Below are 71,171 nucleotides of genomic sequence, written 5' to 3'. Positions count from 1 at the left end.
AGAGAGTCTCGGCGCCAATGAGTCGTTAGGAATTCCGCGTATCCATTATTCACATAGCTCTGCTGCTCCTCGATCGTAGCATCGTAGCTGTTACGGAACTACTTTCGTGGTGTTTGGGCATTCCAGCATAGTTCAGTTCCATTGGCAGTTTTCTTACCGGAGAGAACTTGATGTAGCCTCAATCAAATCAATGAACCCCACGGGCACCAATTCTCTCTCTCGCAAATTGAGCTCCAGTCGGAAAGTCCGAGCTATGGAGTGCACTATATGGACTCCAAGTCGGTACAGAAGAAAAAATATCATTGCCCGACCTTGTTCAACCAGGCGCTCAATTATGAACGAAGTTTTCGCTGGATTACGTCGACCATAAAATGGAAAATATACCGAAAAAGGAGGAACAAAACAAAGCTCTGGCACCAGCCACCTTCGCGTATGTTTCATTCATGAAACAGGCTTTCATCGTGTCGCCGCCAACGGTGCGGTCTGTTGTCGGTTTGTATTTGGGGTGTCTTTATTTTTTCACGACCACTCGCTACTTTCGTCACCACACACTTGCGCGCCGAACGAAGGGGTGGCCATATGCTGACGGAACCTGGGGCCATTTCTTATGTGTGCGTTACTGTAAATTACTGTGGCTGCTGTCGGCCGAAAACCACAAAGCATCTGCGTCTCTGCCCGGTCTCGGAGGAATTTCTTCCAACTCCATCACCCGCCGAACAACGTCGTGTCTCCCACGACGACGCCTTGAAGGGACTATAAATAAATCTTTCTCCCTCTTTTGGCAGCCTCCCGGCCAACGCCTTGGGATTCCGAAGTTTGACAGCTGCAGTCACTGTCGCTGGCCATCGTAGACGTACCCGGGGCCGTGTAGGCTCTCTGGGGTGCATTTGGGTGTTTTGGGTCCAGACACCACAGAATCCCATTTCCCCGGCGGCTCTGTGTATCTCGCACCGCATCACTACTCCTTTGCGAGCCTGGCTCTCCGTGTAGGAAGTTCACCTCCCGTGAGACACCAGTGTTCCCGTCCGCTGGCGTGTGGTCGGAAAAAGCGTCAAAAAACAACATAATCCCGAGAGTGGGCAGCAAGAGTTGGGCCGTCGCCGCCGCCGCCGTCGGTGTGCTTAATTCAATTTACGGATCGATTAAACATTCGCCTACAGTTTCGTTGATTCATCTGTCGCGCCGTTCGCTAACGGTTCGTTAGGCAGTGACAACCGTCGGTTTGTTGCCTAAATTCCGATCCAACGAAGCGATAGCGTCGGTGGAGCCCAGGGGGGTGGGACACATAAAGTGGCCGTGGGCGATAGCTCCCACTCCAGCCGGGTGACAGAGAGCATGTAAGCAGCATCTCGTCGTGCCGGAACTTGTTATCATTGGAACTCGTTAGCTGTACATGTGCTGGATAGAATTTGACAGAAATTAACCATGTTCTCTGACGGTTTCCTCCTTTGTATGTCGATTGTGTAGCGATACCTGTTTCTATTAATCAATGTCAATTCTTAATCTGATAAGAACCACACGTACCCGTTATTTGGCATGAACTTCAAAATACATTCGGATCGGTACATACTGTATAATATTTATCGAACTGAACTGATACTTATCGAATTTCTTTTTAAGCTCAGTTTTTTATTCAGAAAGCTCGTCCTTTCATTAACGCAATAATCAATATATAAAATTATAATCATCCCTTAATGGAACCTGCTCAAAGGTCTCAGTCTCCCGTGCATAAAAATATCATTTCATTAATGTTTCATCATTTATGACCTACCGAGAGAGAGAGAGAGAGAGAGAGAGAGAGAGAAGATTCTCGATGATGTGTTTGCTGTAATTCTCGTAATTACCGCACGGGAAGAGAAGGTGTCTACCGCAACCGCAGCGGTTTGCATAAATACACGCGCTCCCGCGAAGAGTCTCCATTTCGTATTGAAATCGGTAGATTGTTTCATGTCCAATATTTTCATTCGCCAAAAAGGCCCGTGAAACACCTTTTCATTTACTAAAACTGGAAACGAATCGTGAAACCAGCGTGCATAATAACGTAACATCTGACGTTTTTTCCATCATCGGTTGAAGCATAAAAATGATGCATTATTCATTTCGATTTCCGTTCCATCGTCGGCTACATTTCGAGTCGGCGTTCGTGTGTCCTGGTAAACGGTTTATATTTACCCAGTTTTTTTTTGCGTGTGCCATTTTCATCCTGTTTCATCCATTCAACCGACCACATAATGCACGCACCAAGCCCCCTTGTGGCGGCGGCGAGAATGTTGACGGTGCGGTGCGGTGCGAGAAATGCATTGGCGGCTCCGTGTCCGGAATTGATTTTCGCCGTTGCGTGCTGCACAAGAAATGACGACTGTGGCTGCAGCTCCCTCGACCCGGCCGACCAAATGCATCCGATTTGCGAACAGCCGTGGGGACGACGTGTGTTTTCGTCTGGCAGCGAGTCGTTTATGCTTGGTCTGCCTTGAATAATCAGGATGCTAGCCAAACGGTGCTATAAAGAGCCGCGTGCTGCGTGAATTATGCTTGAAAATAAGGGAAAAAATAAGTAAGAGCCCCTTGGTTGGTGGTCTGTATAGTAATCCTACACTGTTAGCCAATGTGCATCAAGTCTACAATATTAGTTCACTCGTTCGTAGAAAAAATCATGAAAAAAATCGCTCGCGTTCATTTGAAGCTCGTGGAAAAGTTATTGCTGAAATGACAGAAATTTTAAGCGAATTCAATTCCCACCAAGCTAATAATGGTGACGCCGGTTCGCGAGGAAAAGTTTTACCCCGTTTGCGCTGCGTTCTGCGTTGTTTTGCTTTCTCCGAATTGAGCAACTTCCGCCAAAGCTCCAACCAAAACATTGGGTAAACTGGGATTCCTCGCCACCACTTTCATGCATTCCGCGAGTTGAATGTCGTTACGCTTAGTAGAAAACCAGCATACGGAGAAGTTGATAAGCGTTTAATCCAGTGCAAGTAATGAGATTACTTCTACGTAAGTACTGGTAAATATTTTGCTTAAAAAGGTCTTTTGAACCAACAACGTTAGGTAAGGGATTATCGTCTTGTTGGGCTTTCCTAATCCTAAACTGCCGGTTGATTCTAATTCATCGATCACCGATTCCACAACAAATATAAAGGGCTATTTACCATGTACCCTGTAGTAGACGCACTCCTCGGGCACAGTTTTCCGGTTCCGATTTGCATGCCACGCATGTGGTATTTTCCCGGGCTAATGTCCGTCCACGGTTCCCGTTATCTGTCCGCCATTCGAGGCCTATTACTGATCTAATTGCCTGGCTCTCTGGTGCGCACCGTTAAGCTCTTCTGAGGATGGGCCCAGTTGCTGCCGCGCGCGGCTACAAATTGGGGCCCCATGCGAAGAAGATGTTCCGAGTCGATGTTGCTCAACCTTTGCGATGCGCTGCACTTGACATCGAAAGTAAAAACCGGTCTCCAGAAGTGAACGCGTCGATGCCGGAGAGAAGAGCGCTGCGTAAAAAACCGGACTTTGGGCGACGACGAAGACGGGTACGAGGGTTTGTTTAAAGGTCGTACGGCCCCGGGTGTGGAGACAACCTCGATCTCCAGATTCCAGTGGGGTGGTTCGCAGGTTCGGAATGGTTTGGCTCCCCGCTGCGCGGTTGGGTCGGGGTCGGAGCGCCAATCCGAAGACTGCGATAGAGGGGAATTAAATAATTTAAACGTAATTTCGCTAAACTCCAGTAGCGCGCGCTCGGGGGACCAGAGTGCGGGGCTAGTTCGTTGGGTCAGAAATCAGCAACACTGCAGTGCCTGGTGTGGAACTCCCCGTGGAAACCATTGAGCGAGCGAAACGATAGACGAGAGAAATCAACGACTGGTGGTTTTCACGACCTGGGCCGGGGGACTTACGTTACTCGGACAGTAGCGCATCTTCGGCGTTGTGGCGTTGTTGGACGTGCCGCAGTTTCATGTCTGCGGCGTCTGAGGCGCCTCCAACCCACATCTTGGGTGGTATCGGCGATACTGCGGACACGGATGGGGCCATCTGATCCACTGAATAGTAAATTTGGTCGCACGGATGTGGTTTCAAAATCGTCGTCCGTCCGTCCGATGGCCAACCGAGAGAAAACTCACCGGACCGTTCCTAATGAAGTTGGCCGCGACATGGGGCCGCGCGCTATCTTTATTTTCGTTACCGTTGCCTTCTGGGAAAGCTGGGTTGCTGTTTGTGTGTGTGTGTGATTGGGCTCTTCTTCCGGTTCGGTTGCCGGCAGAACATAAAAAGAAGGTCTCGAAAAGGTCATCGCTCGTAACCTCCCCGGGGGGTTAAAGAAGTCAGACACTGTGATCGGCGTTTGTCGTTTCTTTTCCGTCAGCTTGCAACATGAGTTTGCTGTGACTTTTGTACTTAAAATAATTCGATTAATCCCGATCGCATTCTTTCGTAATATAAAACATACCTTAACAAAAGATAATTTAAATATTGCATTTTAATTAAAATTGTGTTTAACAAAATTCCAGTGTTAGTATGTTTAGGACTAGTCAAATTTTTTATGCAGCTCTAAGAGTTTCTACGCTCATTCTTTCGTTTTGTTCGACTCGCTCCTGCTTTGGCCGCGAAAATCTCCAACACCGCCGCCCATACTTTAATGCCCTTTTTATGCTTTACCACCCGTCCAGCATGTTTCGGAGGGGAACATTTGTGACCCATTGCGACGGTGGCCGCCTGGTGGTGGTTTTCCAATATCGTTTTTCTTATTGCCAATCTGACGGAAGAGAGGCTGACGAGACGTGCAACACAAAATATTCTCAGACGGACTCCAAAGCTTTTACAGTGTGTGTCAGTTAAGCGGCGAGAATATCGATCTGCCCGCTTAACTGTCGCAACGACTGCGCTACTGGCCACGGGAGAGCGATCTCGCTTTGAACGCCGATACTAACACCACCAGGCCGACCGGGTGAATGTCCTTGCCCGATCGGCCTGCGCGCGAGAAATCGGCTGGGAGAAGCGCCTAAGTGCCAGCAACGAGCGGTCTTTCTGGATTCAACAGCGATCGCGAGAAGTCACGGAATTTTTTAACCGCTTCCGTTCGAGTAAAGTTACCGCTTAATAAAGTGAAAAAGTAACCGAATATAACGCGTTAAAAAACGTGGTGAATAATTCATTTCGCGAACCCGAAAGAATCCAATAGTGTGATTGCAAGAACGTCATAACAAACCGAAAAAAGTCATCCTTTGTTTGCTTTACAAAGAACGTGCCAGCGACGACGTGGCTTCGTCGTCGCGGGACTTCCATTAGGATTATGATGGCTTGCCTTGGGAATTTGCTTACCTTCCAAGTACGTCGGTGCACGTGTTCGTTTTTAATACACCCTTGAAATTAGAACAAAAAAAAAGTGTCTCAAAAGTTTGCATCGTCTGACCGATGTCTGCGATGTCGTCATTTCAATAGGAATTCGGGTTTACGAGTTCTGTTTGCTTGTTTCGCTCCACGTGTGGGTGTGTTGCCACAAATGTTATTAGCCGTTTCAGCCGTGGCCAATCTTTTCAGGGTTGTCCCAGAAAGTACAAATGTGTGCCACACGCCACGGCTCTTGAAGGAACAACTACTCGAGGAAACTCTCAATTGTAACAGAACGGAGGGAACGCAGCAGAACCTTTTCGAAAAAGGGAGACACCATATCCTCTTCGCAGTTCCGAGGGCGCACAGTATGGAGATGTTAAATGTGTAGCAACCCGGAACAGTATCATCATCATCATCATCATCATCATCGTCATCGTTTGCTGGGTAAAAACCGCATTCTCAACCGCCGCCCCGCGACGTCGTCAAGTGGCTCGTGCCTTGTTGGGGGTTAAGGATGTCAAGAGCCATCTTCTTAACCGGGAGAATGAATGTGTGTTTGACTTTGGGGAGCGAAAAGAAAAAGGAGCGTCATGAAGTGCGAAGGAAGGTCCTTTGTGAACGAAGGGAACGCACCACACTGGCGCTGGTGAAGGCTCCATTTCCCCCGAAATGGGTCAATAGGACGTGACCTTTTGCTGTACACGAATCGAGGGACCGGGACCAGCACCTCCCCCCGTAATTAACGCCAGAGCGAGAGAAGCCGTCGCGTATACCTCGCCAAGTCCTGTGGACCTCCGGGGACCGGTTCCTCTAACGCGTCCCCTAACGGCGGTGGAAAGTAGAAACTCTAGCGTTGGGAAAATGAGTTCACAACGATCCAGTCCAGTGCACGGTGCCAATAGGCTGTTGGACTCCTGCAATGTAGCCCATATATTTGTGAGAATCCACCATTTTTCTTCCCGTTAATGTCCAGTTTCGATAGGGGTGAAAAACAAAAGAGAACGTTTTGCGGTGGCTGGCCGATGTAATTGAATTTTCCGCCATATTTAGCAGCGAAACCAATTAACTGTGCTACAATTTATTTCCATCCATCCACTTCATTCGTTTCTGCGGCCGGGCCGACGCTTATCTTAATCTTCGTTTCCGTGCAGCAAGTGGCCCCCCTATGTGAGCTCCCCTCTTGGATCAATCCATCATAGCCGGGCAGATGCTACGACGGTGCGCGCCCATAATGAGCTTTTCGCGCGGTGATTGTGTTTTGTATCATTTTCTTGTTCTGGGGAAACTTAGTTGGGGAAAGTTGTGAGTAAGAAGAGTTTCCTTGTTGATGAGTAATCGAATCCGAGTATGGGAAAAAGCAACGAATCACTACTTCAGCGGTTCCTCCCGGAGGCTGTTTCGGTTGGCTGTGTGTCATTGTCCTTTCTCTTCTCTCTAAATATAGCATTATGCTTATAGAAATACTATTTATACCAAATCGAGAATGATTCATTCAGTGGGCCCTTTTGCTGCTGGAACCAGGGATTGAATCATGCTCCTAAGCCGTTCATTCACCGTTCTCGTCACGTCTGAGAAAATAGATCGTGCGCGCGGGCTAATGTAATAAAATGTGAAAATATTACTCAAATTTCAATGCGACGTAAAGCGGGGCACTCGTGCTGGTGCTGGAGGGCATTTTGAGCAAAGGGTTGTTTTAGGGGAGGATTTATCATCGCTCACAGTTAGGCACCGGGCCGCAGCAGCCGGTTTCAGTAATTGCTCGAGAAGAACACTTGAAGCTCTGCTCGAGAAGCAGGCCCTCTGGGGCGCTAAGCGAGATGCTACTTACCTCCAGGCGGACGTCACTTTGCGCGCGCGCGCTCACTGCCTGATTTGAGACGTGATTAATTGAGAGTGCATTTATAATAATCATTTGCTGTAAATTTAACGCGCCAAGAAACGCGGCCCCTTTGCAGCAGGAGACTGACGATCCATACCCGTTCTTTTTACGCGTTAGTAGCGCTATCGTGCGAGCAGCGGTTTAATTTTAAGTGGATAAGTGCTCGATGCTAAGGGACGCTTCTTGGCAGGGACTGGCAGATGAGATTAGTATAATGTCGAGTGATTTCTTAAAGTCAATGCCGATGGCCTGGGTCTTTCGTAATTGCGCCCAACCATCAATGGGTTCATTTCGGGTAAGTTTGATTAGAATTGGGGTCACGCGCCTGTTTATTTTGTGGTTTTATTTTCCCTTTGTATCAACAAATCCGGTCTCGGGTTTTTTTGAACTATCAGAAGAACTACTATCAGAGATTTCTGGAGATGACACGTACCAGAATTCATTAAAACTTCGTAAGTAAAATAGGATTGAAGTGCCGTGGCGAAGTTTACCATCAGGCGTCTGTGATTTCTATTTGGCTGGAATCTGATCGGTGCTCGAAAGTAAACATTTGCCGTGCTCACCACACCGTAATATATTTTCGCTAACGATCGTTGTTTGTTAGTGTCTCGTTCGTAACGATTTAATTTCTGCGACACGAAAAATAACTCGAATTTTATGTGTTTGCCTAGCATATCGAGTCTAGCACACGCGCCAGACAAGACGCTGGAGTTTCTCACTTGTCCATGCTGCTTCGCTGCTTAGAACGCGAAGGAAGCGGTTATTGAGTTTCGTGTTTTCTTGTTCGTTTTGGCCCCCGGCCATCTTCCGCCCATCCGGCAGTTCGTTTCGTATTCCGTGCGTGTACGCGATACTTATTCCCAGAATACGCATACATCAAGTCTCGCCTTCTACCTTCGACGGTCGGGATCGACATTTGCCCAGATTTCGGTTTTTGCGCGTACTGCCCGGCCCCGGGGGCCACGCTCCGGAAGATAAATACCGCTTCGAATGGCGATCGTCGGTGGCGGCGGCAAAGTCTCGAGCAGAGAATACGAACCGAAAGGGTTTTTAGTATTCCGAATAAATTCACGCAACTTCCTTTCCCGGTCGGCGGGCGGGCGGTCGGCACCCGTCTTCATCAATCGATTGCTTCTACGGGCCGGATGGCCTCGATTGCTGATGGTAAGGAAGGTGCGCATGGTGGACGGCGGACGGGACATCCGTCTCCGATTCCGGCAAGACGTTCCAAGTGTCGGTTAAGATTCCTTGCTCTTTTGGTCCGGGGCCTATTACACATTCTTTAGTTGTGTGCCGGGCGTCGGCTGACGGGCGACGTATCTGTTCATGGGTTTAAAACATCCTTGCTCTTGAGATTGTGACTGAGGAGATTGCTGTCACCGGCAGACAATAGAATGATATAGGCGCATCGGCAGACCATCGGTGGAGCAGGGAAGACGATTACAATTACGTCTCGGTGCTCGATTGTGCAATTTAAAACGTAATGGAACTCTCTTCACTCGACTGACGAGCGTTGCTTCTAATGAAAATGTACGTAGTGTCTGATACTGTGCTGTTAATGTGAAGCATCACTGATGAAAATAAGGACAATGCTTGGAAACATTATTCTCTTAAAGGATATTTTAAAAATAATGGTGCTATACATACTTTTTACCGTGTTTTGGTATGTCATTTAAGAAGAACTCTACAATTAAATAGGTTATTAGTCTCAACATGAACTTTGCACCTCTTGGCCAAATAATTTCGCAATGGAAGTTGGGTGCGATTTTTCCTGACAACGGCTCACAATGTATTGAAGTAAAACTAGCAAACAGTATTTCTTTTCTCGGATAACAATCAGCGGTGGTCCTTCTTTTGTTTGTCGTGAATATTTTCTCCATTTTTAGTGGACTCTCCCTTGCTAGGAGCAATGCCGGTTGCTTACCGTCAGCATAGTAATTGGAACAAATGGCACTTTGCTGCCCGCGTTCTCTACGTGGCACTTCATCCCTTACTGGCGCAACTTTAGCATTCTTCTCGGCAGATTGCTTTTATGTTGTAGCGAATGGCGTACCGCCGTCGGAGAAGGTGTTACTCATGGCCGACGGTGCACCGAACAGTGGTGCTTTTTGGGATTGAAATGTAGAGCAATTTTTTTATGTACTTTCCTGACGGGGAACCGATGGCGCATTATTTAACATTTGCTATTTTGTTCGGGTTGTCATTGTTTATTATCGCGCACGGTTTTATGCACACCTCTTGTGACAACGCTGTCGAGAGCAATGACACCTGTCAGAGGAACATACTCCCTGGATTTATTATTATTAGTGTGTTTGAATGTTACAAAAGATCCTAGATATTTACAATATTAAATATTGACTTCACATATTATATCTAAACATTTAAGGTTACATAATTGCCACAAACGAACTTGCTCGCTTAAGAAACCGCCACTCTGTGGATGTGGAATATTGGCTTATTATGGTTGTGACATGATTAGCATAATGTTGCTAAATGGGATGAAATGTGCTTCTGAAGAATCATATTTCCCAGATTCCTTTGTAATCCTCAAGTTTACGTTTCTGAGGTTTACTTCGCGCCTCAAGCCGTCGATCACTGCCGTGGAGGTGTGTACCTTCGCTGTCACTGTTTGAGTTTTGCGTAATTTACGCCCGCCCTTGGTATATCAGAAGTTTTCCGACGAAACGCTAGCTCTGTATCTTGCAGATGAACGCTGGTATTTCTGGGAAGTCTGACACGAGGCTATAAGTTAGGGAACCCCAGCTACACATTTAGCAGTATTGGCTCTGGTCTAGAGGTCTGTGTGGAGGGTTAGCTCGTTCGTACATTCCGGCGCCACTAATTAACAAAGGAAATTTAATTAAATTTCCATCACACATTTAGACAGCAGACGATGATGCATCTTTTGTCGAGCTTGATTACAATGTGGTGTACTGAAATATGGTGGAATAGTACAGGGTGTTCGAAAAATCGGGTCTTTTAAGTTGCTGGTGTAACATTTGTGAACTTGTATTGGCGCATTCATTATCATTTGGCCAGTCAATCAAGAAACCACACGGTAAAGCCGCGCAATATTATACACATAATAGAATACATAGCCATCAAACATAATTGCGCCACACACGACATGCATGTAAGCGAGTTTTCCATGCACATTGTCGCGGCCACGTTCACCACTCGCGAACGAGAAGTGCAGCGCGAGGGCCCTTCATTTATGCTAACATGCTGTGGGGGGCCAAAGGTAAAAGAACTTTGCCAGCTCTAATCTTCTTGGAACACGCGTGAAACACGCCAACTTTGAAGCCGCTACGGGTCAACTACGGGACGGTGGTGAGACCGTGTCGGGAATGTGACACCAAAAGCGCGCACCGCCGTCAATCTCCAAGAAGACGGCGGGGCCATTTGTATCAATCGCGGCAAAGGGTAACAACCACACGACGGGGTGTGTGTGTGTGTTGCGTAAAATTGAACCTCAGCAAAATCCGTCAACTGAGCCACCCGTCGAGAGAAGCCGTGTAAGGTGGTGGCCCTTTTCTTGCCTACGACGGATAGGTAAACTGACGACGCGAAGTTAGATGTGTCTTGTCAAACGCAGAAATAACATAACGCATCCGTTGCCACCCAACCCTCGGCGGAGTTCCTCGGGGTTTGGGATGTCAAATCATTATTGCCACGCTTTTCAGGCGGATAAATTAGTATTTCTCCGAAAGTAGAATAGCTTGTTTGTTTCTATTTCATGCGAAACTAGAACAGACAGTGCCATACACGACATTGCCAAGATTTGATTCACATAAATCCTAATCTTATTCGTTCTGAGATTATTATTCGATTGAAGCCAATATTAAAAATAGCTAAAGTTTTAGTTACACCCAACGAGTTTCAGTGAAAGCTACGCCTCGTTCGGTGGTCATGGTTGAATGTCCTTCACACGGGAATGATAATGTTGCGTGTGCCCTCCGATGTACTCCCGATACGCACTGTAATAAACAGATAGGTGAGAGCGTAGCAGACAACAGCCGTGGCGTTAAACATTAGCACCCAGTTTGGGGTCCGCCACCGAGGCGCACGACACATTATGCTGCATTTATGCGATTATGTACATGTCACACATACGCCCGGCCACTTTGGCCCCGTTTTCCGGGCGCATTCGCGACAGAAGATTTGGAATTCAAATTGCATAATGGTATTCAGCAAGCAACAGACCTCATTGTTGGCGCGTGTTGGACTCACCATCAAAACTCAAGTTGCCACAAAGCCGCACCTGACGAGAACATTACATTTTACATGCCCATAAATTGTATTTTGTTTGTGTGAAAAATTAAGCATCACCTCTTCAAACACCACATGACGCATCGTTGAGTTGGAACTGAGCTCATGGGCAAACTTTGTAACAATGTTCCAATTTGAGACTTAACCTAGTTCCGAAGCATGCCGTACTCAAACGTTCTCAAAGTTTGAAGAACTAATTTGCCAACTTTCGCTCATAGTCTCTAACACCCCTCTCTAACTTTCTTCCTGTTGACCATTGACTGATTCTTAACTGCCAAGCATATCATAACTTTGACAAGACTTCCAATTTTGACAAGATATTTTTTTCTCATTTCAGGTAAGGAGCGCACCATCTTAGGAACTCCAAAACTGATGAAACGAGTCGACGAGTTTTCACAAGTTTGTTGGCCGGAGTTTGGTGGCTGGATTCAACGCGCTTCCCAGCCACTGCGGGCTGTTTCCCCCGAGTGTCCGAAACATTCGAGAGCAGGATGAAAGGAGACATCATTTCTGTGGTCCATTTGGCCGGCGATCGAGATCATTGTCAACTGGGAAGGTCGTCGGACAGTCGGACTTTCTTCTTGCGCCTGTCTGGACTTTGTTTGGGGACCTGGTTGGACCAGACTGTGGACGAGACCAGGAAAGTTTTCCGAACCGGCTGCCGGATCGAGCTCAGAGTGGGGTTGGTTTTTAGCGCACCACCCCAACAACGGTTCTCGGCGCGGTCCCGGTTGTGGCAACACGAAATCGTTCCCCTGAAGCAGGTCGAGAAACGGAAGCAGCAGCAGAACCACCGCGTTCAAGGAGTGTGAGCGTTGTTGTTTGCGTACTGCGCAGAGTAGAGATATGGGTCGTGATGTGTGTCCGTCTCGGGTAATGGAGATTGCGAAGGTAGGACGGCGCATGTTGTGTTTGCTGCAGGAGAATGCACACTGCTCGCGATGGACGCAACTCACAGGATGAAGTAATATTTAAATTGAAGCCAAATGGAGGTTACTTGGCCTCCGCGCGGCGAACGTCGGCGAAGAAAGCAAGCGGAACCGGAGATGCGGTCAATCGGGCAAATTCGAACGTGCCGGGGGACCGTTTGCGGGCCACAAATCGAAGGGCGAAAAACTGCGCGACACTTCGTTTTGCAACAGAAATGCACGCTGAAATGCTTTGCTATTTGCGCTACTTTCGTACAAAGATCTGGATGATCTCAAGGAGGATCAGGTTGGGCAGCGCACTTCTCTTTCCGGTTCGGCCCTAGTCTGCAACCGGTTCTCAATACAGAAACGAAAGAGTGGCTGCCAAGATGCTGCTTTGCTATGTTTTTCCCTTTGAGCAGCCGTCCAGTCTGGCCGGAGCAACGGGAACACCCATAAGTAGGTCTCCTGCGGTGCCTCGATCTCGTCCGACGATCCGAAGCGGGGACTCCGCAACATTGCCCAACTTCGATCGGTCATTTGTTTATTGATTCTATGCCTTTCTGTTGTTTCAAATCGATCGATGTTGTTCGATCTTGTGTAGGAATCGATTTCCAGATGATGATCTACGGTACTGCATTGCGGCGGAGATATGGATTTTGATAAATTACAATCAAACTATTTTAAGTCCGCGTTCGGCGGAGCGAGTGTCACTTAAGGAAGGTTGCGGTTCTTGCTTTTGCTACTTTTAGAAAGATTTCGTTTATATTTCCCAATATTTCAAACACTGTAGTTTTTAGTTTCATCTATCGCCCACAATCCGTTGCCTTTCGCTGCGAGTTTTGAAGGTAAGGGCCGGAAACCGGTCTTGTTCGGAGATCCGGTTGCATCGCGATGTTGCGAGCTATTTCTGGTGTAATCGACGGCCGCAACATTGGGTTTTTTTCTGAGCAACACATACACACACACTCACGCGTAAGATAGGCCTGGGCGTTTGACCTGATGAAGCGTCTTCTGAAGGCTGTCGGGCGAGAGATAAATAACAAACAACAAATCGTCTCACTTGGGCCTTCGACATCGGTGGCCACCGAAGGGGAAACTAGACATCACACAACACACAGAACGCCGTGAAAACAAGCTTTCACAACGATCCATGTTGCACCGGAAGGGTTCGCAAGACGTTACACTTTGGGATATGAAAATATGGAACGCTGATCGGACACTGATCGATGGTTCCGTCGGTTTGTAGAAAGCAAAACAAACTGTTTCGTAACAAACCACGGTTCGCGCACAGTTTTGTACATTGCAAGATGTTTCGCTTTAGTTCTACCGATTTGAATAACACTAAATACAAAACAATACTAAAAACTCTACTCTTAAAAGGGACGCGTTCGTGTTAGGGTTCTCCTGTTGATTTACCATACATTTTCATTCGTCGAGATTAAGTAAGTTGGGCAAGAAAAGTACATTGTACCTATTGTAAAGAGCACAGAGTGGTACGTATTTGCTATGAACTGTTGGTGGTCGCTACTTTCTAATAGCCGGACGATGCGCAAAACAGAAACCGCATAAATCTTGCGCTCCCTAATGGCTGGCTGTTGTCTTATGAACACGCACCCTTCTTCGAGAGCGTGGCGCGAAGATCCGCGATGTTATTATTTTGTTCGCGCATTCCCGGGCGGCTCGCTGTGGGAGGTTCCGGGTTTTCGGAACAGAAACCATAGCGAACGGTATCGGTGAATGGAACGTTTTTGAGAGGATACCGACACTAAACTGTTACTTTAAACGCAACCAAAACCATTCACCGGAAAGCGTGTGCGTGGCCCGATTGAGTCCACCGATCTGGTTTATGCGAATTTTGCGTGCGTAGAGACCCCCTACATACGTGCGGAGATTGCCCATCATGGTCCAGTGGGTTCGGGTGTGCGTCCGCCCGATGTATCCAATTGATATTGATCCCGTGAAGTCGGAGCACCGTGATGAGGTTCGCTCACTAAACAAGGCGGTGAGCTGATGCACGCGATGATCGAATGAGAAGTAGCAGTCCGTTGGCGCCGTATCGCTAGAATAAGTCATCTGCGAGCTTCGTGAGCCTCGGCTGCAACCCATCCTGCGGGAGGGGATGATCGCCGATAATCTGTTTTGTGATGTAGGTCACTCCGTTGGTTGTGTTTAGACCAATGCGCCAACCCTTTGAATGCTACACGCTGAGGGTAGAGAGTTTTTTATCTTTCTGGATAGCCGGGCGCTCACGATGAGAGAAGAGGTGCATGTGCAGTGAAAGCCCGATCAATGATGGTCACGAAGTCTCTGATAATCTGCCGAATAGAGGCTTGGCTTTTATCGAGCCTCTCACCACCAGCGACTGTGCAGCATTCGAAAAACCCTGGCCACGAGTTCGCCACGGAAGAGCCGTATGATGAAGAGTGTGTTCTTATCGGATTTCCATCAGAAGTTTAAGCTGGGGGGGCAACCGAATCGTGAGGTGACTCCTAGGCGTTGAACGCACACTGGCTGGATAGTCGAGCCGAAGCATCGATAGGAGCGTGCTACTCTAAGAGCCCATTTCGAGAATTGTTCACTGCGATCGTTCAGCAGGAACTTTAATTATTGCCTTTAAAGTTTCTGCCTCCCAAAGCGTACTAGAAAATGGCCACTATCTTGCACACGCTGCCTGCACTCCAAAAGGCAAATAACTGTAATCGTGTGGTACGCGGGTGGTCGCCTGCTGGACCGGGGAGGTCTGTGCAGGGATCCTGAGTGCAGCTTGTTGAGCCGGCTGCCGGAGGGATTGCTGCGATGCAGATGCAAATCAAACACGTGCATTAAAAAGCTGGTTTTCGGCGTGTTCTTGCTGCACTCGAGTGCAGCTGTGCTCCAGCTGTGCGGTTCAACTCATGCATCATTGGTTAAACATGTACCAACCAGCAAATGCGAGACCAAATGGTTTTTCATCCGCCAAATATGTATTATAAGCTGACTTAAGTGGACGAACTATAGCCCTACACTAAAATGCAAGAAGGGTTCACAATTATCTATTTAAATAAAAAAAATATAGAGATTATGTTGTCTATTTGGTGATGTGTAATCTTTGTTTATTACCATTATGATCTTGTCCATAGTGTCGTATCATTTAAATCGTATATAAAAAAGTTCCCTGTTCAGAATCAAAATGTCCAGTGGTTTTTTAGAATGAAGTTGCATTCAATTCTTTTGCTTTTCTGAACACTTTTCAACATCTCTTGATCCCAAACGTTCTTTTATGCGCTGTGAAAAGGCTCATCACCCAACGATCAAAAGGATCTCAGCCGCGATTAACGATGGTTGGCAGAAATCCATCAATCAGTCAGTCGAACGCCACAGCATGAGAAGCGAAATGGGCACGCACGCTCTCGCGAACATGCTGACGCCCGGTGCCTGTCTTTCACAGACTGAAATTCATTTGAACGTGCGCGCCGTGCTGTCTGCCCGTGGACGCGTCAACGAATTGCGTAAAAGATGCTGGCGCATGTCTCCGCTGACGCCGACGACAACCATCCACAGGCGAACCGGGACGGCCACCCCGTGACCATCGCACAGACGGGCATCATCATCAGGTCACGACGAAGCGCGCTTTTAATGTTACTGCACTGCTCCTACGCGCGCGCGGTCAGATGCTTGGGTCTGGGCAACTATGCTTGGGTCGGTCTTTTGGTGGGCGCCAGATCGTCTTTTCTGGCGCCGCGCCCACTCCCCCCGGGGTGAACCTAGTTCGTGAGCGCATAAACCGCGCGACCGCAAAGGATTATGTAATTCATTTGCTTTTTGGTGGAATTTGTTACCTTCGCTTCGCTGCTTCTTCATCCCTTCGGTATGAGTGTCTCGGATGATCCGGCTCCGAAATTCCAAATGTCCCGGCCCGCATAATCCAGGCGCAGGGTTCATAGAACGCAACCTCGAAGCAGCGGGTGCTGTAAGTGATTTCGTTTCGTTTTCGGCTTGGTAGCCGAAGAAAGGGCCGCCAAAAGAAGGAGAAAATGGTGACGCGATGCGGATGTTGGATTAACGCGGAAATACATCGCCTTGAGACGGTCGGCGGTTGTTGAGATTTTGGCTGCGCTATCGCCATTCATTAAGGTGATTAGCCGGGAGACGGGAGTTTTCGGGGAATTGGCCGTTCGCCGGATCTACAAGAGGAATAAATTTGGGCCCCCCCGGGAATGTTGATTGGGAAGTGTAAACGGTGTCGTATCGTTGGTGTCAAGTTATTTTTTGTCGCATCGCTTCAGCCGAGGATTAATTTGGATAATTTTCCGTGTGCGGCTCGAGATTTAGGAAAATGCTTTTCCGATCCCGCTTCTGCTGGTGTGGTCGCCTTAATCCAGTTTGTAAACTCTAGCCCCCCAAAATAAATGTGAGCATCTTGCACGACGAAAACCATAGAATTATAATCAGCAACGGTAGAAGATTGGCTTCTTTTTTTCTGGGCCGCTGGGCACAGCGTGTTCTGTTTCGGAAACATGTTCTCTAAAATGCTTTGCATAATTATTCCATTTCGCGTATCGTTCTATTTTCGAACGGGGCTAATTTGAACTTCCGGTCCCGAGAGACTGCGAAGAGACAACGTAGGACGACAGGACGTAGAATTCGAGTTTAACGAAACGGCGGGCAATCTTTTTAACCGCGCCCAGGACCGAGAAACATTTGGATGGGGCAAACCGGAATTGCATAAAAATGCGAGCTCGAAACGTTGACAAGAAACCCAATTTTCTTGGACCACACGCAAGGAGGTAGCCGACTTTCTAGTTACCTCCCTCGGTGGTGCCACCTACTGGAGGGATGCGTTTCCTGCTGCTGTTTAAATTGGCCAAGGCGAGGGAGCGTGCAGCTGTTTATGCTATTGCGCCAGCTAGCCACGCAACCCGGCGCAACCATAAGAAGGTTGGTCTTGTTTTGTTTGATTTGGAAGCTCGCCACGAGTTCGTGGCGATGGGCGCAGCACTCGGGCCACTGATAGCCGGCTGGCAGGAGGGCGCCTTCTGACCATCTGCTGCGCGGGAAGCCCGAGCAGCCATCGGCATCGTCTCTGTTAGCTAACTGTAAGTCGTGTGTGGGGCCACACTGTGTAACTACATTAAATGATAATGATAACACACGCCGGCGGTCACCCGGTGCCGATGGTAGGTGTGCGTGCGTGTACTCAACGTGAAAGTGCAAAGTCTTGCTCATCTGGCGCCCGGAATCACTTCTGGTTTAATACGCCTTGTTTTATGTAATTGCTCCTCTTCAGATTGCCGACCGTCCGGGGTTCCCAGGTGCCGCCCAGAATACTTTCCATATGCTCGCCATCGCTCGCTCTTGTGGCTTCATCCGCAGTTTGCAACTATTTTTGGAATCGCTGTACCGGGCAGCCACCGCAGCCGTGGCTTCTCGGTCAATTGGAACTATGTTCTGACAATGAAACCACAAGCCAACATCGCGCGGTGGCTATAAATAAATAAGATTAATTAGAAAAACGCCTCGTGCACGCAACAGCAGTGCAAAAATATCCGCAGAAGGAGAGAGAGAACATAAATTGCCTTGAATCGGAGAGTAGTTCTATGAGTTCTGAGCAGAGAGCGCTGCGGTACTATCGCCTAAACACCAATCAGTGAATCCATGACCCATATGTACATTTCAAATTAACAAACAAATTAGTCATTAACAGTATTAAATTAATAAACGTTCTTCAGAAGGTGCCGTTCCCAAAACTTCTTCGACACTTCGAAGGACTTGTTGAGTGGATCCCCCTGGAAAGGGCAGAAAGTTCCTCCGAGGCTACGACACGTTGGCACACATTTCTCTCTCTCTCTCTCGTGCGTTTAATATAGCAATAGAGAGGTTTGTCACACGCCATAAAGTCATCAGCGCAGCAATTCACCTTGAACTCTATTATTACTCTCTAGCCACCGTCACCAACGCGTGCGTGTGACCGCTTATCACAAATAACATCAGCAGAGAGCCACCCACCAACCGGAAAGGGGAAACGAAGAAGGGTGGATGTGGGTGGCTGGTGTGGGCCGTCAGTATGTCACGCACGACAAAAAGGACTATTGCAACCGAATCCTCACCACCAACCTTCATGAGAAAGATAAAGGAATGCTCGTGTTCTCCGTGAACCGGGACGGCATTTTCCGATGTGATTTATTTGTTCATGCGCCACGTGAGTGTGCATTATTCCGCAAAACAATAACTGTTGGACCTGTATTACGATCACGGAAATCGTAATTTTGTTTTACGACTGCACAGCTCGCCGCAGCAAACGCTGTAATAGTCGCAATCGGTCACGTTACGGATCCTATCGGCGGGGTAAGTTTTTTTTTTACGCTGCCATTGTGTCGCCTGAAGGAGGAGCTCTATGCCACTGCCCCGATTTTACACACCAAACATATGGTGTTGGCGCATTTGCATGATGCTCGGCGATAATGATGACCCTCAACAGTCTGGGTAAGGTCTGGGATGACGCGACGCACTGGTGACATGCAGTAATGGAAACTTTTTGCCATCCGTAGTAGCGGAACATCCACCGACGAACGGCGCCGGTGGAAGCGAAAATGAAAAATGGTTACTTGTCACCGAAAATGAGATGATCCGATGAGAAAATATGAATTCGCTCTGTGATCCGTGCGATCGATAACATCCCTGCAGTGGCATGCTCTCAATGCTTTTTTGTGCTTTAATGCTTCCTCTGCCTTATACTTCCTTACGTCACACACCGGTAACGATCACGGTCTAGCCCACCCGTAAGGCATGTGGCAGGCATCCAAAGTTTTGGTAGACGGCGCGACGACCACGACGTCGACGTATGACAAATTATCGTCACGTCGTGCAAATGGACCATTAAAAAAGGGACATTAGAAATGGAGCGAAAGTGACGAAGGCCCAAAGTCCGATTGTACAGACAATTGTACGGTTGTCGTTCTAAACGGCCACTGGCCATTTTTCTTGGGGCTGTCACAATTTACGTCATTTCCACGCACATATTCTCGAGTAAATATTTCAAAAAGTCAATTGTAAACGTCAGTTCAGTCACTTGGGAGGCACTAAAAATGAAGTCAAAATTGTTTAAGATAAATTTTTACTCTGAACCCGAAGCGAACTTTACCGGTTGAGCTGACAGAACTAATCGATGTCGCCTGGGAACTGCAAGCTTCCTGTCCGTTGGGTTATGTGTGCTGCCTCTCCATTCAGCACTTAACATCAACAACAAAGAATGTATAAGTTTCGAAGCGAAGACAAAAGTAATCAATCTATTGGGCTTCTAACATGAAAACAGTTTTCAGGGTGCTCGTCAGTAGTGCGATTTTGGAGTGGAATGGAGTTGGAATTTGAGCTTAGATCTTCCGAAGAACCGCTTGACTTTGGGCACGAATCTCTCATCGTCATGGCCCAGAATTGTACTCAAATGTAATTATTCCAGAGGCTTGAGCCGGATTGTGACGAGATGGATCTGCTTTATCCCCTGGCTTGATTACTTATCGACCGCCCTAGTAAATGGTAGAGAGATCGATAAAATCGATTATGAATTTTGCAGATGCGGCAGTACTTGCAAGAGGATGGCAGCTTGGTTTTTCTGAGTCCATCGAGGAAAATGAAAGAAGTTGTAAGAAAACGCTTCTCTATCCCGGGCATCCCTGCTAATCCGCTTAAGATATTCAATCACCTATTCATCCGGGTTTCTAACGAACAGCGGATGTCCGTTGTGCCGCCCGGTGCCGTTATCAATCCTGTTCAATATCCTGTCGCAACCCCGTGACCTGGCGGTGGGCGGTAATTTCCGCCATCTGTTGCACATTTTGTCGTCATCGCGTGCATGGGCGCCCCCTTTGGCATCTTGGCGATTTGGCGGCCCGCACAAGCACCGGCACGCCCGGCGCAACGAACACGAAGCGCGATAATTGCTGGCAGTCGGCTACGAATGATGTCAGCGCTTGTGGACTGGCCCCAGCAGCGGAGCGGGGGCCGGGAAGTTGGTGTTTGCTTTGGGGCGGAAGAGGGCACCGCGAGACGGAACGTGGGATTGGTGTATCGGCGGGTCCTCCGGAGGTTTAGCGCTTCTTCCGGCAAACAAATGACATCGTCTCGCGCCGTCGGTGGCGCTTCGTCCTTGGTGCGGCGTCAGTCTTAATGAGGAACCATATTTATGGTTTAGCTGTTATGGCCTTCGACCGCATACACCGCCGCCGCTCTATGGCAGTCTCCAGGGGACCGACGAAACGCCGGATTCGTCGTCGGGTTGTGATGGTGTCATTTGGTCGTTGGCTTTCTCAATTTCTGTGTTTGCATTTCGTTACCTGTTGCCCCAAGCAATATGTGGACTCTCTCCCGCGTTGTCAAGAGTGTCCACAGCGGGCTGTTGGCTGGAGACAGGGTGGAGCGTTGTTCCATTTCGATACGGAATTTTAATTTCTTTCTGGCCAATAGACAGGCCGTCATCATCCAGTAGCTATAAACTCTGACAATCGCCATCACCCCTTAATCGAAAGTATCTCAATGAATTTGAAACTAATCAAGTTTATTTTCATATTCCATACTTTTATTAGTTCGTTGCCAAGATTTATTGCCAGTCTTTCGTTACTGTGTCATTATTTCCGTTCAATTAAGTAAATATGTTTTCTTCTTTTATTTAAAGCAATTCTTAATGCGAGTTATTGAAGTTTTTATGTCGAACTGGCCTTGTCGATTCTGTGGATAAGGTTCTTAAACATAAAAATTACCGGATTACCAAACAAGCTTTAGATTCACTAACTAACTAACTAACTCACTAACTAACTCACTCACTAACTAATTATTTTTTAGAGTTCTTCAAAGAATGCTTGCGATGTGGATTGATAGAAGGGATTTATACTGGACAGGACGCCAATCACAGAATGTAGACCACTGTATACTTTATACGGCGATCGTATCACCCGGTACAGATATTTATAATAGAATCTCGTGAAAATATTTGATTTAATTTTAGCTCTTAATCCAGGGAAAAAAAATGTTGGCCCACTGGCGTCATAGTTTGACGCCCGTCGTCCCAAAATCCTAATAATATTCCCCGAGAGACGTTTTCTTTAGCTCGGTTAGTTACATAAACATTATATAAATTAGCTCGTTGGTGCAGAAATCGGTGACGTACTCAGGAGTTGCGGAAGTGCCATTTCTAAATTTCATTTCAAACGCGCCTTTTTCGCGTGTAAGTGCAACGGAGCTAGAGGAAAAATTATGTCGTCTTGGGACGCCGACATGTCGATGGTGGTGTGTGTATCCACGAGCGATGTGCGTGGAGCGTAATTTAATAATTCAATTGCCTGCTGGAGTGTAAAATATATTCCTTCCCGTGCAATGCGCCTCTCTCTCTGGAGCCGTGTAAGAAAGATTGTCGCGGCCCTGTCGGAGGAGAGCCAACAGATGCCGGCTCGGGGGCGAAATATTGCACCAGCACTTGAGTTTGTCTCATTCAATTACCACGAGTAATGGAGCATGTCATTCGCGAGTTTTTCGCTGCCCGGTGCCTGGAGGCAAGCTGCCTCTAGGCAGAAGAAAGCAATGCTTCGGTGGACTTGCGCCGTACTTAACCGAAAAAGAACGAGCTCAACCGCTCAGGGGCCTACGGTCATTAAAATCAACGTTCGAGCTGTGCCGATCCGAGTCGAAATAGAGAAAATTAAATCTTTATATTCCTGGTAGTGTATTTGAAAAAGAAAATGGAATAACGGATCGTAATGAGAGCCGGGGAAATTAAATGAATCCATCTGCTCTAATTGCTTCTCAAACGTTTGAACATGAGCACAAGCTGTTAAAGACACTAACGCTGAATGCGTTCTATGCGTTTACGCGGGGGACTGATCACGTGCTTGCTTCGGGGTTTATCGATAATTAAAATGCATATGCCGTGTCTGTCTGGGGCCTCCCGCTGGGAAGCAAGCCTCGGAGAGCGTCGTCCTGCATACGGGTAGCAATATGATTGTTTGGGATCAAATGACAAATGCGTAGCGCACCACCAGGAAGGCTGTATCCCGTGCTGTAGGGGAAATTCTGTCGTTCAAAACCATGTGGCTCACACATTGTCAAGGTACGATCCGCAGACGATGCTAGCGTTGTCTACCTATCGGTCTCTCGATGACACTAAAACTCGGTTGCCTTTCGGATCATGAGCTTAGTTAGTTAGCTGATTCGGATAGCTTCATAAGCCACTAAATTAGTTTATCGAAACTTTTGTTCGCTATGAAGTAAGGTATGATATGAAACAAATCACGGATGAGATGTATCGATGTATTACGTCGTCAAAATCAGGGCTATGGAATACAAGGATCACCACAATAACCATTCGTTTTATGGACTTATAAATAATTGGCTCCTCAATGTTGACGTGGTTTCGTAAGGATAAATAAAGGAAAATGGTCGAAATAAATAATTTGCCGTTTGGAAAGACTAATGCCATAGTTGACCGACGGAAGGCTAATAAAATGCTAACGATGGTGAGAAAAATTCCAAACCCCGGCCATCGTCGGCCACAAAGAAACGCAAATTGTGAGACTCCAAAGCGGGCCCCGGCCAGCCGCTAACTTCTCGGGCAGACGAGTTTTCCTTTAGGCCATTTGGTGTTTTCTGTGATTTTAACGAACATTTTCACGAGCGCTAGCTTTATCGCAGTGTCGCTTTATTGCGCTGCGCGCTTTCTTTTCGCGGTCGGTGGCTTCCGATGATTCCCCGGAACGCAAAGCCGCCAAAACGTCGCCAAATTGTAGCATTACGCGCTTTCCTTGTGCCGCACGATTTCTCGTCGATGGCGCACGCTCTGGTTGATGGTTGGCTGTTTTACATCATTGTGGTTTAACTTTTTATTCCCGGCACCACCACCCACCGAGCAGAACGCTGCAAGCACGCCACAAGAATCCCCCGCACCGTGATGGCGTGTGTGCAAACCTCGGTTAGTCACACCAGTAACGATGGAGCATTACGACGCCGAAGGCGCTCGCGATATCTTCGCGGATCGCACGAACTGATCCCATTTCTATTGCGATTTGTTTTGTCGTTGGATTTCTGCCGCAAACGCGCTCCGCGCCGTTTGTGAACGTGACTTCATTTTTAAAGGGGGCGTTTTGACTGTCTCGACGGCGCCCTCCGGGTTGCTGTTGGTCAGAGGCCTGCCATGGAGTTGTGTGTTGGTGGTAATGGCAATGCGTCGTCAATGCAACAAACGCCGGGTGTTGGTAAAATAGCGAGGACGTGAAATTAATCGACAAATAGCGTGCTTACGAAGGTGTTATGACAATACAGTGTTTAGCCATTTAAATATAATAATTACTAATATTTTATCTTTCTATTTAATATTCACGTAAATCAATAAAAATAAACAAACAGCCTCGAGTTCTGGAATGTCCCGGGCAGCACTGTTTACCATCGCTAAGTTGGCGATTGGTTCAATCGCAGATGCTACTTCGGTCTGTTTAACAAGTGGGCTTTTTTCTGGTTTCTTTAGAGCATAAAAGTGTGTCAAAACTCAGTGTGTGTCAATGTTGGCTAACTGTAAAACATTAGATACAAAAATCGGCAGAAAATTACAAACTCGTGCGAAAACTTTCCATTTTCTGTTCCTAAATTTCACTCAAACGAACCGAAATGCTCGACACGATCGTGTACAAATATCTAATGCCTTTTCTTCTTCTTTTATTTTCCCATTACAGACCGCACATCCGCCGTCATCAGCCCTGTCTCTGGCATAGTTGGACGAGCAAAAAGTTTCCGTCGGCTCCCCGCGCGCCCACAACCAACTACTTCTCTCTCTCTCTCTCTACACTATGATTGCGCTGGTCGGACGACCGGAGCGAACCGCAACAACGTCCAAGAATCGTTGCAATTTGTCTTTGGCAGCAGATTTGCATACTTGTAGCCCAAACTTTCCCTAGAACGTCGGGGCGAACACGTTGCGACCGCGCTGGAGGAGAGATGCAAACACAATAGCGCAAAGTTTACCGTAGAACGAAGTTTTTTCGCTGGTCCTTCAGATCGTGGTACGAAACAGCAGAAAAAAGCCAAAAATCTGCTATGACAGGGTCTCAAAATGGTGCCGGTTGTTGAATAAAAAAAAAAGACATAGAAACACTGAACACATCAAGTCCAGGAGAGTTTAATGAAAAAAGTTGCCAACCGTCGCCATTACGCACATGCTGATAGAGGGAGGGTGGATCCTCGTGCGGGGTGGACATATCGGTCTTTTGATCGTAAATCACGGTCCAACCGAATCGCTGAACGATGTGATGCCTATTAATCACCGTCCCTAGGAGAGCGCTGTGATTCGGGTTGGACTAAGACGTGGAGCGGAACAGCTAGGTGGGGCGCCCGAAGGGAGGACAGATATCAATCAAGGGCACTTCGGAGCACCGTTTCGTGTATGCTTTCGTCTCATCTTATCATCGCAGCGGAAGGCTTTTAGCTTCCCAATGAAGAGTTTCACAACGTTCATCACTTCGCACTACTCACGGCTGTCATCATCGTTTTTAACCCGCGTGCCACAATCGCCTTCGACAGCACCGTCATCGTCCTCAGCGTCATTCTTCGGCTCATCTTCATCGATTCCGGGTAGTCGTAGAACGTGAGAGTCTGGATGCTGCTCCGTGAGAATGTGCTGGCGCGAGTAGCCTGTTCCAATCGTAACCTCATCCGTTTCGAAACACACAACCCTAAGCTGTAAAAGCCCGAAGGCTAAACTAACCCAGAATTTGCTAACCGCGAGCTCCTGCGGGGGTTGAACCTACTAGGCGCTTGGGCAACATAAAAGAGCCACGGCGAGCATCAACATCGTGCGGAAGCGAGCGCAGTGTGTGTTGTGGTGTTGTTGAGTGCCCACGCGCCTTAAGATGGGCAACAAATGTTGCAGCAAGCGACAGGATCAGGAACTAGCGCTCACCTATCCCGGCGGCTACAAGAAGGGCGAGAACAGCTTCAACTCGAACCTTTCCGGACCGAAGCACACTAATGGCGGTTCGATCGACTCACGTTACACACCAGACCCGAACCGGGGTCAGCTGATAAAGCACCCGAAGGGTGGCGTGGACATCATAAGACCCAGAACGACACCGCGTAAGTAATCCGCCGCCAATTGTTGACCAAACTTGCCAACCTTACAAAGTAAACTTTCTGGAAAATTGATTCCTAGAATCTGTCAGCGGTAATCTTATCAAAATCCCACATCGTTTACTGGACGACCGCAAAGCATATTCTTTGTTCGCTACCGGCTTGTAGTTTCCTTAAGCGATATTTTGTATCAGTACAGTCAGAGAGCGTCAGCACCGCTAGTTAGGGTCGAAGCTGTCTCAACAGCTTCTTATCTCCTATTTCAGCAATCAATGCAATGCTTCTTGTCGTGTAGAACGGTTCTCAGAAAACACTTAGGGCCAAGATTAACAGTAAGAGCCGACTTCGCGCTTATCGCGGTTCGGACGTGTTGAGCTAGATAATGGGGCAGCATCATCAATCGAATCAGCTCAACTAGAGGTCGTCCAGCGGCATATTGATTATTATAGAAGAAGCCCTAGCCCTAGGGCAACAAAAACTAGAAAACAACATTTTTCACGTCTTTATCACTATTTGATCATTATGATTCGATTTTTTAAATGATTTTCTTCTCGACACAGTCTTGCCTGGTCACAATACGCGACGGATAGTGGTGGCACTCTACAACTACAATGCTCGTGAGGAAACGGACGTCAGTTTCGTCAAGGGCGACCGGATGGAGGTGATGGACGACACCGAGTCCGACTGGTGGCGCGTAGTGCACCTGAAAACTCGCCAGGAAGGTCTTATCCCGTGGAACTTTGTCGCCGAAGATCGGAGCGTCAACAGCGAAGAGTAAGTTTTCGGGGTCATCTACGAACCCGCGACACGCGAATCCTTCAATGTTGTAACTTTCTGTCACTCGACCGTTCTAGTTGGTTCTTCGAAAATGTCTCCCGAAAGGAAGCAGACAAGTTACTGCTGGCGAACGAAAACCCTCGTGGCACATTCCTGGTGCGCCCGTCCGAGCACAATCCGAACGGGTTCTCGCTGTCGGTCAAGGATTGGGAGGAAATCCGAGGCTACCACGTGAAGCATTACAAGATCAAACCGCTGGACAACGGTGGCTACTATATCGCAACAAACCAAACTTTCCCCTCGTTACCTGCGCTCGTGATGGCATATTCAAGTGAGTCTGCAGTTCTGAAAGCTTCTCTGTTTAGCTTTGTAAAGCATGTATGATTTGTAACATTCTAACGAGATCATTTGTGTCCCTTTTTAGAGAATGCACTCGGCCTTTGCCACGTACTCTCGAGTCCCTGCCCAAAACCCCAGCCTCAGGTGTGGGATCTTGGGCCCGAGTTGCGTGACAAATGGGAAATTAATCGCAGCGAGATCCAGCTCATTCGCAAGCTTGGCCATGGTAACTTCGGCGAAGTGTACTACGGCAAGTGGCGCAACAACATTGAGGTGGCAGTGAAGACGCTACGCGAAGGTACAATGTCGACGCAGGCGTTCCTGCAGGAGGCGGCCATCATGAAGAAGTTCCGCCACAGCCGATTGGTAGCGCTGTACGCCGTGTGTTCGAAAGAGGAACCGATCTACATCGTACAGGAGTACATGTCGAAAGGAAGCCTGCTCGACTTCCTACGCACGGGTGACGGCCAGTTCCTGCAGTTTGAGGATCTGATCTACATAGCGGCACAGGTTGCGTCCGGTATGGAGTATCTCGAGCTAAAGCAGCTCATCCACCGCGATCTAGCCGCTCGCAATGTGCTGATAGGGGAGAACAACGTGGCGAAGATCTGTGATTTCGGTTTGGCGCGGGTGATAGCCGACGATGAGTACTGCCCCAAGCAGGGCTCTCGCTTCCCAGTGAAGTGGACGGCCCCGGAAGCGATCGTGTACGGCAAGTTCTCGATCAAGTCGGACGTCTGGTCGTACGGTATTCTGCTCATGGAGCTGTTCACCTACGGTCAGGTGCCGTACCCCGGCATGCACAGCCGAGAGGTGATCGAGCAGATCGAGCGGGGCTACCGTATGCCAAAGCCGACCAACCACCACCTGCCGGATGACATCTACAGTCTGATGCTGAAATGTTGGGACGCGATACCGGACAAACGGCCAACGTTCGAGTTTCTGAATCACTACTTCCAGAACTTTACCATCACCTCGGAGGTCCCGTACCGAGAGGTGCAGGACTAAGCGCCCTAGGCCGACCCCTGACCGGTCCTGGCGTCACGGTCTGCTCCTCCGGTAGAGGGGCAGATGCACAGGGTTAGATACGTAAGAGTCCTGTTCCCTCGCGTTGTAGATGTGAGACGTGGCGGAAAGGCACGCAAAGGTTACACCGGAAAACCTTGATCGTTTTCTCTCTACCTTCTTCCCTCCCTTGCTTTCTGTGTCGCCCGTTCAAGCACAACGGTTATTTGAGTTTCATTTTTTGCTCAATCCGTTCCACTTCAAAGTTCACTATTTGCTACTAACCGTGGAAACACCTGCGTATGAACCACTCGTTCATAACAACAGCAGCCGGTAGATGGCTATGTGCAAAGCAAGTGGATCTTCTCCTGTTGCCAATAAGTCGTGTGCGAGCTTCAGGTCAGGATAAGGTAAAATTCGACAGGCCACTCTTAGTGATCTTTTATGGTGTGTTTTAGAAACGCACACGCGTTAGCTCAAGAGGATTGCGGAGGTTATGGCTTATTGTCCCCAAAACACCGAACGAAGCACATAATTCGTACATGTACGTGCTTGGGGGATGGATTCTTTTTCCGTGGGCCATTAATTTTAATCACCCTTAAGCGTGCAGGATCTGGGAAGGAACATAGAAATTTGGTGTCGCGCCTGCGGAGAAATGGAAGAAGAATGAAATGAAAAGAGAAGACACGGACTGACATTTGTCAAATCCATCGTATTCATTAGGCATCAACCCGAGAGACTCCTCCCATATCCAACATAGTAACCGCGAGTAACGGCAAAAACAAAAATGTATAAGCGAAAAGGAAAGACAAGCTAAAAGAAAAATGTGCACGAGTGGTGTGTATGTCCGTCTGCAGGAACTTTCGGTGCGCCGATTAGTTTCTTCTGCTGGAGGATCGATTTTACATCCCCAGCAAATGCTAAGAAAATTATTGGCACAAAGGAAAGACGGAATGAAAAACCAAAGTTCAAATGTTATTCATCTAATTCTAATTCCCGTGTAATCGTGTAGGTTTTTGACATTTAGTTTTAACGAATACGAATACGGTTTTGGGCAGAGAGTTTTTGTGTACTATCGACAAAATGTAAGCCCCACTCTTTTGAAATCCTATTCTATGTAGCCACCGTCGCCAAGACAACGAGGATGGCGCGTAACGCGCTCGTATCATTAGCAACCCACGAAGCCAATATCAGCGTTAAATTACTAGCAAAAAGAGCGTTTACAGACAATGACTAAAGAACTCAAAACATGAAAATAACAACGGATAATCATCACACGGTGTTCGCGCCAAACTTTTGTTTGTCGTTCTATAGTTTTACTTTTCTAAGGGAAGCAAACAGTTTAAATGCAGCACAAAATCAAGTAAAATCAGATCGTAATAGACTTCACGCTGAAAGTGATATTATGATTTAAATAAAACGAAAGGGAAAAGAATAGAACTCAGCACTATCATCACGATCTTGCACAATCCCGCAAAATTCTGCTGCAAATGCAAAACCAACGTAGAAGGACGCGCTTCTGGACGCTGGAGCCAAATGTGTCTTCGAACTGCCATAGATATGCATTCAACTATCCATTTTCTTTGCAATTCTTGGTGCATTCCCTCTGGTTCTGGTGTTCATAATAGATATGCATTCTCTGATGGCGAGTGGTGTGATGTGCAATGCAAGAATATCATTTTTGACGCACTGCTCTTTTTCCTCTCCTCGTCATAAAAGCGCAAAACATAGACACAAAAATGTCGCAAAAAGAGAACAGTTTTTGGGGCATGAATTCAAAGAAAACAATAAAATAAACGGTGAAAATAGCAAAACCAAACAAACAAACGAACATAGCAACCCGATACTATAACAAACATGATGTGCATTTGGACCGGTTTCGGCTATCAGAGTGAAGATGCGTTGTGTGATGATTTTCGAAATGCGGTTCTTCTGATACAATTTTACCAAGAATGGCAGTGGCAACTAGGATGGACGAAAGGAGGTAAAACTCACAGTGACTCTCACTATTACACACCCATACATTCATTGACGAATAGACAAATTTGTGGAACGCGTAAAATAAACATAAGCATAAGCTCTAAATTAAATTAGCTATTTCAGCATAAGTTAATGGGATGAATGGAAAATAACTAGTGACAGGAAGACAGGAAGAAGAGTCTGGTGAAGCTAAACTATGTGAAGTGCAGTAGTAAAAAGAGAAGAAAATAAAGCAACGCATAAACGCAAATCATACCACGAAACAATACAAAAACAGTACACATTTTACGACTACATTATATTTATACCCCGATACCCCGACGCGGAAAGTGGATTGAATTGGAGCATTTACTGGCCGCCACTAGGATGTTTAGTCTCTTGTTTACACTACCCGCGTAGGTTGCCACTACTCCGGGAGTCATTTATAAAACAAAGAGAACAAACAGCCAACAACTTTCTTCTTTCACTCCGCCCAAATGAGAGAAGCTGATTTCATCTGCAGTTGGAAAGTTTTTGCGATATTTTAGAATGCCTCATGACAGGAAATGATGAAATTTTACAGCGGTACCTATTGTGTATATGCCCTGCGGGCACACTGCCCGTTCTGAGGGCGTGTGTTTTTTGACCCATGTTAGCTAAACGCATGCACCATGTCGCCTAACCCCGGACCGGACGTAACCAATCCTGAGACACCGAAGTAACTTTTAAAACGAAACCAGGCGCAGAGGTTAGGGTTGCAGTTTTATATTAGGAAAAGCATGGTGAACGGCGAACAGTATCGGTCCAACAGCAAAAGAACCTTGCAGGGTGCGTGATTTCTCTTCACGTAAAACAGGATAAAAAAATGAAACGAACAATTGTTGTTATATACTCTTTTAACTAATATAGTTATAGCCACTTCAGAAAACAAACAACACAACTTATCCGACCAACGGTGGCGGAGGACAACACACCAAAACGAAGGTATTTCATACTGAAAACGTTTCCAAACAATAAAACCAGCCAATTCCGCACGCGAAACCGGTGTATTGTGGAATTCTTCACGTGAATGTATAGGGGAAAGATGTAGAACCCAGAAACACAGAAAGTTATTCCATTGCCTACCCAACCCAACCTAATCAATACTTTGTACTTCATTCATCAAACCACAAGCATGCGAAACTAATGAACCGAGATAATACCAAAAGTAAAGTAACCAATAAAAGAAAATCTGAAAAAACTACTATTACTACCAATACTATAATTATAGGGAAACGATCGAGGTTCTAGGGGCGGATTGCGAGAGTTCCTTGTTTTTTAAGCCACAGCAGCATTTAGTTATCCGATTAGGCGTACCGTGGTTATAAAACCCAACTGAATAAAGTAAACTGATCGAAAGTTGAAAGCTGCGTTACGGAACATACTATGCTAAGCAATTTTATACAAAACACCTGATTGATACTAAATCCATCGTTCGGAACCATTTTGAACAGCTAAACGATACCTACAACCGCGTGACGGACAGTTGAAAGGCTGTAAAACATAACGCCGGTGACGAATTCTCCTACACAACTCGTGCAGTAGTTTGAGCCCAATGCGAAGGTTTTATTTTGAAGAAAACACACTCTCATGCTTCTGATGCAGGAAACACGTGGCCTGGTTTACGACCTTGAAGAAAGCAAAATGGCAACCAATTTAAGCATCTAGCATGTCACATGCTGGTAAGCATGAGCCCGTCTATTGTCGAAAAATTGTAATTTGCATGACCATTCTACGCCAGTAACGTGTAGTAGCTGTTAGCAGTAGTAACATTAGTAGCAAACCTTCGCGTGCGTGTGTGTGTATTTAAAGGTTTGCTCCACATCGCACAAGCCGAGACAAAGCTTAACTAAATTCTTTGTGCGCTGGTCATTGGGTTAAGGATATTGTGTACACATCGAAGCAAAAGCCATTTCTTCATCGTCGCGAATGGAGCACTTGTCCCTGAGAGGAGTTATCGTTGTAAGAATGTTTTCATCCTAATCCGAACGTCAGCGGTGGATGATCATTTAGAGATGAAGAAATTCAAAATCAATGTTTTAGTGGTGTGTTGTACGATATGCTAAGAACTTTCAAGAGAAACTCGACACTGGGCGAGACGGTGGAGGAAACATGGACGACGGAGGAGCCACTTTTAATCCGGAAGTCTTGGTAGGGACACGGGTACTAACTAACTGCTTAGCCGGTCAAAAGCAGGAGCTCTGATATGTGGGTGCGTGTGAGAAAAAGAGTGAGAGAAGGCAGACCAGCACCAGGGAGTGTCCACTGATCGATGCTAGAAAGGCAATAAAAGACGCATGGATCGACGGAACGATAAAAAAACTGACAGTAAAGTGAATCGGAAAAATCGATTAAAGCTTTGTCTATTTTATTATGTTGCCTTCACAACTGCAAGCTACTCCGAAACCTTTGGTCACCGATTTGAAATTGTGAAAGTATTGCTTATTTTATTCCTTCTTTTACCTCACGCATGCAGCATGCCATTAAACGTGTCTATGTCCACTATTTAAAGCACCTTTTTCGTTGAATTACGTTTTAGACGCAACTGCTTCGTAACGAAGCGAATAATCACACTTCTAACAGCGATTTTCTACTTTCGCTGCGGGGTGGGAATCTGAGCACCCGCCGGTAAAGTGTGCTGCCCATCCGTCCCAGATCGGTGAACGTAAGCTTACTGCGTTTGCTGTACACATTCAGATAGATACCAAAAACGACTATCAGTCCGGACCATAGGTATCTGCAAGAAAGGCGAATAGAATGCATGATTTGGCGTAATGGTTCAGTTCCTTGATCTTCACTTACTGCATCGTGAACGGTTTGCTGAAGAAGACAAACGATAACGCTATTGTGATTGCTTTCCGAGCAGTGGTGACTGTAGCAGCCAGTGGCGCTCCACACGTCCGTACTAACGTTAGTACGATCTGTATTCCCAAATACCCAGTAAGACTGAAAAGGAATCCGTATCCGTACGTCTCCACAGGGTGCTGGGCACAGAATACGACGCCCTTGTAGAGATGGCCCGATAGCAGCATGATGGCTGCTAGGTACACGAACCCTATTCCGTACGAGTAAATGACGACTTCGTTGTTAGGAGCGCGGTATTCTCGCATTGCCTTCTCTTGTACGTTGCCGATGGCCGCATCGCACAGCAGGGCCATCGATATGAGAAATACGCCGAAGGTGTCGAAATCGGGTTGCATCTGAGAGTCGGCCAGCGTGAAAAGGATCAGTCCGATGCACATGGCAAACGCGGCAAAGAAGTCCATCGGGCCGTGGCGCTTGCCCTGTATCAACACGCTGCCGATCAGTACCGGAATCAGCTTGCAGCACTTGAAGATGACTTGCGTAGGATAATTAAGATAGCCAACACTCGAGTTGGAAAGGCCCATCGTTCCGAGCGTCAGAAAGGCCAGCAGCGCATACGTTCGCATCGGAATGCACCGTTGAGCAGTCGTCCGTTCAATCGATCGTTCTATGTAACCGAAGGCGGTATAGTATGCGAACTGAATAAGCGTAAGAAACCACCCGTACGGGCGGAACCCATCCAGAGTGAATATCAGTTCCTGCATATAGCCGTACACAAGGTACAAAGCGAATACACCAGCGCAGCATAATAGAAACTGGGTTGTGCGATTATAGTGTGTAAGATCGAAGAATAAAATCTTGATCTGGCGCTCCGGAGATTCATCTCCACCCGTGGTGCGTGATTTCCGATTGGAATCTTTGTCGCCGACGTAGATCACTTCACTTTTGCCAGCTGCCATCGTGGCCCCCGGAATGTGCTTACGTACGCACTATTAAGCAAAGCCAACAACGAAGCCCATCGCTAGGGAACGTTATGAGGTCCGAACTGTGAGAATGGATTTGTTCGAAGAAATACTCATAATAAAATAGTGATTTCAAAAACAGCGCTCGTTTGCCGCAAACTTTGACTCGATCGATTGCGGCCGATGTAAACAAATGTCCTATCCAAAGGACAAATGTCAAAAACTGAACGAATCGCATGAGAGTTCGACAAACTGAACGAACCGACGGGAAGTTCGAAAATATGTTTTGTTTACAATCCTCGGTTTTGAGTAAAAAAGGGTTTTATTTAGTTTTACTGAAAAATCTTTCGAGATATTGATTGCGCTGAATCCATTAGTGAAATACGTTCTTGTGAAATGCATAGAATTGTTCATTTATTGTTACTCGCGAGAGCGCAACTGTCAGAGACTGCTTCGACGAATGTCAAATTGCATCAGTTTTGTTAGCTTTTCACTAGCCGGCGGAAGGGTGGAGGGGAGGAAGAAGGGCAAACGAAGCAAAAAGTCGTCGCAGCGAACGGTGAAACGGGAAAGGAAAGCGCGTTTGCGGAGCACGGGCAAGCAAATTCCTTCTGCTCTCCGTCATTCGAGCGCGCTGGCGCATGGTCTACGAAGTCGAAGTCTTAGTCACGGTGTTCTCCCTTTTCACGCCCAGGACGTCGAAACACACGCCGAAGCGTTAGTCGCTCGAAACGAATCGATCCGCGTGTGGTCATCGTCTGCACCGCGAAACCGAACGCGAGAAGTGAACTCCGACCCCGTGGTCCCTTCGTTCCACTGGCTAGCTGGCTGGCTGGTGGAAAAACAACGTGCCAATCCTGGTGGTTTTTGGTCGAGTCGACAACTCACGTGCGAAGAAAGTAGGCTGTGCAAAAAGCGTCTAATCGTTTCGGAGGCGCTTGCAGGTGAAAGCGGAAAGTCGACCGATTTCGATAGTGTGTGACGCGCACTGTTTCGCAAGTGGCCCGGATTGGGGTTTGGGGGGGTCCGCTTAGCAAGTTAGTGGGGAGCGTTCAGTGTGTGATTGTTGAAAATCAATCGACGATATCCAGGTGTGCGTGGCCTGGTGTGGTGTTGAGAAGTGTGTTCGGATTGCTGCAAGGGCAACTTCTGGTCCGGATCATCGTCGCGGCGGTGAGCGTACAATGGTCAACGTTAACAGGGGCTCGACGGCGCACGATAACGACCCGGTGAACGGTGGCACTACGGTGGGTGCGGGCATCACCAGCAACGGTCAGGACTTTCCACCCGTGCACTATCTGCACGAGCTGCCTCAGGCGGACGAGGAGCGGCTGGAGAAAATCTTCAACAAGCTCGATCGTGACGGCAATGGCCGGATCGATATTCACGATCTTTCCTCGGCCCTGAAAGAGTTCGGGCTTTCGCATCAGTACGCGGAGGTAAGCAAGGGAGGCCCAAGACGCCTTGGGAGGCCCAAGACCACACACCACCACAACCTACTCATGCTCTTTTGCTTGCTTCGGGAGAGGAAATTAATCGACCAGCCGTCCACCAAGGGCAAAAGGAGAATGGCAACAGCAGCAAACAGCAGTGAAAAGCCACTACGACGACGTATGCGCACTTTAGTCTGCGGGTTTTCCCTTTTCGTTCACCACGTGGCGTGGCCAGCCGCTGTATGTGCGCCACCGGAGAGAAAAGCTTTTCTCTGTCTCGGTCAACGATGACGAGCCCCCGGGCAGCGGCCTATGAGAGGAGGTTTGGAAAAGCCGTTGTCGGCAGACTGTCTGCGAACCGAAAAACGGTTTTCATACAGAGGCACAGGCATCGATTTTGGTGGTCCAATCTTTGGAAGTAATGCTGAGAGCGCGTGAGACATTTTTGGAGTGATAACTTATCATCCACAGTTTGTTAGTGTTATTTATCTTTTAATTAATACGGCTAGTTCGAGATTGTTTTGCGAATGGACCCACAAATATCATTTTCTGCTGCCTAAATTTTCCTTACTACTGTTTTAAGTAAGGGTTTGTGGAGCAACGCTCTGGTTTTGATGCTACAAACTCTTATCTCTTCGGAACACGTGAGCTGAAAGACACATTTCCAAAACACGCGTAAAATCGTCCCGCCTGTCCGGCAGATAACCGGTGTTAGTCTGCGTCTTAAGTAGGTTTTCTTTTTCGTTTAATTCGATTTGCAATGACGTCGGACGTTGTTTGCTCTCATTTGGTTTCACTGCCACCGGGCTTCCAAAAGACTTTAGGCTTATCGCTTCCGGCTTGCGCGAAACCTGAGTCACGCCACTGATAGGAAGGTTCGGCTCTGTTACTGGTTTCGCGGGGCTTTTCGTGAATCGTATGTAAACAGCGCCCAGCTGATCAGCACACACACCTGAGTCTGTGGCACGTGGCGACCGGATCTTGACGATTTGCGAACATTTGCCGATCTCTGGCGAAACGGGATTTGGCACGCGAACGACTCGCAAAGTAGCCGGCACGACATTGCGCCACTGTACCCGACGATCCGGTTTGCGCCGCTTAAAAGACTTCTACCCATCACCCATCCAAGCATCCGTTCCCGCGGTCCATAGGTTTGCGCGACACGGACCATAACGAACTGTCTGCTTCTTCGCTTTCCAATTGCACCGTCAACGATCAACGACCAGTGGATGATGTGGCGCGCGTGGGGCGCAAGATGATAAACTTTATTTTTAACCTACCCTGGTGAGCTGCTGCTGCTGTTGCGGAATCGACATTGACCGAAAGAAATCGCTGTGTGCTGCCCCTGTTGAGGGTCGACAAATCCAATCCGTCCGCAATCCGGCAACGGGTCTACGGAAATCCCGTTGCTTAATCGTAGACGAGGTCTTGCCTAGTAATTTCTCTTTCATTTCGTCCTCAATTAACAACATTCACATTTGTTGCGCAAGAAAAGTTTGGTATTTGGGAAAACAACATATTTTAATTATTTCTTTTAGCTACGAACGGTGATGCTGTTGCTAACCATTCTTTCCTCGTTTTTATTGTGTAAGGTCTATCTTTTACGAAACAATTAATTTTAATTATCAAGTGTAAAATGTAGTATGTTAAATAATTTTATAAATCATTTCTCATACATTACCTTAATATTTGTTATCATGTATGATTCACAAAGCTGCTTAATATCATACCCAAAAATTGATTTAGTTTTTCTCATCAGTACAGTTCCTCGATTAAAAGAAACAGATCTCAATATTTTGAATTATTTGGCCTAAAATACTGGTATTTTGTGTTAGCTCGTATTAGTCCGTGTAGAAGGCACCCTTGCATTGCACAAGGTATCGCATACAACCTCTTGGAGGATTATGTACGGAAACCGTTTGTAATGCAGGGTAAAGCTGAATCCCTGTTGCATTACTCTAAAAACCATGTTTGTTTAATCCATTATCGCATTTTTTAGGTTCAAAACCATCTCTCCAATACTTTTGCAATAAAAATCATCTTCTGAACGTTGGACAATATTGCGTGCAGGGCTTGCACGCAAGCTGCCGCTTGAATTCAAATTTCTTGTCTCCGTTACAATCCCTGTTTGCTTTGGTTGTTCTCATGTTGACACAGTCCTTGATGTTATCTTTCTTTTTCTTTTCTTTACCTTTTATCACCACGCACACACACATAACGCATCATCGCATCATCATCGGTATATGTTGCCATGCCACTATGCTTTGCTAAAACCCCATACTGGCCAATAACACACGCCCACGTGCATCATGAATCCAACAACGAACCCTATGACCCTAAATCGACAGGAGTACGGCCATTCGTTGTTTTTTCAGCGCTTCCTGAAGCAGTCCGATCAGACGCAGAGCGGCGATGTCGGGCTGGCCGAGTTCATACACTACGTGCGAGAGCACGAAAAAAATCTACGCTTACAGTTTACCCACCTGGACAAGAACCGGGACGGAAAGGTCGACCTGGAGGAGCTGATAACGGCCTTCAAGGAGCTCGGCATCGACATGGATCGGCACGAGGCGTCCAAGCTACTTAAACGGTAAGCTGCTCGTTAAGGGCTCGCGCTGGACAATCCCATATCTTAACGCATGTTTTGGCGCTCTTTGAATTTGCAGAATGGATAAGGATGGCAGTTTGAACATCAGCTTTGACGAATGGAGAGATTTTCTGCTGTTGGCTCCGTCGTCCGACATCCACGAACTGGTGAAATATTGGCGACATTCGACTGTAAGTATTGCTCCATCCCTACACCGGGGTTAATCCGTGTTTTCTCTCCACGCGCGTGCGGTCCCTAAGAGGATAATCTAAGCTCTGCACAGTAACTGGGAGTTGAAATCTAAACTTCCGGTTTTTGATATTCTACTTTTCCAATTCTCCTCTACACTTTCTTCTGGTGTTGCGGTTCGCACGTTTAAAATACGAAACGGAAACCTCAACCTTCAACAATCGAAATCACAAATTGAAAACCGAACAAACAATTTCACTCGAAATCGTCCTTTGTGAAAACGGAACGGCAATGTGTTAAAAAGAACCTCAGGCACAACGAAGCCTACCTGATGACTGTTGGTCGTCTTGCCAGGAGCAACGATCAGCATCCCGCGCTGATCGGTCTGATCGATGTTGAGCAGGCGATCGAGCATGTGACGGACTTGCTTTTAAGCCCACCAACGAGCATGCCCAGCGTCTCGTCCACCAACGGCAGCGCGTCCTCGCATCTGCTGGTGGATGGTAAGGTACAGTGTTCTCCAAAGCCTTCCTTTGTCCTCTCGGCTGACGGACCACCGTGTGGTCTGGTTCAGAGTAGTACGGCGCGCTATACATTCTATGCTACACAAATGCTTAGTTTTCGGTTCAGGTCCAGGACCTCCTGCTCTCCTGGTTCTCTGCTGAATGGCACACACAAGTATTTGCGTCGCTTATGCGAGACGTCGGCGAATAAGACGCAAAGCATCTGCTGTCTGCGGTGTTTTTTTCAAAATTAATTTTTGTAAAATTTTGGCCCCACTTTTCGCTGACGGTTCGCATATGATGTGCTTAGGTTGCGCTTGCCGTAAAATTTGCTTTCAATTGTGGTGCACCGAGCGTGTATTCTGTTCGCTAATGCTCGCTCTCCGAACGCAGCTTTCGTCCTCTTTGGTGCATCGTTTTTTTTACAATCATATTTCTTGTCGTGATCCTATGCGACCGCGAGCATGTTCTTCTTACGTCTTCTTTTTGCATACCCCATGGCTGCGCTCGATTATTGATGTTTGGTAGCGCTTGTTACGCGTATTTATGTATTCGCCCGATTGATCGGTATGCACACTGTACGGCTCCAATACTGCACTTCGTTCGGAATGTGTTTATCAGTCGTCGATTTTCTCATATTGCTCATAATTGTGCACAACTTCACACACACACAAACTCGCCATTGGATCACTCATTCAACCGATAATTACCATGGTCATGATGTCATAGCGTAGGGGAAAGATTCTGTAGTGTTGTCTAGAGTGGCTGCCATTGAAGGTGATACTATGTTGAATGCATGCCGATAGCATGTATCTCAGGTCAAGGAATAGTAATTTGTGGAACGTACTTGCATTGTGTGGTAGTATAAAAGCAGTAGACTTGTAATGACCGTTATTAGTGTTAGTATGACTATTATAACCTATTATAGAGCTCGAAAGCAAAGTAATCAAAATCACGATCACGAAAATGTTTAGATGACTTAAGTATGCTCCTGGCCCAAGCGCTTTAGCTCTTAACGCCCGTAGTAATGCTTGCATACAAAACAGCAGAACGGTAAGCTTACGCCACTGTAGAAGATCGATTGCGTCACCGTTTGACGCATCAGCGAAATTTGATCGACGGGTTCCGAAGTGCGCCATTTCTAATTAGTTCTTCGTTCAAAGTCCGTATCAAGTGTTGTAGTCACGATTTGGTGCGTGCTTGATAAATGGCAACCCCGCCAATCCAGTTCGGTACAGTTTCGCCGGCAGAACCGAACAATCTACTTCCTTCGTGACCTTTAACCTCGGCCCCTCGATTGGCGCAACAGTCGTCGTCGAGTGTCGTAGGAGAGCGTGTTGAGCACAGCACACAGTGCTCAAGACGCTTGTAGGCCGTGTTTAACCCACGAGCGCGCAAAATTGGCTCTTTGTTCTTATCTGGGGCAACCGGCGGCACAGTGTGACGACGACCAGAGATCGAAGGTGGTAGTTGTGTTCAAAAGACGCCCGTTACTGCACTCGTGACCTCGTGCAACGGCCCCATGTGACGCACGTTCCGTATGTTTCAAAAATTAAATTCACGCTGATTGGTTTAAATTGTAACATTTTCCAACTCTAGGTCGCATCGGATCGGATCCTCTGAATCGTTGCGGATCCTGTTTGTCCTAGAATTTAGTTGCAATTATTTTACGTGTCTCTGAATGTTTTTGTCAGCAAGTTTGTAGATGGGAATTGAACTAGTTTTTTCCTTGCATGTAAAGTACAGATAGGAGAAGAAATCAGTTTCAAGGTAATAACACGTAGTTTAGCAACATGCCGACATCCGCCACTTACGGTCTGACAACATTGTTGAACCTTTCGGTAATCTGTCGGCACGAGCCGCCCCTCCGTTGGTGCCCTTTGGTTACTCGACCCCCACCTTCGTGTACGTATCTGTAAAGTGCGGCCTGAAAACTAACTGACACATAAGTTGAAACCGACGAGACGAGCCTCCGTTGCAGTCGCTTGACGCTGAGCCCCAATGGCCAGGCTATGCTCGATGTTTGAGTAAGTAAACTTCTTCGCCGTGTTTAACGTATGTAACGGTGTGTTTGTGTATGTGTGGCCGCGCAGGAGGTAGGAATGTGCCCCCGGCCAACGATGACGTTTGTCCGTTCAACGATCTCCCCACCCGGTCTTGTTTGTCGCCCACGGATTGGGCGCAAGAAAGGGTTTCAAGTTCGCCTCTGTTTCCAAGGTCCGATTAGGAGAGACAACGATGATGTTTGTGTTTCTTCATTCAACACAGGTTAAGCCTCAAGACAACCGGGGGATTGTGCAGCAATCTTTCAAGATCTGATCAGACGGCGGCAGATAGGTGTGGTTCCGACTCCGATAAAAAAAACACCGGCTCAGGTGTCTTGTATAGGATTTACAAAAGTCAGCAAGCGCGTGACGCTGCACATGGGAGTTTTTTTTTCCCCTTTTGGTGCCTTTTTGCACATATTTTTATTCACGCTCCTCCGTCTCCGGAAGTAGTGGAGCTTCTCAAGGATGTTCCGGGGCGCGTTCAGTTACCTCAGTCCGTAAGAAAAGAGTGTGCGGAACCTACCAAAACAGCTGGTTTAGCGATTCGCGAGACAATCTCGAGCGTCGGGTGCTTGCAGTTCCTGGTGCGGTGGGGCTCTTTGTGGTAGTTTCGCGCGTCTCAAGATCGGGAAGCGACGCACATATTTCCTGTACCGGTTCCTCGAATATAATTTTTTGTTGAAGAAGTTGTTTTTGTCGTGGGGACTGTTCTGTTTACTCTTCGTCCAAGTCACGCGCTCGTTGATGACTTTGTTGATTATATATATAGTTTATTTTATAGTGTTCCCAGAATCCCGAGACCGTTCAGGACCCGTCGCTTGATTCTCCTTGAACCTGCCCTGAACGGCAATGGCAGTGAGAAGAAATCGAAATTTTCTGCGACTGGGGCGAGCCGCGAGTTTCTCATGCGTGGAAGTTATTTTTAAACATTTTGCCATTAATATATTTTCGATATTTTTCTGCAGAGCAAGACACTTTGAACGGTGAAACTGCCACGAAAGGCGATTTGGCTGCGCCATTTCGCGTTACAATGTCAGATGCGCTGCTCACTAGCATAATTTGTGCCAATGATTGAATACACGATTATGCACAAGGCCCTAGTTTTTCCTAATCTGCACAAAAATGGTTTTTAACTCGTCGTTGTGTCAGGCTTTGGTTGCGAATCTGTGCTACGGTGGTGGCCCCAGGCAATTGGCGTCGTGTGTCGAAGTCGTACACCGCCGCATGTCTTACAGAAAACCGAACTCTTGAAACAATGAGTTCCAATCGGTTATTTATAGACCTCGTTTGGGGACGTTTTGGTTGTCAAAGGATGATTAAGTCTGTGTTAGAATAGATGCAAAATGCGTTACGACAGTGGTTTTTATTTTCAACGTTGTTCAAGGTTCATTTTTTAAATTTTACTTCAATTTCAGAGTCTACACTAGAAATTTGAATTTGTAATAGAGGTTAAGTGCTAACGTTTTATTATTGTTAACTTTTCGATGAATAAGCACTAATTAATCAAACCAAGCTAATGCAAAATGGAGACGCATGGTGATGAAGTTATCTTTTAAGTGAAAGACACCGGCGTCCGATAATTACGTTCAATAGGGCATCTGTGGTTGAATTTCTTTTAATCATTCGTGCGAAAGGTAACATTTCATTCATCTTATTTCGTCCAACGCTTGAAAATAGCCTTCAAATGGACGCGAAACCCACGTTCGGTTTGTACCGATCGTTTGCCGGCAAATTTGTGTCGGGTAACGCGGTGCGATTCTGTGCTATATTTAAAAGGAGATGTTTCGGCTTTTTTGTCTCCCGGCGCTCGGCATGGACGAGAAGAGGGTTTCTCGACGTTGTATAATCAGCTGAAAGCAAAGCAAAGTACCCCAGCGAAACCGAAATATCGTGGAAATGCATTCTATTGCGGATTCCTCTGTCCTGGAATCGACTGTCGTATTTCCAAGACCACATATTGACGATTTGAGCAAAAAGCGTTCGTGTTCGGGATTGCTAACGACCTACGACTGATCAGCGGCAGACCTTCACTCCAGCTGTTTACTGGGACTGCAACTTAATGAGCTTCGAATAGCAGAAGCCCCATAGGAGCTGTTTTGTAAATAGTGCTTCCGATCAACGGTCGTCATCGTTCGTCGGTGTCCAGCGCAGCAGCGCCTTGTTCAAAGTTCGGATGGAAAAGTACTACCCAATCAAAGGAGATGAATCTTATTTGTGGCCACATGCAGCGACATATGTTTGTGTCAATTGCTTTCGCGTGCCCGTGCCTTTAACAGCCGCTCCAGCGAGCTGTGCAACATCGCCATGATCCGGTTCGGAGCAGTTTTCGCTGATCTCATGGTCTGTGCGCCACTAATTTCTCTGATGAATGTGAATTGCCAATTTGAGGTTCCATGTCGCCGGTTTTATCCTGATAAAAGGGGCACACAACCACTCAGGTGGATCAGCCCCCTTCCCAGAAGACCACACCTCCACCCAACGGTGGATTGTTGGCGAGAGGCGCGTGATCGAATTATCGATCGCTAAATGGGGCGCAATAGCATCTTTTTTGTTAGACTTCCCAGGGACGGGTCCGAATTTTTTAGGCTTTTAGCAAGCGCCCCATAAATTTCGTGCAAAACGTTCCGGGCTCGGACGAGCTGGTAATTAACGTGGCACTGCGAGAATGACACTTTTTCTTCACGGTATGTTCAATTTCGGTTGACACCTTTCCAGTTTTGAAGATCCGTGATCGCGGAAACATTTGGTGCGTTCTTCTTTTTTTGTATGTATAATTGTCATTCGGAGGCCATTTTACAAACATAATATAGCTCGTTTTTGTTTCCTCTGTTTGTTTAAATCGTCTTAATTTGAAGTTCAGTAAAATCAACCGGCTGTTCAGAATTCTCGGTGAACTCAAAGCACGCGAGATAGAGCAACCTTCTCGCCTAAATTAAATCTACATTCCGTGCCCCCCAAAATCCGTGCTAGAAGCAACAAAAATAATCTAATTAAAAACTATCATCCGGGCCAACCGAACCAGAAGGAAACTTTTCCTCGCACGGAAGGAATGCCGCTACTCCGCTGCTTATCTCGATGTGGGAGGGGTTTTTAACAGTCTCCCAATCAGATCGTATGCCTTCGTGATGACGCCAAAGAACCGCTTTACGTAAGTTCCGTACGCGAAGTTCGTTTAGCGTCATAAAATAGGATTATTAAGCAAAAATTCATTGTCATTTATAGGCTGTTGAGTGGCCCGCTAGATAAGATAACATTACGAAGAAGTGGCAAAACTTATCTGGTCTTTTTCCCCGACCGGGGTCCCTAATCTTCCGCGCTGGGTTTATACGCCATGCGCCGCCGGTTACGCCGATCACAAGCCCCCCCTCGCACGTTGCTGGGAGCATGATGCTCCGAGGGACAGACCCCGGATGTCGGGCCCAAAATCAGCCTTGAACACCGTTTCACGGGGCGTGATCCAATTAGAGGACACACACAAATGCCCTGCAATCGCGACGCGTCACCGTTTACGCGTCGCAAGCTTATCAGGCATCGGCCATGTGACCGCCAATGTGTGCCAATAATGTTCGAAGCGTTGTTTTTTCGTCTCCGCCGAGATGCGTCTTACAACCACCGTGTCTTTGTGGTGGCCGCGTCTGGTTTGTAGAACGCTGTGTTTGTGTTTTGATTGCATTCGCCTGTGACGTTTTACGGCGACCGGAACGTCCGCTTATCAATGATTTACACTATCGTCGCCGTACTGATTCCGGTTTGTGGCCGGTCACTTTCGAGTGGTACTGTGGTTAGACGGGAAATAGTTTCACGCCCCGGTGTCGGGTTTGAACTACGCTTCGGCCATGATCGGTGCGTCATGCAGACTTACTTACTTTGTTTTCCTTAGTATAAAACTCGGGCACGCAAACCCCTATCTCGCTGCTGCGCTGCGTGTGACGTCAGGCGAGGGTATGTGTGAGATAAACAAATCCTCTTTTTGGCATCCGCGCTTCCACTGGGCGTGACGTTATGTGACGCGAAGCAGATCTCCCGAACCGCCGCGAACTGCTTCGATTCGGTTCGATAGCTTGCAGCGAGTTCAGCGTTCAGGGTTCTGGTTTCTTGGACACAATTGGACGTTTTCGAAATGGCCAAAGTTCGCCCAGTTCTTACATGCTTTGTTGAAACGAAGGACATTCGGGGTGAGCGTTTGGCACAGGAGGTATGCTAATATGGGCACGAGTTAAACGCCACTTTGCACCTCTAGGTGAATGGTCGATTCCTTTCTTCACCTGTCTGCCATACTGTTCGTGACCCTTGGTCAGCCGAAAGACGTTGATTTTTCTGGAAATTTCTGCCCCAACTAATGCGGAATCCTGTACTTCATCCGAAGGCTGCTTAATTTTCGTAGTACGTCAAGAAATGATTGTTTCTTCAAGGACAATAATTCTAAAAGAAACATGATCACTACTCTCTTCAGTTGATCTGCCTCACTCGTAGCAATAATTCCCGTCTATTTGCTGCTTGTAATCCGATTTATGGGTCAGTTCGGCAAAAGATGCTTTTGTTTAGTTGGCTAAATAATTTCCTTTTCTTTTCTAATGCAATTGAAACCGTTCGCAACACTTATCAGCAACGGTCCCTCGGCGGCGTCGGGTGGTTTCACGTGTTTTTACGTAATGACCAACGATCATGCCCTCATACAACCTGAGACCGATGAGACCTACGCTGCTCACTCTGCTGTCGGGATCGGACTCTCTCGCTCCGGCGATTACCATACGTCACCGCGTGTTGTCTAACGTTGCTGTCGCTTACTGGTCAGCGACAAGCGCGGTCCGCGGTTAGTGAGAATCTTGCCACCGCCACGGTTAGACGTGCTTTTCGCTGCAACGGTGTAGCGGAGTAAGCGACAAGGCTTGCCAAACACCCTTTTATCCCACCCCGAGGTGAGGTACCGGGGGCGTACGATAAAAGAGGTCCTTTTCGCCTCGAAACAGAGCACCCAACAGTTCGATTGTGTAGCCCCGGCTATAGGGAAACAAAATTTGACGTGGTGCTGCTTTCGGAGAAAGGTGGAAAAAAGAGAGAGTGTTAAACAATTACAAGCCAACCAACGAGTGGGAAGTGATTTAAATTAAAGTGCTGCAAAGTCAACCGCCTTATACGGCTCCTAACGCACATCGCGGTCGCGCTGATTAGCTTGCGGTGTGTGCGTGTGTGTTCGTCTGTCGCTAGCCGTCGGCGGCGATCGCAGGAAGTGAACGCAGGTCACCGAGCAGGCAACGAAAAGATACCGCTGTTGCTAGGCGCGCATCGAAACAGCTGTTCGCCGAACCGCGCCGCCGTGTCGTGTGTGCGTGTCGTATTTTGGCGAGAGAGTCAGGTCGCAGCGGTGAGCAATCCGAGACCGCACTGAGCGGAACATTTCGTTCAACGCTTTTACCGCGAGTACACGTGCTTTGGTGCGAATCGATACTTCCCACACACAAAAAAAAGCCTTCAAACGCACCGACAGAGAGCGGGAGTGAAATTTGTGGACCGGTGATAGAGGATTCTAGAACCGTCTTGTGATATTTATGCTGGGCTTGGAACTAGTACTTTAAAGACTGCGGCGCGCCGTCTTCTGTGATCTTCTGTCGAGTGGAAGAATTATTGTGATAGAGTGTAACTTTGCTGGAAGAACCGAAACAAAATGGCCCTCGAACAGAGCGGGATACCAGTCAGCGGCGGCGATGTGCTGGAGGATTTCGTCCTCATCTTCAAGGCACTATTGTCACGGGTAATTATTCGTCCTGTGTGGAACTACCATGTGCTCTCAACATATTCACCCTTTCATTCGGATAGGCCTTCCGCTAAACAACTGAAGTGAAAGCTAAATTCCTCCCAAACAAACAAAAACAAAATTAAAGGGCCTGTTTTTGGCGGGAAGCCAGATTCCAACGCGTCGTCCCTGGAAGCCGCATGAATCACACGGCGTTTTGGGCGGCGCGAGAAGGGAAAACACGCGGCCGCTTGACTCATCGGCTGCTGCGTCCCGCTGCTTCGGGTGCATTTAAAGTCCGGTATTTAAACGTCTGTATGTGTGCGTCCGGTCCGCTAGGGGCTTTCCGTTGGCGCGGAACAAGTTTCTTGCCCCTTAGAGCGTGCGTCAAAAAAAACCGGACCCGAACAATGCCCGACGCACGAACCGCGCGGCGCGTTGCTGTTGCTAAGGGGATTCTATCTCGATCCCGCGTGCCGCGGCGTTGCGCTGGAAAGGTCGTTAGAGATCTGAGCCGTCAAAAATGGTGAATTTCGGTTGATGCTTGAAAATTGGGCGCGCTTCTCACTCAGCATGCCGTCCACGGGAGAAGGCATTTGGAAAGGCAAAATTTGCCACGTTGCAAAATGATTTAAATAATCGTAAATAATTATCGTTTTATTACGAAGGCCGATAGTCTGTTTTCAATCGTTACCAAGTACCGCGTAAGCGATGCAAATGAATGCCAACAAAATGGTGTCACATCGAATGGGTCGTCTGTACACTCTTGGGTTTAATTAGATGTCAATTATCCATATAACAACGATAAACCCTTGAAAGCGTATCGATTAGCGTCTGCCGGTTGGGCGGCAATTGTCCTTCACGCTGTGTACGGCGCAATGTATAACTTTCAGGCGCCGCTGATCTTCGAATCTCTGATTTCACCCTTGATTTGAAGAGAAGCCCTAAAGATGCGATACTTATTATGATAGTTATCACTATCATCCATTCGCCGGGTGAAGGTCATAATAGATTGGTGCACTCCGAAGTGTTCCATTTTTAGCCAGCTGTGGTGTGTGTAACAGTACGGTACGGTTAATGCCTGTGTTGTTTTGTCGCTTAACGGCAAACAGTTGAAGGAAAATTCCTCTACCAGGCAGTACAGCTGTGGAAAGCACTTCCAACCGGTCGCTGCACACTACTTCCGACATGCGCATTAGTGGAGCCAACCAATGGTACCCCGTAGGTTTATGCCGTTTGCAAAATGCAAAAAATCTGCTCCCGTTTGAAGTTTGTGCAACGTTTTCTTCCACCGTTTCATGGTGCTGCCAATTGACATGCCTAGAGACCGGTCTACGGGCGCCGTCACGTGCCGATCGACTGAACAGCTGGTCGATGAAATGCCGTGGAATGTGCATGCCGTGGAAATGGCACTGATGGGGCTGGGACCCATCGTTGGTACTCACCGAATTGTTTCGCGTGAGTTGAGCTGATCTCCGGCGACTATTTTCCGCTCTTCGTGTACGTAACTACTCGGGATCGAGAGCGGAAACACGGCGAAGAGATTATGTTGGCCGGAGCGTGAAAATCGCTCTTGGAGCTTTTCCTCCGTACCTCACGATGGCTCACCTTTTCGGTGAGCGAAGGTGGGTTTTTCTCCGAGCGAACAGAATGCTTTTTCTGTGGCACGGGCCTGGCCTGCGGGAAGCGGTGCCGAGAGATGCCGTTTGGCACCTAACCCAAGCCAGGAACCGACGGAACCTGATGTGGTTACGAGTGCCAGTTGTTGGTTGGCGGTTGTCGGAAAAGTTGGTGTTTGTCGCTTGGCGTGCTGCAGGCGATTTCGCCACCACCGTCGCGCTCGGTCTCTCTCTCTCCCTCTGGCAAAGTGCTGTGTGTGCCCGGAAGCGTACAACTCCTGCAAACACTGGCCTGGCTCCTGCTGCTGTTGCTGCTGCCATGAGCCCGTTGGCAATGTTTCGCGTTTTCGGCTGAACGCGGCGGAAGATTCGCCGTAGGACCACGACCAAGGACAACGACGACGGGGCCCAGTTCTTCCTGCCGCCCGGTGCGTGAACGCTTCCCGATTGCATGGGACTTTTTATCGATCCTCGCGCATGACCATGGACACGCTGGATAGTGATTTCTATGTCGAGCTAGTGACGAAGGTAAACGCCATTGCGGCTGAGTAAAACACACTGACAGCGCCTGCATGCTCTGCAACATTTCGGTTACTTTTAAACCCACAAACACGGCGCTCGATTGGCGTCGTGCGCACGGGGAAAGCAGAGTGCGATGCTCCTTCGAGGACGGGGGGCCGGTACCCCCCCGGTGAGTGAAACTATTAATAGGGGAGCAAAACCGAAAAGGGCACCGGGAAGGTGTTAGAGGATGTCGGCTGAGTGCAGCTGTCACGCTAAACCGCCGCTAAATTCGCTCAAATATTCGCTCCTCTCTCACTTACGTAAGTGGCGGCCGAGTGCTGAGTCCTTTCATTGTTTCAGCTTTTCCCGTGACGGCCACCGTGTGGTTAGCGTATCTGACATAAGAGATTGTGGGATGCGCCAAACCCGAGGACCTGTTGTCATCCTGTTTGATATTGGAATTTGGAAACCCAATCGAATGACCCGTGAAAATACGGATCGCGTCAGATGTGTTAGGGGGGCACGTCTTTCAACACACACCGTATTGATAACGAGTCCTGCATGGGATTTACTTTCGGCGTCGCTTGTTGCCAAGCTTCGAGCAGTGTGCGGGACTGATAACTGATTGGAATGTACCAACAGTTGGTGATAAGACGTTCGGTTTGCTCCAAAATGGTGCCACGCTAGATGGAGTGAACGAGCACGTGAATCACCACACATCCTGTTTGCGTTTTCCATACTTTTTCCAAGGACCCCCAACTGGAAAGGTGGGACGGTGGGGCGTGCTCTGGGGTCAGACCTTGTTCCGTTCGTCCGAATTGTCGATAAACCAGCAAAACGTTAAAGATTAAATGGCGTGTGAAGAGGAGGACGCTTGACAACGTTGTCAATAAAGTAATTAAGTTGTCGTGTTCGTGTTGATCGTGGGCGACGATGCGAGCGATGACAAGGCGATGAAGTAGCAAAACACGATTTTATCCTGTACAGTTACTTAAGGAACGCCTCGAAGGGAGACCAGTAAAACGAAAGGTCGTGTGAGGTAGAGGTTCCCCTTTGCAGCGTCTCGTTTCCCTGTTCCGGACTTGGAAGAGTGATACGAAGATACGGTAAAAAAAGTTCCCATTCGCATGCACTGTAAATTCTAAAAACAAGGAATGAACCAGGGAATAACCCAAAAACACTGTTAGCAAACCCGGACCCAGGGAGACGAGGGCTTATCAGTGACGTTCAGTTCACTCGGACATTGCTTTAACCTCACACTTCACGCAGGGCAAGGATGACCGTGGTGGACCGACCAAAACCAGATTATTCCAGTGGCTGGTCTCTTGACTGTCTACCCGACTGGCTTCGTACCCAGCGAGGGCTTTAACCTACAGTGCGGATGGACTTTCATGGGGACTTTTACCCCAAATCCTACGGTTATTCCATTGTTCTAATCCTGAGCCATGTTGGACTTGAAACTCTGGGTCCGGGTATCTGTGTCGTGTAGGTAAAATTGTCCGATTGCTGCCAGTTAACCTGTTTGTACGGTTTGCTGCGTTCGTTTTACACAAACAATGACGAAATAGAGCATCCTGAATACGTCAGTCAGTGGCTGCCAATCTAACAAACAATCGCGATAGTGGTGCATTCGCTGGCAGGATGCTCAGTCATGCCGAGAGGAACTGATACTCATGGTGGGGGAGATAACAAACGCGGGAAGTGAATTTATGGGGATCGTTTTATTTACTTGACCCAACGTGGAGCGAGGCGTGATCACTCCTACATGATCTACTGAATACGGGATTAATACTGGCAGCGTCACGCGGGAATCAGCTGATCCGATCCGGTGGTAAGCCGATCGGGATAAAGTTTTCTTCATGTTTAGCGTGAACCGATCACCTTCAGTGGTAGTTATTGAAAGATTAATCCCATTAGTCGGTACTGGTTGTGTAGTTTCGTAACGTTGGTTAAATCGATAGCTGTCGTATAGGGTGTTGATTTCTCATCAATTGTTCCACCGTCACTTTGTAGACTGCCAAGTCCAATCGTTCGCAGCACTCTTCCACTACACGTGGCTCACTTCCATAAGTCGCTCCATAAGTCGTATATACGTTTATCCTGTTGTTCACGTTCGTTTAGCTAGTGTAGCGCCATTCGATACACGCCGTACACACGGTACAAATCATTCGTAACCTTCAAATTAGTTACCATAAGCCAACCACCATTTCGGGCCACGGATTAACGTTTTGTTTTTGCGGTTCCATTACAGTACTTAGACATCGGTGAGGATCTAAACGTACCTGATGACTTCACGCAGAGCGAAATGCAAACCGGCATGTGGTGGCGGCACCTGGCGGCGGGTGGAATCGCCGGAGCAGTATCGCGGACCTGCACAGCGCCACTAGATCGGCTGAAGGTGTTCCTACAGGTACGTGTGCATGGTGTGTGCTCCAGCGAATGGCGATCCTTAATCCGTTCTTTTCTATCCCTCCCCTTGCAGGTGCAATCATCCAAACAGCGAATCTCAGACTGTCTTCAGTACATGCTGAAGGAGGGTGGCGTGCGGAGCCTGTGGCGTGGAAATCTGATCAACGTGCTAAAGATCGCTCCGGAAAGTGCGATCAAGTTCGCGGCGTACGAGCAAGTGAAGCGCTTGATCCGTGGCAAGGACAAACGCCAGATGACGATCTACGAGCGGTTCGTGGCGGGTGCCTGTGCCGGAGGCGTTAGCCAGACGGTCATCTACCCGATGGAAGTATTAAAAACGCGGCTAGCGCTGCGAAAGACCGGCGAGTACAGTAGCATCGTTGATGCGGCCACAAAGATCTACCGGCGGGAAGGGCTGCGTTCCTTCTACCGCGGCTACATTCCAAACATGCTCGGCATCATCCCGTACGCCGGCATCGATCTGGCGGTGTACGAGACGCTGAAGAAGAAGTACCTTAGCCACCACGAGACGGAGCAACCCAGCTTCTGGTTGCTGCTGGCTTGTGGCAGTGCGTCCAGCACGCTCGGTCAAGTTTGCTCTTACCCGCTGGCGTTGGTCCGAACGCGATTGCAAGCTCAAGGTAAGCAACGATACCAACACGCATCGCAAGCCCACACACGCGGGCACGCAACATTCGAACAGTCTTAAGATACAACTTTTGCTTTCCTTTCTCCTCGCAACAGCGGTCACAATTGGTCCGAATCCGGATGGCAGTGTCACGGTGGAACCGAACATGACCAATGTATTTAAGCGAATAATACAAACGGAAGGTCCTCTGGGTCTCTACCGTGGCATCACGCCGAACTTCATCAAAGTATTACCGGCCGTCTCGATCAGCTACGTCGTGTACGAGTATTCGAGCCGTGCCCTCGGCGTTAATATGACGTGATCTGTGTCACAGTTGGAAAGCATTGCACCGCGCACTACTCGCACCGTGCCGCTGCAACCTCTACGCTTTGTGTCCCGCCCGGCACCGCGTCGTTCTGCGATGTTTCGGCTTCTCGGTCCTCGACGCCACTCAGCCGACGTTCGGCTCCATCATTCTCATCAAACCCCCCGGTGCGTGCTGCCTGGGATTGGACCGTCCATGGAAAACTGAGTGACCAAGGCTTATCCCTGCTCATCGCCTCAACGTTCCAGTCAGATGTTTAGCTACGTTCCATCAAATCCTAACACCACTCGAAGACGACGAAACGATCGCACTATCTTGCGTGACACAGATAGTTGTTTAGCTGCAACGGCCTGGGATGGATCTTCAAGCGTCCGCCCGAGGCCCAGGAGCCTTCTCTGAGCCGTTGTGGCGCTCGCTCGCAGGGTGATTGTGATAAAGTAATGTCCGCCAGGCGCGCAAACGGCCGACCAGCAAGTAAACAACGTACGGAACTCGAATTTTGTTGCAAAAGCTCAAGGGAAGCAATGGGAAGGAGCTTAATGAGACGAAAAAGCTGACAAGAGATGCTAGTTGCAGATGCAGATCACATTAAATTATTTTACCTATTAGTAGCAATTTTTTTTTAAATTGTATTATCCGATTTTCAATTAGCAACTGTGCATTGCTGACACCACCTGCAAAGGTTAGTGCCCGATGTAGGCCATTTAGACATTTTCTTTTGTCTACCGCAGAACGGGAGAGGCTTTCGTTCCTTAGGCTTGGCGGATCGTGTTTCGATCTGCTCGGAGGTGATGGTGATAGCGATTCCGGGCGCTGAAAGGTTGCGGCCCTTTCCTGTATAGCTAGGTTAGGACATAAAGCAATCAGTGTCCCTCTCCTTGTTTCTATCTCTCTACCTGTGCGTCACACTGTGTCAAAATGTGAAATGATATTCTCTAACCGAGCCACCAGAGGAGGATGAAGAACGAAGCGTAGTAGTCAAGTCATTGTCCAAGCCCGTACTAAGGTATATGCAAGATGAGAAGAAAATGTTGGCAAACAAAGGCCCTAATACAAAATGGCGTAGCATGAACTATGAACCATTCGTAAACCCCGCGTACACAACAGCTAGCAAAGACTTCTACAATGTTAGGTTATTTATTAAAATAGAAAAAATGAAAGTGAACAGGGGACGATGCACTGAAATGAAAATGAATGATTACAATAACAATCACATTATCAATTGTGGAATACTTTAGTTTTTGTTTTCTTTTCACCATTTCATGACATCATTACTTACGCCACAAATCATTCGATTGTTTTTGGGTCCGTTCGGAGTGTTCCGTACTATGGTGGATGCGAAATTTATGCCCCTGAAAGGAAGTTTGATAAACTGTTTGCTAAACACGATTATTTTATCCTACACTGTTTATCCTTATCCGCTTGATTGGAACGCCTTTTTGTTGCACGTGTTTCGACACTATTTTCGTGTGCCCCGTTATTCTTTTTCCATTATGGCCAACGTGTGGCCAACGTGAGTACTGGGCAGATAATGGAAAGGAATGTGCAGAATCTAATGTAATCGAATCTACGAGATACGAGGCTAGAAAATACTGAAGGCAAGTGGCGGTATGGTATCTCTTTTGACCGGTAACAAGTTATATATCTCCTGTGATCATGGATGTTAATCTTAAACATATTGAAAGTAAAATAAAGCCTTCACACAACTAACAAATGACAGTTCCGAAACGTAGAAGGTGCAGCTAACGCAGTTAAGCTGCAGCTATTGCGTCTTGGAAAGGGCGCGCAAATGCCCGGAATATGTGGCGAGGACGAAACAAATAAAGAAAATCTAGATTGGAGAGTGTACGATGCTCCATCTCACAAAACTGCACCATCTTTGTTCTGGCTCATGAAACTAAACGCAACAATACCGATACTTAATACTGAGGAAACACACTGAAGCCATGGAAGCACCGGAAGGATAAAATTAGATAGAATAAGTGGATATGCGCAGGAGAAGAACGAACGCGAAGGATGAGCTCACGAAGAAGCAAGAAACGAGAGCACGTGTGCGTGTAGCGACGAATGTAACGAAATTTACAGCATTTTAGGTGTTTGTTACCAATGAAGTGATTTATTAATGATTTTCTCTCAATTTTATAGAACAAATCGTGTACTTATACTAAATGAAAACAGAAAGACCGGCCAGGCATATGAAACGTCTTCTGGCGTCGGTCACGGTGCAGAGTCCGATTTCATACCCTTCGTAACCACGCTTCCCTTCTTCTATCGTCGTTACAACAGAAAACACTATCGAATAGTTACAGATACATAGTTAACATCGCGCGACGAGTTTCAATATTGCTAGCTCTCTGTTGATGAATTGCACACTAAGGCTGAAAGTTGAACAAAGACATTTTCTCTTCTTGCTCCTTCCTTGGAATGAACGTTATTTTGATCAATAGATATTTACGCAATCTCGCAATTAACGGCCACTGCGGAAACTCCAAACATGCTACGCAAACCGAAATGTAATAGCCAAATGACTTTAAATAAATCAGCAGATGACAATTTCAATAAACACGTAAAATCAATTGTTCTGTTCACTTCTCAATCGATTGTTCTTGGTATTCAAAATTCTCATTCGACCGATTTTTTTGTAGTTGCGATGCTGAAATATTTCTGAAACGAAATATTTCACACGTGAAAGGCGGATTCTATTCGAATTAACGTTTATATTTTCGGTTATCTGCCCAAACTCCAAGAAGAAAGAGCGGAAAGTGAGAAAGAAAATTACACACTGTTGCGGTAACAAGTTACATGCTTTAATAATGCTTCAGTTTTGTTTCGAAATCAACATTCTTCAACACCAAATTTATCCAGTCGTGGACGATGCGGAAGCCTCCGTGGTTGTTGCCGCTTCCGTTGTCGTGGCCTCCGTGGTTGTTGCCGCCTCCGTGGTTGTTGCCGCTTCCGTTGTCGTGGCCTCCGTAGTTGTGGCTGCTTCCGTTGTTGTATCAGCCGCGGTGGTGCTAGACTCCGATGTCGTGGATGCAGCAGCCGTTGTGGTAGAACCCGCAGCACTTGTAGTAGCCTCAGCTGTAGAGGACTCGGCCGTGGAGGTGGATGTGGTAGGTGCAACGGTTGTCGTTGTGCGATGTCCAAATGGTGGACGTGGCCACCACCAGGGCCTACCGTGACCGCCGAATGGCGGGCGAGGATGCCATGAGTGTACAGGCGGGCCCCCGGGAGTGTTCCACCAGTGGCCCGGTCCTGGCCGATGGCGTCCGAAGATGTGCAAGGCGATGTTCTCTAGGTTTCCGGTACCGGCCGTTTCATTATCGCCAGAATCGCCAGACTCTTCGGTGTCGTTTTCGGTCGAGCCACTAGAGTCACTGCCCTGCTGCGGTGGTCCGGGTGGAGGCTGAGGCCGACGACCCACGATGTTTGGGAACTGAGGATTACCAGCTACTGTAGCTACGGCAATAGCAAATGCCGCAAAGAATAGTAGCGAAGTTTTCATTGTGCCGATTTTGTTCGAAACTCGACCCAGGAACAATTGTGATGTACTCCGAAAATGCTCGTTCTTATAAACCCAGTTCGAAAACGCAACTGTGCAACTGTGCAAATATTTTGATCGATTTTCATACAACGCATCATGCATTGAACATGAACTATCGAACTTCGCGACGCGATAGGTTCCATATTTCAATTTGCATAATGCTGCCGTAATTTGCCTAAAGCCTTGTTAGTATTAAACACATTCAAAAGAAAACTGATTTTGTGGGAAAGTAGCCAAATGAGTAAACACTGGAGATGATCAAAAACCCCATTATTACGCCAGAATTAAACGTCATTGGGCCTAGGAATTAGCTTTCATTTAGTATTCCAAGCCAAATCCAACGGTGTACAAATATTGAATCAGTATGGCCGCATCTTAAATTTCGCATACTAAGATTATTGAGTTTCTTTTTATCGCATAGCACGTGCTTGACGCACGACGCCTTCATCTGCTATAAAATGGCTTCGTTTGACCAATGATAGCTAGAACTAAACGGTGTTGCAGCTTTAAACTACATCATCAAAAACTATTTGAAAGAGTTACGCTTCTGACGGACCGATCTACTCGCATTTGGAGGGATGAATTTCATTCTGCTGTTCGCATCTATCCTTTGCAATGCCTTCGCTTTGGGTAAACCAGCCGACCAAGGATGTTTCTGCGAATGCAGCAATGGTGACGGTACTGGAGAAGTCTCCGTGAATGGCACAACCAGGCGCTACAATCGCACTCACCCGTTGACCAGCGCCGAGCAAAAACATGTGGATGATATACTTGCCACTATTCCAACATTTCCACCGGGCTTTCCATTTTCCGGTTAAAACCATGAAATGAAATGATACACGAAATAAAATCAGTTTAAGTCGCATCAAGTCATGTGTGAATCGTGTCTTCAGGTTTTGACGAAAACAACTAAATAGTACGAAAGAAACTAAAGTATTCGTTGTAAGAGACTTGAAAAGAGATTTGTTATTTTGTTTAGTTTCGACAGTAATTATGAGTGTAAAAATATTTGGAAATTATATTATCGTTCATTTATAAATATTCTTTGGTAGATTGGAGAAAAAGCAATTACAACAATTTTAACTGTTAGTCTGGAGTGGCCTTTTAATTTTAGTCCTGTTTATGGTAGTGGCAATCGGATAATGAATCGGAGTATGCAAAACTTTTTCTAGTTTGTTATTTAATTATTGTTAATCGATCTTGTCTCAAACATATAATTACACATTCAACTCGGAAACTGTAAAAAGCGTAAACTGTAAAAATGTTTATAAGCTTTACGTTTTACAATTAACATTTTCGTCGTGTGTTAATCAAGTAAATAACAAATATTCAGTATTTTTCAAACAATCAGAGTTATGAAGGCTTTTGGATTTTTTCAGCATTAAAGATACGGTACAGTTTTTCAATAATATATTTTACCCTATTTATGGTAACAATAATTTTTACAAAATTTTCTTTTTTTATGAAAGTTGTTGTGCTGGTTGATTAAACCTGACCATTTTCCATTGACGTTCATAACATGCGTATTAATAATAGCTTACACTAATGTAAGCAAACGAATTCGTGACGGGCAAAGAACGGAGCGTACTCATGTCGAAGATCGCTGTACTCCGAAAACCAAAAACGTGACCATTGCAAAATATTGATTCAGCTGATTGCTTCTCATGTTATGGATTCTAATGTATTCAAATTTTCTTCCCATATGTTTTTCAAAAAACATGCAGCGAAATATATGGCGAATATTGCTCAACTCAATATAAAAAGAAGCCTTTCATCCGTTGTGGTCAGTTGAGTTTCACAATCGCTAACGCAACTATCACGCAGCTCAACAGCCAAAGAATGAACTACTTTCTGTTGTTCACAACCGTTCTCTGCATTACCATCGCGTTGGCTCTGCCTACTCCACAGGAGCTCATTGCAAATGTGGTCATCACCTACCAAAATGGTACAAGACGAGAGTTTAACTACACCTCCCAAGTGAACGGCACCCGTCAGCTACCGGACATTTTCGGCATCTTGTCCAACTTTACGCAGCCGTTCAACATTACACCTCCAAAGCCGCCAACCTTTCCCAGGATCTTTCCGTTTCCACAAATTCCGGGTATCAACTTTACCATTCCACAGTTTGGCCAAGGATTGAGCAATCCGTTCAACATTTTCTCCGGATAGTGAATTACGGATTTCTCTGGCAGTCAAGTGAACTTGAACGTGAAAGTGTCAACCAACTTACCGAACTGAATGGGTCAATAAATATAAATGCGATATAATCACTAATCAGTGTTGTGGAATTAATTGTTAAGCGGTCTTTCACATTCACTCTGAGTTGATGTCACCTTTGGCAGCTTTGCTTTGTAAAAACCATTAATTAAATTTCAAGTCTAAAAGCTTTCGAACCTTATATCCTTATATCCAAAGTTCCAGATAAACTTATATCCAAAAAGAGTGCCAAAGCACATGGCTCAGTCCAGCCAGTTTTTGAATTCAAGATTCAACGATCGCTCTTAGTCAACTGTCCTAGGTACAGCGGTCAACGACTGCTTCACTCTTTAGACTCTGAATACAACCTCTTTGGGGCCACGAACCTGCTCACTCCAGCGAATCCTGCTGCGTTTTCGCACATGCGTTTGACGATGTTGTCCCCACGGACTCCATCTCCAACTCTTGATCGCATGTCAGTTAGAGCGTCGTCGAACCTGAGACACATAAACAAAACGTGCTCCGGTGACTGGCCGGTGGTGGCCGGAAATCCAGAATTATTGTTGCTGCTTTTCACTAGGAATCTATCCAAATCGTAAGAATCAAAAATATTCAACCGTTCTTGATCAGATAAATGATTCTAACCGCTCAGCGATTGTTGTAACGTAACTCGTGTCCTTCCCCATGATCGTCATCAAACATTGACTCAATTGCCAGTTTCTTGAATGGCGAACTTAAAATCATGTTTATTTAATTTGGTTGTCTTTACACAGGTGACTTGTCCACAGTGGGTTCGTATAAAAAGGCATCGTTCGCCAAAAGGTCTGTTCAAAGCGAGATACGCCTTCCGGGAGATGTTATTATAATTGTTCATAAGCAGGCTTTCCAATAAGATCGAACTGGACTTTTCCACACTCAGGCTGTTGAAGGTTTGAAGGCCGTTATCAGTGAACTAAACGGGGCCGGAACTGTAACGAAATTATGCTAGTAGTATGTACAGTACATTACAAACAAGTTCTTCCATAAGCTGAACTCATGGTCTAACGACACTTGACAATTCAATTCAGAATGAGGGCACCCTTTTGATGGCGCGCAAAAATGACGCATCCAAGGACGCCTCCAGCTCTCGCCAACAACCAATGAATCACCGAGCGACCGTTTAGAGCAAGTAAATGGCGCAAAATTTGATTGATGCCTAATGAAACAACGATGGTAATCATCATCAGCGCCATTGCTGGCCATCAGAATGATATCTTCCCGAAGTGAGCCTGCAGCCCGTAATGCAGATTCCCCCGCCCGGTTTCCCACCACAAACAAACAGGAACGCTGTTGATCGCCCGCAAATTCCGTTACGTTGATTGAAAGCACCCGTCCGGAATCTGAACTGGTTTTGTTCTGATAATCTGATTGGAGAAAGGAGAAACAGCGACTCGTCTAAAATTAAGACTTTGCTCAGCCCCAGGTGTGCACCTAGAACCGCACCGCGGCTAGAAGTGGCAATTTATTTATTATACAATTACTATTCCACAACCATTCCGTTATGTTGACCAGATAGGCGATAATTTAATTTGTAGCAATAATGCCGGCAACGGTAGATAACTTCGTAATCCATTCCTCGGGATGGGTTGCGGCATTGCGTAAGAGCCACTTTCTCCCCCACTGTGTTTGTTGTTTTACATTTTCACTTGTCCACTCGGCACGAAACATCGAAACAATTGCCTTATCAGCTGCCAAGCGGCGGCAGACGTTGCTGCCCCATATTTGGGTCATTTCGCAAAACTACTAACCACGGCGCCCTCTGGGCGTGTAAGGCACACACATATTTAATGCACAAATCATTCGCCATGCCAGCGATCGCGTACGGGTGATTAGAGTGGGTTCGGCCGTGTGCCAGCGAGCATAACGTTCGCTGTGACACAGTACGTTGACGTATTAGCATTTCGCCTCAATGATGTGGCACGTGGTCCAGCAGTTCAAATCATCATCGACAAGTCAGCGGACTAGTGTGGAGAGTCGCACGCAGGCGATATTGTTAATCCGCAGGGGCGCGATTTTGGGGGTACGTTGCATAACCAAAACTATGTTGCAATGCTCGATGCAAATCGTGTGCTGCGGAGGCGCCAGTGGTAAAAATTAAACGTTCACCATGACCAAAACGAAGCCCCGGGCTCGATGGTTTCGGTTTTTGGTGACGCCTGGGTGAAGTGTCCGATTGATTGATGAGGAATCTTATGCTGGCGCGGGCTTCACCGGCTGTTCGCGTTAGTGTCCGCGCTATGCGTAAGCAACCTGATTTCATATCCTGCCGTATTTGTATTCTGATAACGTTTTGGGGCATATTTCACCGTGCTGCACGTGCTAACTCTTCGACCTTCTTTGGGCATTTCCTCGATGCCGTTCGCAATTTGGTACCAAAACATTACCGTAACGTGATCGATAGCTGATCGACGGAAGGTGATGCACACTTTAGGCGAACATGTTGACGTTTTGAGTGTGATTTAAATTAATAAAAAGTCCTTGGAAAAGATTTTGCCAATGAGAGCTTCGGGAGGTCTTTAAGATAGTTGAATTTGAGCAAAGTCAATTCCAAGATAATTCTATAAATGGTTAATCTGCGAAATTATTAAGGCAAAGTTGAAACTTTGTTTATGACGTGTTGCCTCACTCATTTCATGGACTTATTACATAGAAAATATCGACCATTTATAGAATCCTTCGATTCAAAATTGTTTGCTTCAATTTTATGCTCGATGGTCGTTAACGATGGTCGCGTTCTTGTCTCTATTCCTGCGTCCCTTTGGGAAGTCGAACCATTTCCGTCTCCGACAACATACCCCCAAGCAGCGAACGGTGATATCTGCCTTAAGCACGCTACAGTTATAGTGTGATAACCCGTATGAGGGCGATAAAAAAGGGAATGAATGTTTATGCAAAACCCCACACATACACACGCCATTAACAGCCGTTAAAGTGTGTAAGATCGTTTGTGGGTCGATTTGTAAACCTCCGCCCGGTGGCGCTCTTGAGGCTCATTTTCTTTTGTGGTTCCTCGTGCGTCTGCAACCCCACCCCTTGGCTAGTTCTGCACAAAAAACGGTCCGATCCCTTCGATCGGATCGGTTCTATAACTGGAGTTTCTAGAGGTGCAAAAGACGATGGAGCGAAGCGAAGCGAAGTGCCTCCGCGCTGATGCTAGACCGCAACTGGCTTGCGGAGTTCCGCAATAAGTCTCGAACCCCTTTTTTGTCTGCTGCTGCTCTGGTGCTGGCCACCCTACGGCATGGATGGTGCATGTCGAACTGAGCTGAGTAATGGCCACGTTGGTTGTAATTTACATCCCGGGCGCCTCTAATTAATCCTCGCCACCGGGCGAATCTAGGAAGCTTTGGCCAAGGGGCCCAGCGAAACGACTCGGCAATCAAACGACTAAATTGTGCGTGGCCGCTGCGCAAGGCACTGCCCCCGAGGGACTGCTCCCGTCGCTACGCTCCTGGGGCTGCTTGACTTTTTTTGTCGAGTTTTGATTTTAACATAACCTGCAGCTGCCGACGGTTTGTTGCACTTTGCACAATTTGTACGCCCGTTTGTCGGCCCGCACGGTCGGCCATTTTGAGCGGTGAACAAAAAAAAAAACTGATTGGAATGATTCAGGAGATATTTTAATGAGCGAGATGAAGAATTCGAGTGAAGAATGGCATCACTGCAACAGGGAGCAACATAACGGGGATCTCACCGACGGAAACGCATCATGGGCGCATCGTTGGCAATTATTGTTGTTGACCGATAAGGAAATGTTTCATCAACGGAGCATTCGATTATGCTGCACCGTGGTTTGCGCGTGAGGCAGAAGCGAAGTGGCACGCAAATGAACCGAGCAAGAACTGGGGGAATTAAGAAGTCTTGTTTGCGCAGTCGATGACGCTTCTTGGACGTTATGTTGACTGATAGTGCTCGTTAACCGAGATATTATGCAAATCGGAAAACGTCGGAACGAGTCAAAAATAGTATTAATAATACGATTCAAACGTCATAGGGAATTAAGGCATAAAAAGAAACTAAATTTGACGTAAATCCGATGATGGGCCCGATCCGAGTCTCGGCTTTTTAAGGTCCCAGCCCTCTGTATTATCGGGTTGTGGTGGTGGACGACTTCCTCAGTCGGTCGGGAAAGTAAAGGCGCCGGTCGAGAGATTACGGGCCAGACAAATCTGGAGGTCCCTAAGTGGGTCACTCCGGGGGGTCGTTGTCATTTGACGCTTTCGGGAAGATCATCGTGAGTCTGGTACTGAAAACCGAAAAAAAATCGAAACAACAACAACAACAAAAATGGGAAGCATCCTCTTCGGTCACCGGGAATGACCCGTTTCCGCTCGGAAGACATTTACTGCCGCGACGTTTTACGCCACGAACCGACCGGCTGTTCGGAAGTGGTCCCCTTCGCCGTCGACCGCGGCGCATCATTTAGCTGGGCGCTTGTTTTCCAATTCCAATCTGGCTCGGTAATTCACACCACCGTGTCCCGAAGAAGGCCACCCTACCCCCGCCCCGGTAAGGAGGTCAAGCCTCCCACTTAAGGAAGCCACCCAGAAACAAAGAAACAAATTGCGGAACGGCCGCAAGATTATCGGCAACATAAGTGGACCCGTAACGAGCCTCGCGTTGAGAGCGGCGAATAAAATATGATCTCCACTGTTGCTCTCTCTCTCTCTATCTCTCTCGGCACGACACCTCACTCGCATCCCGGCAATGGACAAAGGGATTTTCTTTCCCAGTCTGCTACACCCGGAAGGGAGGTGTTTCGCGTGATCACAATGCGATTATCTGAATGTAAGCATCATTATGCCCTCCGGGGACCGGCAGACGGCACTGCAGTGAATCGACATAATCAGCTGTCCCCTTTTCGGGGGGGCCCGATCCGTTGGAGGTCATTGCGAAGCAAGGGGGGCCCAGAGCAGCAAAGTTACATACGTGATCGGTGACCTCATGAACCGATGAACTGCGCGGCCATCATCGGGGGCGATTAGATCAACTTCGGGTTGATAAGAACAAGCAGTGCCGTAGGTGGTAGATTGGTTTTTATTGTGGCGAAGTCTTCTCAAGAATGTCAAAGGTCCAGCCGGAGGTCTAGGCTCCACTGGGCGATGGATAGCGAAGATCGGAATCGGCCGCAATCGTGCGTGTTGCCAAAATTATCTTCCATCCCATTCCTGGGTCGGCGTACCGGTTATCGAATTTTTGGCACACAGGAAACCAGCTTCCAGACTCGTCACGATCCACACACACACACGCGCATAATGGCGGCCTCATTCCAATTGGTAACTTTCTTCCCTGACCTTATCGTCTGATGCCGCGATCCGGTTTGCGGTGCGAAATGCGGCCCGATCCACCTATATGGGTGATCGCAACGGATGATTTCGGATCATTAGTCGAGTAGTTCGATTGCAAGCTGCTGTCCTATCGGGAAAATATCGGGAATTTGCTTATAACTTCAACAATCTACATTTATGGAGGATTAATGTAAACCTATGTCATCACCATTAAAGTAATCCCCGCTCTATGATGTGCTAAGGTGTTTAGCGAATAGCCAGAAGTCACATTTTGCTAAATCAGCCAAATACAAATAATCACGAATGATTTGCGAATCTATTTAACGAATCAACTCAACACCAGCATCAGCTTTCAATATTTTTCCCAACCCGAATCGTTTCCGATCAAGTGTACGAGATGATTAATTCAGACCGACCTCAAACTCTCTGACCTACTCCCAGAGCGGCTCAATGTCTAGGGCTTAGGACTGCCTTTTCGGGCCCGACCGGATAATTGGACCGATTCTGGCTGATAATTCGCTTTTGGATTCGCTCCCTGGCACGTTCCCCAAATGTTGGTTGTGGTTAGCAAAAGTAATACGCCAACGCCTGATGCCAACCGTCACTAGAACCGGTTCTGAACGCGGCAATCGGACGGCCCCCCGCCGGATCGGATTAAATGATTCGAATTAAGGCGTGTCACTTTCGAACCGATTAACTTTGACCAGCGATTAAGAACGACATCATCTCGATCACCGAACGCCCACCTTTCGCATGTTGACAGACGCTAAGGGGCTAAGCGATCGATTTGTGGGGCAGTGGGTTTTTTTTCTTTCGGTACTCATTGTCGTGGGCGATTTTTCGATTTCCTTCCCATTTTTGTGTTGTTCCTACTCCTTCTGGTGGTTCCGGGCGAACTTTCCGGTGCGAAAATTGGATCCGCCACAGACGCACGACTCAATGTACCGCAATCGATATCGCGATCGCTGTCGGGAAGCAGAAGTCCGTGAAAGAGGAACAAGAAACAAAAGCAGAAGTAGGCAAGCATGCCAAGATGTCAGATCGGAGCATAATGGAAGCATAAATTGCTTTCCTTCCCTCTGTTTACGCTAGACACCGCGCCGGTGGTTGCGTAACTGTCGGATGTGTGCGTCGTGCGCGGCGGTACGCGGTGGGTCAAGTGCAAGGGTGATTGCCATGATGTTCTCCTGAGTCATCGGAAGAACAGCACGACTTTGAGGAGTAGCCACCAAAAAGTTCTCCTCGCCGATCTTCGATCTTCTATGCTACGAAGCGTTCGCTTTGTAGCGCTGCCGAGAACGATTTTTGCAAAACAATGGCCCAACATACCGGAACCGTAAGGAAACGATCGACGGTGTACCTTACGGTTCGATTTGCGAGCACCAAAGTGGGCCACCGAAGTCGGCACCTTTGAGCTGATTGTGTTCTGATGTTGCTCTGAGGGCTCTTACATTACAAACACACACAGGAAATACGAGCCGACCGATAGCGCGCCTTCCACTGAGTGGCCGCCTTTGGGGCGGAAATTGTAAACATGCGCCCACCACTCACCCCCCGGGGACCAGAAGCAGTGCGTCCCCCTTTTTTGGGGTCAGATATTCATTGCCAACGATGCCCACGACGACGATGGTGACGATGCTCGCGGTGAAGAGCTTTCGAATCACTCGAACGCCTTTGGCTTCGTTTGTTATGTTTTGTGTTTCCGCTTTTCGGTGCGGCCCGATAGTGGGTCACCGGTGGGTCGGGGCTCACTGCCACAGGGTGAGTCATCTGCCGGCCGACAACGCGGTGACAACGGGGGCTTCGGATGGCATAGCGAGAATCGATAATGGCGGCCCACCGTTGGCGGACCGGAGTGAGATCAAATGTTGTGCCCGAAAATTAACGGTAGCTCGCCGCAACGATCGTTCCCGGTCACACCTCCGTGTAAATTGTTTGTCTTCCTTTCGGAAAGCTCCAATGATTAGTGGGAGGACGACCTCGGGGCAACGTGTTTGGGCTGACGATTTTCTTAGGCTAAACAAAACCACTCCTAGGCACTCTGAGGCCCTGTGGGAATCCCACTATTTATGGCGGGTTGCACTTCCGTGGGCTGAACGGGGGTCTGTCTACTGCCACCGGGCTGCCCCAGGGGCCGTCTCCGATGGTGGGAATAAAAGTGTTACGAACACTTTACGATCGGCTATCGGCCACTCGGGGGAAGGTGTTTTATTGATGCATTTTCACGCATTAACCCAGAAACGAAAGTTCCTGTTCCTGTGTGGTAGAACCCGATGGGCACGATTACTGATCGGTCACACTCTGAATGGTGGGCCTAGAAGGGCGGGACTACAAGCCCACAATTGGCCCTATTCTACTTGGCAGACCACATGTTTAATGCATTGCAATTTAAATTCATTATCAAACCGAGAAACAGCTCGCGCTCGTGGACGGGCTTGTGATGAACTATTGCACACTGAATTGGCGTAATAAAAAGGGTAAAAACAAGCGGGCAACAGCATAGGAGTGGCCGCCCTAAGCGAAGAAAGAAGCTTCAAGCTCAACTTCTCTCAAATGATAACAACAAAAACAACAACGAGCAGCCGCGCTGCACTATGGGGAAAAGGCGGACATTAAGCGATTTTAAAGTTAAAGGAATTCAGTTATATTTTAACAGAAAAATGTAGCTTCTGCATTTCGTTAATTCCTTGTATTGATCTATCAAAGTCAGAAGAGTGTCGAAAATGGCTCTTTTAAGCCAATTACTTTTATGACAACTTTAAAGCAATCGTTAGCACGGTTTCAAACGATAATTGACCTTTATTATACATCATTTGAAAGATAAAAGGCTCTTCATTGATATAAAAAAAACCAAATGTTCACATTTCACACTTCTTGTTTATATTTGCATTTAAAAAAAAAATTTCCGTAGATTCTTCTTGTAACCATCAATGTCTCATACAAATTCCCCATAGTGCGCTGGGTGGCGGCTGACTGGAAGCGCTGCGATTACTGCAATCGTGTTTCCGTTCGCTTCTCACGTTTTAAAATGGCGCGGCATAAAACGATCAACATCCCTTGGACAGGAAAATATTAAACCAGGCGTGGATCAAGACGGTGGTGCACTGGCCATTGCACCGTGTTGAGATTCTATTTTACGATCGTGATCGAGGTTGCCGTTGGCCACCAGAAGCGGTTTAATGTTGTCGGAGTGTTTAATGATGATCCATTTTTTCCTCCTAATAATGCACATACATACCGCACATGCTTCCCCGCGGGGTGCCAACGAACGTAGAGCTGCCCTCGGCTGCTGTCTGGCTCTGCAACACGTGAATGGCCTGTTAACGCCTCATTAACTAATCTTCCGGGTGTTCAGTGTACCGCTTGCTCCGCTAGAACATAGTATAAATTGTATTTTCCACTGCTCGCAACTAAATCAGACCGCCGGCGGTGCGCTGTTCTTGCCAACGGGTTCTAATCCCGAGCTTACCCTGGCAGCTCCGATGAACATAGGAACAACGAAGGAAATTAACGATATGGTTGTGCTGAAGAGATATTGTTGTATACAATAATGATGCTAAATGAGCGTTTGAAAACTATTTTTAGATTGCCACCATGCAAAGAGAAGCAAATTATGCAAATACCTCGTCGCGATCGTCGCTTTCGCGGCCATTTTAGTTCTTTGATTTTCGGCGTTTCCGAATGAGCGGCGCAAAGAGCACGATAATTGATTGGCAAACTACGCCGCGCGGTTGCTGGTGGCTTTCTCGAAGCCCAACCCAGCTCAGCTGTTAGCGTGTGTGGTCATCGCACGGTAGTGCCGTGCGTTAGATGTTGACCCATAAAGCGGACAAATATGGCATCATGTTTGGAAACTGGTGTTCGAAAGGTGCCGAATATGGGTCCATATCTTGTAGGATCTAGGAAAATAAGAAGGCTACAGCAGATTGTCGATCCGAGGGAAGATTCGAAAGTGACAGTTTCGGGGCGCAATTCACTGTCGATTCGCCGGGTGAATCAGCACCAAGAATCGAGGAAGCTCTCCACCAACTCCGATTCGCGTGATGCTGAGCTGCAAATTAATTTTGGGCCCGTATTTGTTGGCACGCAAATGGATGAAAATTGCGCAATTTTGCGTGCGAAAAGTGGTGCCTGGGCACTGTTTTCTGTTTGGTCTTACTTTCCGACCCTTTATCGACTTAAAGGAGTTCCCATACGGCTTCCTAGTGCGCGGTTCGGCTTGCCGCCCCAGCGGAAACATCGAACCGGTATTAGCAAATATCGTGCGTTTATAACGGTGAAGATGGTACATGCCTTCGTTCTGCTGCCGGGTGATAAGTTAGTTCAACCGCACACGTGCGGCGCGCGCCAAGGCTTTTCAGGAGCTAGAGATTTTTTGTCGGAAAATTAAAATCAATTTTCGGTCCATTATCCGGGAGCGTTTCCAGTAGCCCCACCGGCTAGCTGCCCAAAAACCGTGCAGGCAATCGGGACGCGTAAGTGAAACTGAGCTACGGTTTTTTTTCTTAGAGCTTAGTCTTGCGTGGCGTCGTTTTTTTTATTTCCAGTGCAGGAATGTTGTTCGCGCGTCCAGCGTCCGGACCTGGACGGGACTTTTCGGGACGTGTGTGAAGGTGGAAATTTAATCGAACAGTTTTAGCACACACATGGTCGGTAACTGTATTTGCTTTTAGGCTTGCAATTTCGGTGGTAATCAATGAAATTGACGGCAGACGATGGACGTCACGGCAAGTGCCCGTAGCAGAGTAGCAAAAACACGATTTTCCATTTTGTTGTATTAATTGCAAAAAAATTCCCACATGAAGGAGCGAATCGATGGTGTAAAAAGCGTAAAATAATCAAATGTTGAAACAATCATCCTGCGTAGGGGGGCATCAGTTCCTCGGCGTGAGGCCCATGGGTGGTTCGATAACGACGATGATACGCCTCGCATCATCAGGCGCCCATTCACGGCGGCATCCGGTGGCAACGGGCCACAGCCCGGCAGCGAGGCGTCACATAACCGCCGGCGGGGCTTGCCGATGTCGTGCAGGCGTACTTAAAGTTCAGTTATGTTTGTTTATGTTACGGTCCCGCAGACCGACGACGACGACGAAACCAGCACCTGCAGAATCGGTTGCAGTGATTTGTATCGTTTCCTTTCGCTGCAGTCCGTGGACCCGGGATGCGCGTGTGGCGTCCACGTCTCCGGCAACATCATCATCATCATCATCCGCACCATCATCTTGTGGTTGCGTGCGGTGTGGCGAATAGAACGATAAAAAACGATTTATGGCGGCAATTAATCGGTCAATTTTCAAACGGCCACAACTAGAACAATGGCCTAGGGAAGTGGTCTTGATTTTCCTCGTGGGTTTTTTTCTCTGCTTTGTTGCCTCCCCACAGCCTCGCTGCTTCGCTTCTTTCTTTGTTTTTCCCCGTGCCCCGACCGCGGAGGTCTTCGGGAGAAAAGTTCGTCCAAAGAAGGAAAAAAAAGGTTCCACGCGTTCCATAAGTGCCTTCGGTGGGATTTTTATGTGGGCTAAAAGAGCGGCTGCCGGCCGAAGCTCGGTGGTGCGTGGTATCGAGGTTTTTGGTTTGAGCGCCGTGATGCAAAATTAGCGGCATGTAAGAAGGTGTAATTGCTCCAATTTCTGCCTCCGGCCTCCGGTAAGGCCCTGAACTGCGCTGACCTGGTGGACCAGACGGGGCTACTGTACTAGCGAGATAAAAAAAAACTGATGAACTGTACATATATGGATTTCGTGGCTGTAACATTTTAAGAGCTTCTCACATGCATTAAGAGTGTAATAAAAAAGTCAATGAGATAAACTTTTGACATTTTAATAGTTTGACTTCTAAGAAGCTCCCTAACGATAAATGATTATGTAGCTGACAAACCAAATGTTTGATCTAAGAAAGTCGAGCGACGTAAGGCACCTTCTGCTTGTGATCGGATCAGCTCAACCGCAAGACACACGATTTGCATTTTGTGTTTGCCCGATTTCTCAGTATGCTCGCCATTTCCGACCATGAAAGGACCGCAATGGGGCCGCTTTCCGATGTGTTTTGCCGCGCCATCCATTATCGGACGCGATCAAATCGGTACCGAGTGTTTGTGGAATTTATCGCATTCTTTGGCGGTGAGGTGAACCATTTTCGAATAGACCGCGACCGTACCGTAACCGGGATGAAGCGATTTTTTTCGCTATTTTGGGTTAATTTATTCGAAACTGTCTCTGCTGGCGGGCGCAACTTTGAGGAGGGTTTGAAAGAAAGATTTTATTTTTAAGCCCATTAGGAATAGATTATAGGGAACAGCTTCTACCATCTTGGGCCGTTAAGATAGGCTATCGGGCTGATTGACAGCATCAAACTCGCATCACGTGACCGACTTGAAATTCCCAACCAACCGACAGCCTCCGCTGAACTCCGCTAACGAGAAACGTTCTCGAGTAGGGAAGTCTCTCTCTTACGGCTACAATTTGCCGTACTAGTGAGAAAGAACTTCGTGGCGTAGACGGAGAGTACAGTTTAGTGATGGTTAATTGCGGGAAAATAACTCACAGCTGGTGGTTAAAGGGCATTCTAAATGTGTTTGTGAATGGAGCGGGAAGGAAGGAAGTCGAACCGCCTAATGTTTCGTAAATGGTGGTCTGGTTTAGTGGTTGGTTTGAGCATTATGCTGCAAGCTTTATGCACGGCCCGCCACGTGAAGAACAGTGCATCGAGATCCGATCCACGTTAATTAGGAACCGTTGGATGAACCGTGAATCTTGGTGCAGCACATTGTTCTACTAGTCGTGGGGTTTTGTAGCTAAATTACATGTCCATTAAGAACAAATCACAACATTGTCTGGCCAGGGTATATTCACATGGGTGAGCAGAATACGAACGAAACTTTTTACGTGTTTCAAATTTCATTTGGACACATTTCAAAAACAATATGATTAGAAGGTTTGTTGCCAAATATTATCATCTAATTGATTGGCATTAGCTTTATTGGCCACATGTCGAGAATTATGATTGTGTAAGGTCATGTGTCAAACGGCACTGAATTCACAGACTGCGAAGAGACCGCGAAGTAAAGAGTGAAATATATGGAGACATCCATAACGGCTTCTACAGATCCGACAGCCTCTGCGTACTGTTGCGAAGTTGAGAGAATGAATAAAAAGAAAGAGCCAAAAATAATCTTTAGGTACCGTTCATTTTTACACGTTTTTTATTGACAGACCTCCAAATCAAAAATTCCTAGATGCGGCCTATAAACGGATCCTCCAGTTGGGATTCCCGATTGGGAGTTTTTTTTGTAAATCGCAAAAAACCATAACATATTCGCCGGACCGCTGGTCGTCGCTACCTTTTTTCTGTCAAACAAACTGATCATACCGACTGACCATAAAAACAGGTTACATTTAGCATAAAAAATTTGAAAAAAAAAATCAAAACAAAGTGTGCCCGCCGCCAGGGCACTGGGAGGCTAGACGGTGTACACGCGCCAGATAATCAAGCCGTAAAATTCACCTCAGACGACGGCGGAACCTCAAGCGAATTGAAATCGTTTTTTAGTCTATCTTACTTGCTTCACGTTTAAATCAGAATCAACCGCCGGTCGGCAAACGAACTTTCTTCGCCCGATTATGTCACACCGCGTCGAGCCAGCCGTTGCGCTACATCGCGCGCTAGGTCACGATCGAAACCGTGCAACGCCACATCGAACGCAAATCGCGGCGCGGTTCCAAAAAGTAGGGTTCGTCGCTTGTTTCGACCGCGTGCGAGTCTTTCGATCGGCGCGTGACGCGCGTTTGGTGCGTGGAAAGGCCAACCAAAATTTGGGGATAGAGAAAAGTAAAGAAAAACCGAAACGTCGCCGGGACGGATATTTAGGTGGAACGGTAACTCCCCGATTGACAAAGAAAGAAAATTCCCACACCAAACAACGGACGGTGCGATCGTTAAGCGTGTTCCCTTTGGCTGATTATACGCGCTTCTTTATCGCTTTATTGCTGCACATTAATCCACTGCGGGCGTTCTGGGGCCGGGTTCCCGACAGCGAGCGTGCGAGAACGGTGGCGCTAAGGTAACGTTTTTATTGCACTTCACCGTGGCAGCAACGACGACGATGCCAATTAGAAAGCTTCTGTAGCTTGAGCATTGTGCCTGACCCCGCTACCCCGTAGCCCGTTCTTGGCATTCCTAGCATCTTGGCATACCAGTTATGCTGTGCGCGGATGCGTTAGGTCAGCACGTTAGCAATACGGCTCGAAAACCTGGTCCTGCAGGATCCATCACTAGGTCCGGTTTGGACTTTTTTTCGCGACCACGCTGAAGAAATCAAGTTATTATCTAACGAAAGAAAACCAAACAAAAAAAAACAATCCTATCTCGCAGCCTATCATAGTGTCGTCTCCGTCGGGTCCAATAATCGCTACAGTTATACGATCCCGTGGCCGCTTCGTGAGTTAATCATTTCCCGTCTGATACGTACACACACCCAGCCCCGAGTAGCCCAACGAGTTCTGCTGGTGGTGTTGGCATGCCGCAAAAAAGCTTGCTGTGTCTTGGTGCCACGATGCGGTCGTATCGCGGTAAAGACGGTTCTTTCGCTGCCCGTTGGAGCCCCGCTGCTTTCATCCACACTGGGGGAGGGCACCGGGACTTATGTTGCTCGCGCACCTCAAAGCATTGTTTCGAAGGGCGTCGCGTGTGCGCGCCGGCGGAAAAGCAGCGAACGCAACAAAAGCGCGGCCGCGCGAGGCGCAACACACGAAACATAAAACTGGACCGCCCGAC

General features: G+C 47.4%; 3 protein-coding genes across 5 annotated transcripts; 2 read left to right on the top strand and 1 right to left on the bottom strand.

The window, feature by feature from the left end:
- Positions 1-25,225: 25,225 nt before the first annotated feature.
- Positions 25,226-29,917, top strand: LOC128268672 (tyrosine-protein kinase Src64B). The gene is made up of 4 exons (XM_053005842.1): positions 25,226-25,470; positions 26,025-26,238; positions 26,319-26,572; positions 26,666-29,917. The coding sequence occupies exons 1-4, from the start codon at positions 25,248-25,250 to the stop codon at positions 27,586-27,588; spliced, it is 1,614 nt and encodes a 537-aa protein (XP_052861802.1). The 5' UTR covers positions 25,226-25,247; the 3' UTR covers positions 27,589-29,917.
- Positions 29,918-31,964: 2,047 nt separating this feature from the next.
- LOC128268306 (adenosine 3'-phospho 5'-phosphosulfate transporter 2) lies at positions 31,965-33,520 on the bottom strand. Its single transcript, XM_053005358.1, has 2 exons — positions 32,386-33,520; positions 31,965-32,320 (listed from the first exon to the last, which is right to left on the bottom strand). Exons 1-2 carry the CDS (start codon positions 33,345-33,347, stop codon positions 32,152-32,154), a joined length of 1,131 nt encoding a protein of 376 aa, XP_052861318.1. The 5' UTR covers positions 33,348-33,520; the 3' UTR covers positions 31,965-32,151.
- Positions 33,521-34,492: 972 nt separating this feature from the next.
- Positions 34,493-53,871, top strand: LOC128268304 (calcium-binding mitochondrial carrier protein SCaMC-2). 3 transcript variants are annotated; one of them, XM_053005355.1, is made up of 6 exons: positions 34,493-34,789; positions 37,132-37,373; positions 37,450-37,561; positions 50,219-50,377; positions 50,450-51,017; positions 51,121-53,871. In XM_053005355.1, exons 1-6 carry the CDS (start codon positions 34,535-34,537, stop codon positions 51,324-51,326), a joined length of 1,542 nt encoding a protein of 513 aa, XP_052861315.1. In that variant the 5' UTR covers positions 34,493-34,534; the 3' UTR covers positions 51,327-53,871. The 3 variants fall into 3 exon arrangements, with proteins under 3 accessions (XP_052861315.1, XP_052861316.1, XP_052861317.1); XM_053005356.1 differs by lacking the exons at positions 34,493-34,789; positions 37,132-37,373; positions 37,450-37,561 and adding an exon at positions 45,010-45,862; XM_053005357.1 differs by lacking the exons at positions 34,493-34,789; positions 37,132-37,373; positions 37,450-37,561 and adding an exon at positions 47,624-47,991.
- Positions 53,872-71,171: the final 17,300 nt, after the last annotated feature.

The sequence above is a fragment of the Anopheles cruzii genome, chromosome 2, assembly GCF_943734635.1.
Source record: "Anopheles cruzii chromosome 2, idAnoCruzAS_RS32_06, whole genome shotgun sequence".
Taxonomy (NCBI): domain Eukaryota; kingdom Metazoa; phylum Arthropoda; class Insecta; order Diptera; family Culicidae; genus Anopheles; species Anopheles cruzii.
This window is presented reverse-complemented; position numbering and strand designations above follow the sequence as displayed.

Coding starts and splice junctions, on each gene's coding strand:
- LOC128268672 (XM_053005842.1), top strand. CDS start 25,248: ATGGGCAACAAATGTTGCAGCAAGCGACAGGATCAGGAACTAGCGCTC. Junction 26,239..26,318: donor CGGAGCGTCAACAGCGAAGA/GTAAGTTTTCGG, acceptor CGACCGTTCTAG/TTGGTTCTTCGAAAATGTCT. Junction 26,573..26,665: donor GCTCGTGATGGCATATTCAA/GTGAGTCTGCAG, acceptor GTCCCTTTTTAG/AGAATGCACTCGGCCTTTGC.
- LOC128268306 (XM_053005358.1), bottom strand. CDS start 33,347: ATGGCAGCTGGCAAAAGTGAAGTGATCTACGTCGGCGACAAAGATTCC. Junction 32,321..32,385: donor AGCAAACCGTTCACGATGCA/GTAAGTGAAGAT, acceptor CCTTTCTTGCAG/ATACCTATGGTCCGGACTGA.
- LOC128268304 (XM_053005355.1), top strand. CDS start 34,535: ATGGTCAACGTTAACAGGGGCTCGACGGCGCACGATAACGACCCGGTG. Junction 37,374..37,449: donor GCGTCCAAGCTACTTAAACG/GTAAGCTGCTCG, acceptor TTGAATTTGCAG/AATGGATAAGGATGGCAGTT. Junction 50,378..50,449: donor GGCTGAAGGTGTTCCTACAG/GTACGTGTGCAT, acceptor CTCCCCTTGCAG/GTGCAATCATCCAAACAGCG.